This window comes from Podarcis bocagei (genome assembly GCF_964188305.1).
Source record: "Podarcis bocagei genome assembly, chromosome: 12".
In the NCBI taxonomy this organism is placed as follows: Eukaryota; Metazoa; Chordata; class Lepidosauria; order Squamata; family Lacertidae; genus Podarcis; species Podarcis bocagei.
In genome coordinates, this window is record NC_138137.1 from 15,374,725 (window position 1) to 15,446,506 (window position 71,782).

The window sequence follows — 71,782 nt, forward strand, 5'->3', positions numbered from 1 at the left end:
GAAAGTACCAAAATAGGCCTAGGATTAAATTAAGAGTTAATTAAATAAATAAGATTTTGAACTTTAAGGAAAGTTAAGAAATTTTATTTTAATTGGAATATTGTGTTTGTTAAAAATGATATCAGAAAACTGCTACATTTTAATTACAAGGAAATTCAGATGGGAGGGCTCAGAGGAAGCCCAAAATATGTTTATGAGGTTAGAAGTTTAAATAATTAATTAATTTGTGTTGTTTCGGTGTTTACCGGTATTTTGTTTTTACTCTCTTTTTTGTTTATATTTGTGATTTTTTCTTTTTTCTTTTTGTGTTTTTTGTGTTTTTCTTTTGTTGTGATATGTGTTACATCTGTAAGAAACTTAATAAAAAATATTTTTTAAAAAAGAAAAGGAACATTGCAGGCAAGTTGGTACCTCTTTCATGAAATGGAAACCAAAATCAGGGATATTACCATAACCAAGGACCATATACACAGAATGCAATGGCTGTTCTTTCTTTTGCGATGGGACATATTTTCGGAAATACAGTTTGTTCACATTGCCACAGGAACATAGATAATAACTTACTCAATTACTGTGTCTCAGAGGTCTCCGATAAAGTTTTTATATTCGTCTAAACGCTGCAGGATAAAGCATGAAAGATGCTCAATTTCTTTGAAAACCAGACTTGTGTAAAAAGGCAGCTCTACCTCCTTCATCTTGCTGAATTTTCCATTTCAGGGGATGTAATTTGGGTTTTGCTATACAGCTAGCTAATATGAAAGTGCAGCCTTTAATTTTTAATTAACTTATGCAATAACTTCCACCATGACTCAAACACCCATTATCAAGCTTTAAAACTGAAATGTCATTCTCCCAATAGGATAACTTTGCAGATCATTTCTTTGCCATGCTTTTGAGACGTCTCGCTCGAAGACAAATTTTGTACAGTGTCGTTTGGCATATATACAGTACTGTACAGAAATGTAAGCATAAGAAGCTACAAAAGAGTTGCAACAGCTGAAGCTAGGATTTCCTAGTGAATGAACAAAATCTGAACCCACAAACAGTGCAATCCTATAGATATTAGCTTAGGTTCACTGGGTTTCCTGTTCCCAGGTAAGCACGCATAGGATGGGAGTCTTGCTAGCACAAAACTTCTTGCTTATACCCCAGGGATAGATCCTAGATTGGTTTTTGGGATTCAGTACACTGGAAAGTCTTTCAGTTTCTCTTAAATTAATTCTCTTAAATTAACACCGCCATCCCATTGCAAGTAAGGCCAGTTTGTGCTAATGGTGCACAATTTTTGCTGCATGCTGCACAGATATTCAGTGTGCTTGGTCTTTTACAGCCACCAGCAGACCTGGTGAGGCTGTTGGGAAGTGACCACGCCTAGTGAGCTTAGGGAGACATGGCCACGTTGTTATGGTTTCCTTCTCATCCTCTTCTCTTGCAAAGGCATTGTGGACACTTAAGCATTACAGTTTCACAGATACTTAAAAGGTAAAGGTAAAGGGACCCCTGACCGTTAGGTCCAGTCACGGACGACTCTGGGGTTGCGGCGCTCATCTCACTTTATTGGCCAAGGGAGCTGGCGTACAGCTTCCGGGTCATTTGGCCAGCATGACTAAGCCGCTTCTGGCGAACCAGAGCAGCGCACAGAAACGCCATTTACCTTCCCGCCAGAGCGGTACCTATTTATCTACTTGCACTTTGACATGCTTTCGAACTGCTAGGCTGGCAGGAGCAGGGGCAGAGCAACGGGAATCCCCGTCACAGGGATTCAAACTGCCAACCTTCTGATCGGCAACCTTCTGATCCACCCTACCCCACCCCACTTTCTCTACCTTTAACAGTTGCCTGAAAGACAGAACTTCCTGACAGTAAGAGCTGTTCGACAGTGGAATTTGCTGCCAAGGAGTGTGGTGGAGTCTCCTCTTTTGGAGGTCTTTAAGCAGAGGCTTGACAACCATATGTCAGGAGTGCTCTGATGGTGTTTCCTGCTTGGCAGGGGGTTGGACTCGATGGCCCTTGTGGTCTCTTCCAACTCTATGATTCTATGATTCTATGATTAAGTCCTAGGCTCTGTGATTTAACCCACAGCGCCACCCGCATCCCTGCACAGATACTTAGCACCCATCAAAACTGAGAAGCATCTTAGTTCAGAATTGCTTATACGTCGTACCTTGGTTGTCGAACACCTTGGTACTCGGACGTTTTGGCTCCTGAACACCGCAAACCCGTGAGTGTTCCAGTTTGCAAATGTTTTTTGGAAGCCAAACATCCGATGTGGCTTCTGATTGAGTGCAGGAGGCTCCTACAGCCAATTAGAAGTCGCGCCTTAGTTTTCGAACCATTCCGGGAGTCGAATGGACTCCCAGAACGGATTAAGGAATTAGGAGCGTCAGAAATAAATGGCATGAGCATGCACAGAGTGCACTTGCCTGACCAAATATGTTTGACGATTCCAGAACAACCATTGCTGGCCAAAAAGAAATGCATGTCCCACGATGCCTTTGAGGAAGCGGCTGGGAATTGTGAGTGGGCTACTGCTATTGTACTCATGCCCTGCTTGTGGACTTCCTCATAGGCTCCTGGTTCTCCACTGTGAGACGAGACATAGACCTGATAGACACAGTCTGATCCAACAGGGCAATTCTTATGTTTCTGTGTTCAGAAACGTAATTAGGGTTTCCAGAGCGAGACTCCAAGCAGGCTTGAACTGCAGCACTTTGAGAAATGCAGCAGCGGTGTGTACCTATCACACCTGGCAACGGTTTGTCACATGCTCAGCCCACCCTTCACCCAACAGCTCAAACCTGTTCAGTGGTTTTGGCGAAGATACAGCAAACCAGCCCAAGGTCACCCTGCGGGCCAACCCAAGCTCTGCAATGTAACCACAACCCCTCCCCTCCCTCATACCAGTAAATACTTAATTACCACTACGTAAACCTGCTGTTTAAGAGTTGTCGCCTTCTCCCCCACCCCACTTTCTCTACCTTTAACAGTTGCCTGAAAGACAGATACTTTGGCTGAGAGCCCTGGAAGATCTGCTCCCTGCCCTACGGACTTTTTTCCCACCTGGCTTGGGAGGGCAGGGCCCTGACTGACTCCAGCCACAAAAAAGAAGGCTGCTGAACAGACTCTTTGCCTGTTGTTATGGCTACTATTGATATTGATCTTTTGTAACTTTATTTTAGCTCTTCTTATAAATTATGTGGAAATTGTTCAGTTCGGCTGAACAATTTGATGTATGTTTCAATTTGGTTGTGTGCATTTTGATGTTTCTTTTATTGCTGTGAGATGAGCATAGCTGTCAACCTTCCCTTTGTTTGTGGGAAATTCCCATATTCCAGCACCGTTTCCCGCTACTTCCCACTGCTATCCTGGATTGTTAGATATCCCGTAGATTGTCCCCGGGACTGGTGAGGCTGTTGATCCCTTATTTTCGAGGCTGCTGATCCCTTATTTTCAAATCTGAAAGTTGACAGCTATGGAGATGAGCGCCACAACCCCAGAGTTGTCCGTGACTGGACCTAATGGCCAGGGGTCCCTTTACCTTTACTTTACCTTTGGTTATGTTTGTATTTATGTGATTCCCACCCCCCACCCCTGCTGCAAGTCTTCTTGAGCATGGGTTGAATACAAATAAAATGATGCATACAAATAAAATGTATGTAAGTATGTATGCCAGGGGTGCCCACTCTAATCAAATATTGGGGGGGGGGAGACAAATAAGCCCTGCCCGTGCTGCATAATTGATCACATGACAGGGAACACACCCACAATTTGAACAACAATGTCCATCAACCTGGAGGAGGGCACTCACATATTTTATTGGGAGGGGAGCAAAGGGACCTCAGCCCCCTAGGAGCTGGCTTTTATGTATACAATGGTACCTCAGGTTAAGTACTTAATTCGTTCCGGAGGTCCGTACTTAACCTGAAACTGTTCTTAACCTGAAGCACCACTTTAGCTAATGGGGCCTCCTGCTGCTGCCGTGCCGCCGGAGCCCGATTTCTGTTCTCATCCTGAAGCAAAGTTTCTGGGTTGAGTCTGTAACCTGAAGCGTATGTAACCTGAGGTACCACTGTATATTCCAGGGGTGCCAACTTGAACCAAATAAGCCCCGCCCTGCATAATTGATCACATGACAGGGAACACACCCACAATTTGAATGACAATGTCCATCAACTTGGTGGGGCAGCCCCCTCAAATTGGGAGCGAGGAGCAAAGGATCCCCTAGGAATTGGCTCCTAGGTAGATATGCTAAGCATCTCTCCCCCCCCCCCCATTTTATTGGGAGTTACTGAGTGGTTTTTGTTTTTATTTCGATTGTGTGTTTTGTGTGTTTGTGTCCAGATTTTATTCTGTGAACCAGCGGGTGTAGGGCAGTATAATAATAAATAATAATAATAATAATAATGAATTTGAGCACGCGTCTGTGGCGGGAAAACCCACGTCGGGAAGAGGACGTCCTCCTCAGCTCCGGCAGGCCAACCAGCGGGCCCAGCCGCCCTGGCGGCCCCCCAGAAGCGGGCGGCGCCTGTCACCTCCCGGCGCTGAACGGAGGCAGGAGGCGGAGCGGGAGGCGGCGGCCCTCGAGCCTCCCTCCCGCCCCCTTCCCATGATGGCGGCGCGGCGGCCGGGCCAGCGAGCGAGGGAGGCGCGGCTGCGCAGAGGTTCCGCCCCCCTCGCCTCACACTTGAGCGAGCGCGCGAGCGGCCTCTGAGGGGAGCGACGGGCCGCCGCTGCCGCCTCTTTCCTCACACGACGACCACCGCGGCAGCGACGATGGCCGGAGCGGCGGGGCCGAGGGCTTGGGCTGCGGCTGCGTTCCCTGGCAGAGCGGTACTGGCTTCCCCGTCGTCCTCTCCCTCGCCCGTCGTTCTTCTGAGGGACTCGCCGCGGCGGAGGCAGCGCCGCCTCAGCGCCGGGCCCGCCCGCTGAAAGCCGCGGCGGCTCTTCTCCCTCAGCGGCCGGGTCCGGGGAAAGGAGCGAGGGCGGCGCGCTTTCGCCTACCCCGCCCCGCGCAGGGAAGCAGCCGAGCCTGAGAGGAACCCCAGCCAGACGGCGACGGCGAGGAAAGGCGGGCCATGGGCGCCAAGCAGAGCGGCCCGGCCGCCGCCAATGGCCGGACCCGGGCTTACTCCGGGGGGGACTTGCCTTCCAGTAGCGGCGGCGGCGCGAACGGGCGGCCGGCAGGCGGCGCGGCGAGGTACACGCACCTGGCCCCGGGAGGGCAGCACCACGCGGGGCCCGGCGGCTCGGCCAGCGGAGCGGCGGCGGCGCCCCGGAGCAGGTCTCTAGGCGGGCCGGGCGCGTCCGGGGCTCGCGCGGCTCATTCTGCCTTCAACATCCCCAACAGCAGCGGCCTCTACGGCTCGCAGGACTCTGTCAGCAGCACCCCCGAGGAAGGGGGCAGGGAACGGGCCGCGGCCGGAGGAGGTGGAGGCGGCGGTGCTGGAGGTGGACACGGCAGCGGCGGGCCCCGGCTCGTCATCGGCTCGCTTCCCGCCCACCTCTCGCCTCACCTGTTCGGAGGTAAAGAGAACGCGGAGGAACGGCACACGTGTGGATGGGTGGATGCGTGAAAGAGAGGAGCGAAAAGGGGAGCCGCGGCGGCCGGGGGTCGGTAGAGCGCGAGGCTCTGAAGGAGATCAGGGTCGTGGGTTCGAGCCTCACGCCGGGCACATAGATGTTTGCATTGCAAAGGGGGTTGGGCTGGATGACCCCCGAGGTCCCTTCCGACTCCTACGATTCTTACAAAATGAGAGTTCACAGGATCGTAGAGTTGGACTGGACCCTGAGGATCAACTAGTCCAGTGCAGGAATATGCAGCTGCCCCTTAGCGGATCGAACCTGCAACCATGGATGTAGCCAGGATTTTTATTGGGGAGGGCAGACCTTTGTTAGGAGTGCCAGATCTTCAGTTAGTTAAGGATTTTTTTCTTGATTTGGGGGAGTAGCTGCAACCTTGGCTTCTCAGCACCATGCTCTAACCAACTGAGCTAGCACTTGGTCTAGACCAGTGGTTCCCAACCTTTTTTTGGCCTTGCCCCACCTAAGCATCTCTAAAATCCTGATGCCCCCCATATAATTCTTATTATTCAAAAAGTGAACTCCTATTCACGTGGAGGAAGCCTAAAAGGCCATTCACTGTTAATAACTCATTCTCAACTTGCCCCCCTTAAAAATCAAATTGCCTGTGGGGCGTGTGCCCCATGTTGGGAACCAAGATTCTAGAGCGACATTTCTCACCCACCCATGCCGAAATGTGCTTGATTTTCGAGAGTGGGGGACTGCTAGTTTGGTGACTATTAGTTAGGGCTTCCTCTGATTTTGTGCTTGCTGTTTTGACTGTACATCTTCTCTCTAAACACCACTGGTGGTAGAGCCACGCTACCCACATGTGTGTTGTAGTGGATAAAGTGCTGAACCATGGACACCCAGGTTGAAATCCTTGCTCCGCCATGAAGCTCGCTGGGTGACCTTGGGCTAGCCACTGACTCACCACCTGACCTGCCACGCAGGGTTGTTGTGAGGAGGAAATGGAGAGGGGGGAGAACCACCTTGAGCTCTTGGGAGGAAAGGTGGGATATAAATGTAACTGTCATAGGATTGTAGAGTTTGAAGGGTCATTTAGTCCAACCACCTGCAATGCCGGAATCTCAACCGAAGCATCCATCACAGATGGTCACCCAGCCTCTGCTTAGAAACTTCCAAGGAAGTAGAGTTCCCCACCTCCTGAGTGAGTCTGTCCCACTGTTGAACAGCTCTTACTGTCAGAAAGATCTTCCTTTCTTCTAAAGTGAATCCGTTGGTTGGAGTTCCCAGCCTCCTAAACAGAATAAAACAAGCTAACTCCCATCTTCCATGTGACAGCCCTTTAGATACTGGAAGTTGGTCACCTCTGTCTCCTCTTTATCATGTAAGTGTATACAGAGGAGTTGTAAGTCCACTTGACAAGCAGTAGCAAGGTTTCTATTGTGGGGGATAAGGCTGCTGCTGGTTCCATATATGGTTTGGAATAAAACCCACAGAAGTCAGTAGGGCTTGCTTCCTGTTAAGTTTGGCCAGGTTTGCAGACTTAACAGCAGCACAGCTCTATGCATGTCTGCTTTGAAGTTTCACTGAGTTGAGAGAGACTCGCCCCCCAAGTAGGTGTGCCTAGGATTGCAGTTTAAGACAGTAATCCTAAGCATACATTGTAGGGAGCAAGGTCCATGGAATTTACTTCTCAGCAGATGTGTGGAGGGTTGTTTGTGTCCTCACCTAATGGCAAGGTGCTTTGCATGGATTTTGTTTGCTAACTTCATCTGAAGAATGCTGCAAAGTTTCACTGTTTCATCGACTGATGTTCTCCTTTTTGTGCTTCACATATAACACAACGTTACAAGGTGGGCAGGGGTGTATCTCACAGATTTTTGCTGCTTCCCGCTTCTTTGAAGTAACTACTGAGAAGTTTTCTCTTAAATTCAGCAGATTAGGAAAATTCTTTTGCTCTCTGATCAGTGTGTTCTTCTGCTTTGTTGGTTTGGATTTTAAAATGCCCTTGAAACAGGAAAGGAAAAACTAACTTTCAGCACAATACAATACCGCAAGTATTTATTTGGCCCACAACTTCAATAGCTGTTAGTAGTTCTATAAATTTTCCTGCCAACCATTTATATAATTAGGACTTAATTGGATAATGCATTTGCACATCCATGCAGTGTATTTAAATCTGACCAAAGTCTCTATTTAGATGCTGATGCAAGAATAGAAGCAGTTTGTTTCTAATTTTATGTTAATTAATTCGGAGGGTGTTTACAATTTTTTATTTTAAAAGGTTTTATTGGAGTTGCAGCAGATTTGAAACAAAGTTTCTGTTCATAGGCAAAAACATTCAGACGGGGTAAGAGCAGTTCTAGTAACAAAAGTTGTACACGGATCTAATTCTGTAGTGTAATTATATGGAAGTGTAAACCATTGAAAAGAGGGTAAAATTGAAGATAGTGAAAGACAAAAACTAATTGTGCCATTTTACAACAAAATCTTATGTGCATATATACTTGAATGAAATCCAATTGAGTTCAATAGGAATTCAGCTTAAAAAGAATATTGGTTTTTAAAATCTACAAGGTAGCTTGTTGTAATTAATATGACATTAATAAGAATAGGGCAAATTTTGGTTCCGAATTCATGCAGAAATACTACATTTTCTTGCAGCCCTGTCTTTATAACAGTTCACCTAGCCTGGGGATGGGTAACATGGTGAACCAGTGAATCTCTATTTGGTTGTGTCTCTCACTTTTAATGGTGCTGACCTGTGTGAGGTCTCTAAAACCATAATTGTGTGTTGAGGAGTCTGTGAGAAGCCTGTATGATAGCAGTCTTCTGTAAGCAGCAATGTGCTTGTTTCATCTTGTGAGCAAATAGGATGATGTAAAATTCATGAGACATCCTTTTCAAAATTGTGGATAAATGGATAAATGATGGTAGGTGCAACTGGCTGAGTCAGTGTTGCAGCTATGTTTTAGGAAATAATATATTATTATTATTATTAATGTCCAGAATGCTTTCTCTTTTTTTAGAAAGAGAAAATATATAACCAGAAAATTAATAATATAATATAATACTTAGCCCACCAAAATTGGGCAATCTGTATAGGTAGGCAGTCTTGCTCTGTGCAGTGAGCTGCTTCGTATTGTAATGCTTTGAGTTTCAAGGTTTCCCTTCTAATAAAACTTTGGAATGTAATTCTGTACATGTATATGCAGAAGTACCATTTAATTCAATAGGACTTACTCTCAGGTAAGAGGTATAGGACTGCAGACCAAGGGTTGCTTATTTTAATGTAGTATATATATCCTGTGCTTTCTCTGTATGCATAAAATAAACGATCAAAATGTAAGAGTTTCAGTCAGCAGCTTTTATGATTCTTAGCTATAATATAACTGTTTTCTTGTAGTTTTCTGGTGAATTGAACTGCTTTAATGATGTGTAAATAACTGCTTCTTAGGATATCTTGTTACTGGAGATATCCTTATTTTAAAGCTTTTGATAAGTGGAATAGGATTGTTCAAAAGTAGATCTGATGAAAAGCCTTTTCAACATCTGCTGACCACATACATGTGACATAGTTATTCAATAGATAGATTCTAACGTTGGCTGCCTGGCTGTATGAAGACAAGCAATTTAGAATTCCACTTGCGACTGTGGTGGTACATGAAGGCTCCAATCTGATACTTAGGAATAGAATTCAAAGTAGAAGTCTCATTGAACTCAATGGGGCTTCTGAAACAATGTGTTTAGGATCTTACTGTAAGCCTATGTTCAAAGGAGCAGTTTTATACAAACCCTTCTATAATAAATTGATAAGTGTGTAACTCGTATTAGAGTGTTTCTATCAGATTATTATTTTCTGCATTGAGTAAAAGTTCTATAATTTTCCTCAATGTGTGTGGAGCAGCTTTGACACGGAGGATTCCCCATTTCAAGGGATGAGTGTATGGATGTTTGTTTTTAAATTTGAGCTGGGAATGGAAGGGGCAGGGGGCACTACTTCCAGCTACTTAGAATCAGCAGTATCTTGTATCAAGGGAAGTTGTAGTGCTTTCCTACATATTCACAGGTATTGTGATTACTGTATGAGTATAATTGTGCAAGTACCACAAGCATATGCCCATGCGTTTTATGGAACTTCACATCTTGCAATTTAGATGTTACTGCACCCATGTGAGCAGTCTGAAAAGCACTTCCTTTTTGTGGAAACAGTAGCATTTTAATGAAACTGGCGCCCTAGTACTAACATTTGTACAATAGCATAGCAGTGCCTATTCCCTGCAAGGGAGTAAGAATGAAATAGGCCTTTAAGCCTTCCTTAAAGAGAGCAAATACTTGAAGTTATGCAGGGCTTTTGGAAGAAATAGAATTGGAAAATTTTCTAACGTCCCAAAGAATGATCTAATTTAGCATGCTTTTTTTACTTGTATTTTATCAACAAAAGCTACAAAGTTTGAAACTGCTAAGCTTTCCTAAAATTTATTTGCAGTTGGCATCTATTCATTGTTGCTATTGAATATAAGATTCAAAAAAATTTCCACAGAAAAGTAAAGGACTGGAAAAAGTTTTCACTCCACCCCACTCCCCGTCACAGAAAAAATGTATTCAAGATAGGATAAAACTGCAAGTTTTCCCAAAAAGTTTTAATTGAGTTCTTCTCATTCTAAAAAATAGTAGGATTTTAACTTTTTATTCTAAATAAACAGTACCTTTATTAAACTTTTGTACCCTTGTGTAAAGGAGATGTGAAAGAATCCTAATGGGAATAATGCATTTAACACTTGCTCTGAATGGGAGTATTAACCTATGGAATAATTTTCATCAGTTTGTAAAATAAATCAGCACCTTATATCTCTAATTCTTTGGGACCAATATGATAAAAACAGTTTGTACTTTCAGTAAGTCAGAGGGCACAAGAGTGCTCTTTTAGTTAAGGTTCTGTCATCATAAGCCTCAAAATTCTATTGCTCATAAAAATGACATCTTGATGTAATAACTTGAAGCTTGACATATAGGGAATACCTGGTGAAGTGTACAAATGTGTCAAGGTTAAAACAGATCCAATAAAAATTTCCAGAGGTACAGCAAGTTTAAAGGTGCTGCAAACTGACAACTTACTGTTTACTCCAATTTTCAAACAGGCATATCATTTCTTTCCAATTTTGGTGAAAACTGCTGACATTCAGAGCACTGAGGGAAGCACACTATTTCATTGGTTTGGTCAGGTTATTAAGCTTTTCCTGCTCCATTAAACCTATGGCAGCAACTGCTGGCAAAGTTACAGTGCATGCTGAGATTAATTCTGAAGTGATTCCCTCCCACCAGACTTCAGTGTTTGCAAACGGAGTCGTCTAGTGGATGCTATGTGCAATGCCTATTCTTTTATTTGTGGAGTGTGGCAATGTGGTTCAGTGGTTAGACTGTAGTACACAAGGGAGAGACTTGCTGGAGCTGCTGGACATGTTCATGATTCTTTCCCGATTTTTAGCATATACAGTGGTACCTCGGGTTAAGTACTTAATTCGTTCCAGAAGTCCGTTCTTAACTTGAAACTGTTCTTAACCTGAAGCACCACTTTAGCGAATGGGGCCTCCTGCTGCTGCCACGCCGCCAGAGCACGATTTCTGTTCTCATCCTGAAGCAAATTTCTTAACCCGAGGTACTATTTCTGGGTTAGCGGAGTTTGTAACCTGAAGCGTCTGTAACCTGAAGCGTATGTAACCTGAGGTACCATTGTAACTGCAGGGATGGTGACTATGGCACTGTATCTCTCTGAGATGCATGCCATGCCATTCATTGTGGGTTAAACCACAGAGCCTAGGGCTTGCCGATCGGAAGGTGGGCGGTTCAAATCCCCACGACGGGGTGAGCTCCTGTTGCTCGGTCCCTGCTCCTGCCCACCTAGCAGTTCGAAAGCACATCGAAGCGCAAGTAGATAAATAGGTACCGCTCCGGTGGGAAGGTAAATGGTGTTTCCGTGCTCTGCTCTGGTTTGCCAGAAGCGGCTTAGTCATGCTGGCCACATGACCTGGAAGCTGTACGCCAGCTCCCTTGGCCAGTAAAGCGAGATGAGCGCCGCAACCCTAGAGGCGTCCGCGACTGGACCTAATGGTCAGGGGTCTCTTTACCTTTAGAGAAGAATGAAGGCAGAAAGGGCAGCACAAAGTTTCAGGTCTCCAGGTTTGCTTTCCAGGTGGTGGGAGAAGGAAGTGGCGGGATTGTTGCCTCACACTGCCTTTCTGCAATGTAAGGGCTCTCATTCCCACTCTATGTTTATGTTGGGGTAGGACAAGAAAGTATGGATTGGGGGCCTCATGCTGCCTTTCTGAAGGCATAAATGCAGTAAGTGGGCCCTGTTCACTGTTTCCTTCCACTGTGGTGGGGAAAACACGTGAAGGTCCTACACTTGGGCCTTACCCTGTCAAGCTCTGATGCTCCATAAGGTGATACAGGACGAGGACAATGTGGAGCATCTTTGCTGGTCTCAGGCACTTGTACCTTCCCCCTTTGGATTTCGGCCAAAAAGACCAAGAAGTGGTTTGTGCATGGAGACTAAGTTGTAAGCAAGCAAGCACAGTTCTTGACACTGCCCATCATCATTGATGATGATGGAGCAAGTCTGTTAAAGCATTGGCTTTAGCTTCTGATTTACCAGCTTTTTGGGGCTTGGCCAGTGTCAGATACACTTAACTCTGGGTTTAATCTTACATATTTTTGAATGACATTAGGGCCTGTATATCCTATGCTGTTCAGAAGAGCTTCACCTTTCTCTCGACTTGTCTATACCGCTCTGTGACCCCCCCCCCCGATTTTTGTGAGGGAGAAGTCTTGCTGAGCAAGCAGATGTCACAACATTGTACGTTGGATTCTACCCTGCATCTTTTGCTTTAATAATTGCTTTGGGTTTCTGCTACAGGGTACTGAACAGTAATGTGCTATTCAGCAGAGGACTGCAGCTTTAGAAATTTCATTTCCTTTAAAATGGAAATGGCATTTGACAATTCAGACTTGAGTTTTTCTTATTTTTGTGTCATTCCCTACATTACCTTTGCACTACAATGTAAATAAGCAGTGTTGTAATTTTAATCACAGGATTTTATTGTACTGCTTGTTTTTTACACATGAGCTTGCAGTAATTCACATGGTAATAAAATTTGTCTTGGTGGTGAGTGAGTTGGAGGGCTGCTTTTAACTCTCCCAAGCTTGACTAGGTGGGGCTCCCAGCATTTGCCTTGCGTACTGTGAACATACTTCTGGTACATACTGTTTTTGCAAGCTGGAGTCTTAAATTAAGTGTTCTTATTTTTTAAAAAGGCGTTATGCGACTTGGACTTTGATTTGCATTGCAGCATTAAGTACCGTATTTTTCGTCCTATAGGGCGCACCGGCCCATAGGACGCACCTCGTTTTTTTGGGGGGGAAATGAATAAAAAAAATTTATTTTTTCCCCCATCCGCCCTGGCTGCCGCCCCGAGCCTTGCGCTCACCTGCCCGAAGCACGGGGCACCCTCCGGAGGGCTCCCCGTGCTTCGGGCGACAGGCTACCGCCCCAAGCCTCGCGCTCCCGGCGGGACCTCCTGCCGGGCGTGCGAGGCTTGCAGACACCCGCCCAAAGCACGGGGAGCCCTCCGGAGGGCTCCCCGTGCTTCGGGCGACAGGCTACCGCCCCAAGCCTCGCGCTCCCGGCGGGACCTCCTGCCGGGCGTGCGAGGCTTGCAGACACCCGCCCAAAGCACGGGGAGCCCTCCGGAGGGCTCCCGGTGCTTCGGGCGACAGGCTACCGCCCCAAGCCTCGCGCACCGGGCGGGACCTCCTGCCGGGCACGCAAGGCTTGCAGACACTCGCCCGAAGGGGAGCCCTCCGGAGGGCTCCCCGTGCTTCGGGCGACAGGCTGCTGCCCCAAGCCTCGCGCACCCGGCGGGACCTCCTGCCGGGCGCGCAAGGCTTGCGGACACTCGCGGGGGCTGCAGGCTGCTGCCCGCAAGCCTTGTGAGCCTGTGGGAACTCCCACAGGCTCGCAAGGCTTGCGGATAGCTTCCTGAAGCCTGGAGAGCAAGAGGGGTCGGTGCACACCGATGCCTCTCGCTCTCCAGGCTTCAGCGAAAGCCTGCATTCGCCCCATAGGACGCACACACATTTTCCCTTCATTTTTGGAGGGGAAAAATGCGTCCTATGGGGCGAAAAATACGGTAAAAGGTTTGCTAATTAGACAGTTAACTTAAGTTGCTTATAGGGGTTGGTGCTGAATTAATTGTTCCTGCAGTTAATGTTGAGTTTGACTGCAGTTAATTTGTGGTTTACTTTCTGTAATTACTGTATAAGAAAAAGATTTAAAAAACAACATTTAAGCCTATATGTAATTGAAACTATGATATGAGTAGCTACTTCTGTCATGAGAGTTAATCTACAATTATGTAATGGGTATGGGGTTGCTCGTGCGTAAGTTGACGCCTCTCCTGGCTATGTTGCCTTGTTAAACCTTTCTGTCTGGACAGCCCTTCAATTCGTGGCTGCCTCAGTCGCTAGCAGAATCCGTCAGTGGGCGTTTCTTAAATCTTTTCCAACATAAAACATACTCTCTCTGCGCGGAAGTCTTCTGCGCAGGGTGGGCGTGGGTAGCGGAGGACCCGTGCTCTCCCCGCTGGTGTCCGGTGAAGAGTCCTGGAGCCCTCTCACCGATTCCCCCATCAGCCCCTCTATATCCCTGGTGTTGCGCTGATTTGCTTCCCCATCTGCGGAGCTGTCTCTCTCCCTGCTGGGCCCTTCTCCAGCATCATTTGAGAGCCTTCCCTCCGCCTCTAGCTCCGATGTCAGTTCCCTGACAAATTATTTTCATGATATATAGGTTTTTTAAAAAATATAAACTGTACAATTATTCTTGTAACTTTATTTTATTTCTGCCTTGTCATGTTCTAAGACTTTAGGAAGATAACTACAGCACTATTTTAAAATGTGACTAGTTCAAGTCTCCAGATGATTTGAGTTTTAAGTTTATGAGAGGATGGAAGACCTGGAGGAATCAAGCAAGATAGTATTCAAATTATAGCAGTGATCTAAAGCATTGCGGGAAGTGTGGTGCGTCCCCCCCTTTTTTAAAATGAATTTTAAAAGGCAAAATAGACATGCTTGCACTAAGGGAGGAATTATTCTTGTTGACTTGGGGGAGAGTGATGTCTTCTTCACCTCCTTCTTGTTCATATAAAAGGCAGCATGGCAACAGTGGCTAGATTTCCACTCAGTCCTAAAACTTGCTGAATTCCCCTGGATAATGCTGAACTAGTCCACTATCTTTCAGCTTAATATACCTTGCAGAGCTGTTGAATAAAATAGGGGGCAATATATATGCTGCCCAGAGCTCCTTGGAGGAAAGGAAGGATATAAATTTAATAAGTTTTTTTTTAAACAAAATGAGTTAATGTTTTTCTTTTATTAAAATAGAGTCTTGATTTCATACATTGAGAGTGCTACTGTAGAAAGCACTCCAGATGGATTTTGTCATATTGACTATACTGGCTCTCATTCTAAGTAGCTTTGGCAGACTATTATGTGTTAAAGGATCTGTTAAGGTAACACTTTTATCTTTTCACCAAATTTCCTGTTCTTCTCTTCCTCCTTAAAAAAATATCCATGGATGCTAAAACTGCTTATTTCAAAAACTAAAAATCCTAGGAGATGGAGACAGAAGCACTCCTAAAATATTTTTGAATTTTATCTAATGGGATTTGAGTTACTTGGCAGTGCAGATATTTCGAGAAGTTAGAAGTGAACTACTTTCATTCCAATCAGAAGAAATACAGGTGCCTATCTATGAGTGTGGAAAAAGTCATGGAGATGTTAGATTCTTCCCCAGTGGTTGCTATACAGGTGGTTGGGTTCATGTATGTGTAGGTATTACGGTACCTTCTGTGTTGGCCTAGAGTCTAAATTAGAGAAGAGTTCTAATAGTGTGGCAGCTTTGGGGGAATGCAAAAACCTCATAAGCTTGCCCTAGAGCATAAAAAGCACATTTTCAGTTCTGGTGTCCTCTCTGTGGAATCAACCCTGCTCCGCCCTTGTATTAAGGCAAGCAATAACACTGAAATCACTTCTGTCCTTGCCAAAAACTCACTTATTTTTTCAAGCCTTTGCTGGCCACTTAATACCAGTTTGTTAATGTCATGTCTGCCTTGGCCAATTGGCTGCTTTTTTGGTATTTTTTTTTTTAACTGTTCACTGCCTTGTGATTTCAAATGAAAGGTTGTATATAGAATACACGAACACAAACAGATGTTGACACTATGTGTTTGTCTCTATTCCTGCCTAAGTAAAATTCATGACACCCTATGCTTTATGCTGTGCTGGCAATCCTGAAGACCTCTTAAATGCCAGATGGGCAACCCAGTAATTTTTAGAGGAAAACAAATAGCTTTACATTAAGATTCTTCAGACACATTAACAAAGAAAGCTTGGTTTATTATATGAAATGAAAATAACAGAATACATAAATGCTGTCTCAGACAGTAAAATTACAATTTAAGATGGCAGCAAATGCTATCATACATACCTTGATCTAAAGAATGGAAGAATCCCTACCTACTCTCAAAAGCCTACAGAAGTGAGTGTAACAATTTTGCCAGCAGGACTCACACTAATTTAAGAAATGGAGATGCAGGGAGGAAGCATATACCTGTCTTTATGTGTGCCTGTTTGTTCCCTGTGAGCGATGAACAAAGGTCCTTGTTGGAGCTAGGAGTGCCACTTCTTTATACTCAAATTTTAGGTTTCCTTTCTACTCGTTTGGTCAAGTCATGCCAGTGGAGAGGGGAAGTGGAGACCTTGTGATTAGCAGCTAGTTTATCTCAGAATTTTCTGCCTGCTTTTCACCTCACCCATCTTGCAAATTAAGTGTTTGAATGAAGGTCATCCTAGTGGGCTGTGGCTGGACTGGCTATCTTGTGTCTTCTCTCTGCCTGACCATTATCTCAATGGGGCCCCATTTGCAAAACAAGAAATATCCTTCAACAAATAAGAACTTTCCATGTGCATACACAGTCTTAAGTTTAGAAATAAGTTGTGTGAGGAAGAGGTTTTGTGCGCCTCCTTGCGAGTTTTCACACCAGTGTACTTGCCTATGTAGGAGACACTAATTCTCAGTTAGACGTTCAAGAAAAATCCTGCAATTTTTAAAAGTTGAAATGTTCCAGGGTATTGTTCTGAGAACTCAAGACAGACCAATGAAGAAAAGGAGTGGAGCTGAAATCAAATTATTTAAATAGATAAGCAGATGTGTTAGGAATTCAAATAGATAAAACAATGTGTGGTAGGAAGGAAAGAGACAGGACCTTAGTTTTTAACTATGTAAGAATGTTATTTTGGCAATTGAACTGGCTGTTTAAAGGCACAATTACATAAATCCTAATAAGTGAATTTATATTTTGTGAATATTTTATGCTTTAAAAAACATTGTTTATAGGGTGGAGTGGGACTGGAAACATGAAGGCCATGAAACCATTGTTCATTTCTGACATCTGGAATTCTTGATAAATTCTTTAAAAATATTAGGTTTTTTCCCTATTTAATGTTACTCCTTAAGACATAGTTGAAGACCCAAGCTACATTCCTTTCAAATACATTTTATTATCTCACTTGACATAAATTAGAATAATTCCCACAAAATTGTAGTTCATGGAAGATCATTTATCCTAATTTATGTCCAAAGAGCTTCATGTTTTGCCTGTCACTGCTTTCAGCATATGCGCAATATGCTGTGCAGTTCTGAGTCACTATTTTTACAATACTGTATTTAAAGTTATTTTTTTCCTTCTATGGAAGCTTCTGTTGGAGACAATTAATTGAGTTGCTTTGGGGGACTGTATTCCCAAACCATCAAATAGTAGATTATTGTCTTTGCACAAGAAAATCTGTTTCTAGTAAAAAATGATGTAATGAAAATATTAATATGGGCATGCTTAGGCTTCTATGGGCTCCTAGAACCTGTAAGACCTCACACTGGTTTGTCAGAAGCTTTCCTTAAATTAGTAAACGTTTGTGCCATTTACTTAAGCACATCTTTGTATGTTTGAGAAAAGCTAAAGTAAACCTGATTTGTAACCGAAATTGAAACACTGTTGCTGAAACCAGTATTTCTGGAAAAGACAGGAAATGTACTGGAAAATACTCTGGGGTGTGGGAGCTTTGATCCTGGGTTCCTCTTGTGTCAGATAGAAACTATTGCACCATATTTGAGTGCTTCATCTCTCCTGTCATCTTAGAAATGGACTTGCTTGGGAGTGGTTCTCTTCTTTCTTCCATATGCAGCCCAGATACCTATTAAGTCTTGAATAGTTCAGTGTAAATAGGCTTTGGAGGGGTAGGAGCCGAACTTCCTTAAGGCCTTATGCACATGTTGTTTTATAGGGTCCTCAAAACAGTAGTTATTATGATTATAAGTGTCATTAACATCAGTCTCTCTGAAGTTTCCATCAATTTCTCTAAGCTTTAAGACGCTTTTGCGGGGACCACTTCTATCCTTCACTGAGTTGTTAAACTCTTGTGTTTTAATATTGATCCTTCTGGGCTTTTGTTCTCACACCGGTAAAGAAGTATCAATTAAAAGCACTGTTCTCATGCAACTTTCTGTCCTGGTGTGCACTCTTCTTAGACTAGTAAGAAAGGATAGGTGTAGTTTAGGAGCCAAGAACTAATGTACCCATCTTTCTTTGTCTGCTGCTGTGGCTGATAGACTGCCAATGCCCATTTTGTGTTTCTGCTGCTTTCATATCTACTTTCTCCATACATACTGATCCCCATGCTGGAAAAGGGCAATAAGGCAGACTATCTATCCTATTGGGTTGTAGCAAAACTCCATGGATGTTGGAGACAGGGTGAGAGAGTTGGCTTTGGTCTCTTACTATCAGCAGTGTTGCTTGCTGTCACTCTGTAGTGAGAAGGATAAGTTTCTAATTTCAGAACCCAACATTTTTGTTATGTCCTGGCAGAAGGAAATCCTGTACACAGATCCTCCTCTCCCATTCTGGTATCTACCTTCATCGGGAACTGAAGTAAATATCATAAATGGTGTGTTATAGTGCTATATTTCAAACTGTTTGACTTCCTCCATGTGGATAAGGCAGAACATCACATGCATACTTTCCGGTTACAACCTCTTTAACTGGTTCTTCACAGTACAGTAGGTCCGCAACTTATGCTTCTTTTTCTTACATAATCACAGCTTTAGATGAATCACAAATAAATACATAGTAAAGGGGAGGGAAACCTTAGCTTATCGGGCTCTGGAGGCTCTCGCAAGATATTGCGGGGCCATCTGAAGGGTTTTCATTCACGGAAACAGCTTTTTAAGCCATGCGCCTTGCCTATGGGGCTCTAAAGTGGTTGTACAAGGCCCTTGTGGGGTTGTCCAAGACGTTGTGAGATCTCAAATGGCCGGGGCGGTTCCTGGGTTCATTCTGACTTTGCATGCTTTTGCCTTTGTGGACTCCTGGACATAGCCCCAGTGCACTCCAGGTGTTGTTGGATTGAAGCTCCTGTCACCTCCATCCAGCATGGTCCAGTGGTTAAGGATGGTGGGAGATACATAGTCCAACAACATCTGGGTCCCCGCACGATGGGGTGGTTGGTCTGCAAATTCAACTTGCAAGTCTTCTATGCACCCTTGCAGCTATATTATGAGGAAGTCACTGTGGGCACTTCCTGGCTGTATGTTTATGCATGGAATGTGGCAGAGGATAAGGATTGTGGAAAGCATTCTGCATCTTGGGTTACCAGAGACCTAATGGTAATGAAACAAACTGGATGACAAGTAGAGTTCAGGACGTAGAGGATGTGCTGCAAAACTGACTGAACATGAGTGAGAACACAGAGCCGTGCCTACTGCATAACAGTGAAGATGATGAAGAACACCCACTTTTCTGCCTCCTTTGCATCCATCCAGTGGAATTTTGTTTTGTTTTTTTGTTTTTGTTTTGTATTCTTCGGGGTCTGCTTACTTCTGATCCAGGCAGTGGAATTCTAGATCCTGTGGGATCCTGCTGTTATTTGTTTGCAAGACAATTTGAGGACTGCCCTTGAGGCTGACCCAGAAGCTGCAGTTATTGCAAAATGTGATGGCTCGACTGCTCACTGGAGTGGAATATCACCATCATATTACGCTACTGCTGAAAGAATTGCACTGGCTGTCATTTAGCTACCAGGCTATTCAAGGTGGCAACATTGGCTGTACAGCCTGGTACCAGAATATCTAAGAGATTATTTCATCCCCTACATACTCAACCTATCACTGTGTTCTGCAGGAGAGGGCATCCTTCAGATATCATCTTTATCAAGAGGTCCATTCTGCACAATGTCTGAATCAGGCTTTTAGTTTGGGCACACCTACCTTCCCATTCTATATCAGACAGGTGGTATGTCTCTTTGGTGCCTGCTAAATACATTCCTCTTCAAGAAAGCTTAAAAAACACCCCGGTTGGCATCTCTCTTGGATTTGAATTGATTTTATGTATATGCTATTTCTAGTTCAATCTGTTTTGAATATGTTACACTGCCCTGCAAATTGCTGCTGAATGCCTCATGGGAAATGAGTAAAAAAAAATGAAATAATAAGGATTTGGCTCTATGACATTGTCAGTGTGGTTTCTGATTAGTTCCCTTTATGCCTGGATAATGTGTAAAATGATCCATTATAAGACATTTTTTTTTTTAAAGCCAAACACAACAAAATAAGAATGTGTCATGTGCAAGAGAGTAAAGGATTAAGATGTGTGCTCTGATACAAGGGTTTGTCAGCATTAAGAGAAGAACTGCTTATTAAAATCTGCTGAAGGGCAGTACCACAGAAGTACTTGAAGTAATTGCTTCTGCTAATGACTAAAATGAAAAGGAGAATAAATTTCTTCCTTTAGGATGTTTCATTTTGGGGGAGAGTTAAATATTTTTCCTACTGTGAACAAGAGCAGACATAACTTCTTTGCAACCTTCAGCCCACCCTTCCCTCCAGTGCCACGAAGCATTTCATTCTTCTACCATTTGCTTTGGTTGTGTCAGTCAAGGTCCTGAACACCCAAGATTTGTGTTAGGGCTTCTGTGCTATCTATTTCATGACAACCACAATACCAGCTAGATTATTAAAAGTTCTGATTACCGATATCATTAGCCTTTTCTTTTGAATTGTTCAACTGGTGCTGTGGGGGCCAGTGTGGTGTAGTGGTTAAGAGCGGTAGTCTCGTAATCTGGGGAACCGGGTTCGCGTCTCTGCTCCTCCACATGCAGCTGCTGGGTGACCTTGGGCCAGTCACACTTCTCTGAAGTCTCTCAGCCCCACTCACCTCACAGAGTATTTGTTGTGGGGGAGGAAGGGAAAGGAGAATGTTAGCCGCTTTGAGACTCCTTAAAGGGAGTGAAAGGCGGGATATCAAATCCAAACTACTACTACTACTACTACTACTACTACTACTACTCTTCTTCTTCTTCTTCTTCTTCTTCTTCTTCTTCTTCTTCTTCTTCTTCTCCTCATCACATCAAAACTAAGGGAGCTGTATAACAAAACTGCCTTATTTCAAGAAAATGTTGTGCAACATCTGAGTCCAGTTCCAGTCAACAGTAGAAGGGTGCATTGTAATTTTCCAGAATACTTAAGTCCATAGAGCCAAATCAAAAGAAAACTTAAAGTTTTAATTTGTGCAGCTAGGAAAGTAAGGGAGGAAGCTGAAGCATTGGAAGTTGGTGCATGCAAGCTATTGACATATATTTCTATCTGTCATGGCAGGAAGAATGAAAGCTGTCAAATAGAGTGGTATCACATACAGCAGTGGTGTCCAAAAAAATTTCAAAGAGGGCCAGATTTGATGAAGTGAAGGGCCGTGAGGGCCAACCAAGGGGGCAACCTTTTTTTAGGATTGAAGTTGTTGAGGGTTTTTAAAGGATTTTACCCCAGGAAAAAAACTGCCACAGGGGCTGGATTAAACTGACTGGCAGGCCATATTAGGCCTCCAAAACGGACTTTGGACATGCCTGACATACAGGGACTGTATCTCCAGATGGCATAGAATCCCAGCCATGAAACAATGGTGCTGGACTGCTGTTTACATCTTATGGAAGCTAGGAGTGAATCGCTTATTCGGATTGCCCTAAAAAGCATCCTAAATGCATTTGAAAGCATGGCAATTGGCGCAGATGGTCAGATGCAATCTAAAAAAAGTCACCACTTTTTTTGGCATAAGGCGGAATAGCAAAGCAGAATAGTTGACTACAGTACATGGAAGTTCCTTGTGTTTACACCTACAGAGACTACAATAAAGCTGAAGCGTAAATAATGCTAACCTCGGTTTGCTTCTGTTTATGGAGGAAGCTGTGTAACCTTGCTGAATTTCTTATTCTACACTTTATAAACCTGGAGATGATCTCCATTCATGTTCTGTTTTTCAAGCTTCATGAGTAAAATCCTCCCTCATTAAAATTACTGCTTTTGAAGGCTGACTTGGCATGATTCAGAATGGTGAGGTTTGTCCCTGTGCAATCCCTGCCTCTTTAAAGCACTCTCAATCTTATCTATACAAAACCTTACAGGGAAAAATGCAGACGTAATTTAAAAAATAAAATTATCATACTGCATTTATATAGCTGCCCCTTAACAGTTTTGCTCTTCATTAGTTTGTTCATTTTTGTAGGTCTTGTACTGAATACATTTTCTTATTGTGTACTCTGGGGGGTGGGGTGGGGGAATCATCTTGTTAAAACATATATACCCGAATGGTGTGGAGAAATTGCACATATGCAACGTTCTGGCCTGTCATTTTTTTGATTGAGGGGCATTGTTTTTCAAAATCTTTTTCCTGCAGAAGCCCTCTTCTAATCCTACAAGTGCCCTGCCCTTTTCATTTCATGCCTCTGCATGTTGACAAGGGAGTAACAAATAGTTTATACCACTGAAATTACATTTGGCTAAGATTTCTTTTAGGCAAAAATTTTGCAGCACAAAATATTTCTCATGCAAAATGCAGCACTGGAAGAAAAAGTGAACCCTGACACAACTCAAGGGACAAGTGCTGACTCACTCTTTCTCTTCTCTCTCTCTCTCTCTCTCTTACCACTGAAGTTCATGCGTCCAAAGTCCAGTGGGGTTTACTAATCCGTAGAGCATAAACAGAAGGTGGAAAGCAGTCAGTAAAGCACATCCTTAACCTGTAAGTCTTTAACTTTGTTTCGCAAGGAGTGCATCAGTTTTTTATACTACTGGCCTCAGTACGTATTTGCATTGGTGCTTTTCCAATAATACTGCTGTGCCGGTTCCACCTATGTTTATAAATAGTTACTGTAGGGAATGACTAGATAAAGCAGGTGTTCTGTTCCTGCATTTCAGATACTTGTGGTTGATTGAAATATGTATGCTAGTTATTGGCCAGAAAGTCTGTAGCTGCAGGCACTGATGGAGACTGGCATGGGATGTGTGTTCCAGAAGCTGATTGTTTCATTGTATGTGATGAGAGGTGGTTTTGAGACTTCATGACCAAATCGTACCTTGGAAGTCAAACGGAATCCATTCCGGAAGTCCGTTTGACTTCCAAAACATTTGGAAACCAAAGCTTCTGATTGGCTGCAAGATGCTTTTAGCTGCTTGGAAGCAGGTGAACTAGCAAGGTTTGTGGGTTTTTTTGGCAGTGTTGTTGTTAGAATTAATATACCACCCTATACTCGGAGGTCTTAGGGCCAGTTCACAGAAGAGAGATAATTTCCCATTGGAAAGACTCCAAAGGACTCTGGTTATTTCATGGTTGGATTGCTAGCTCCTGAAAGCACAAAATCTTGCTAATTCTATGTTCCACATGCTTACATTAGTTAAACTGGTCACTTTACCAGGCAGACAGAACATTCAACAATATCAAGTGAAATACTTTAAGAGGTGGAGAGGTGCCCCACTTAATGTCCCTTCTCCCCCCTAAAAAGTTGTGACATGGAACTTTCCTGGTTGTCTTACACTTTAATAGGAAAATACTGGAATATATATGCAGAATACACACACACACACACAGAGAGAGAGGGAATATATCAATATATATTTTGAGATGAATTTTTAAAATCTGCACTTTGAGTCTACATTGGCTTACAAGGTGTTTTTTGTGTGTTTGTTCTGCTGCCCCCCCCCCATATAGTCTACTTGGCACTGAAATCAAAGCCAAGAAAACATATTGTCACTGCACCTAGAGCAATTGCTATACTATATGCTTCACCAACACAGATTTCTTCTTTTCAGTTTCAGTGAAATATGTTCGCTGCTTTTTGCAACCAGGTACCAGGGAACTAGGTATCATCACTTCCACTGGCCTTGTTATTAGCAGTGCTTTCTAAGGCCCATTTGACTTCACTCTCCAGGATGTCTGGCTCAAGGTTGCTGACCTTGAGCCAGACATCCTGGAGAGTGAAGTCAAATGGGCCTTAGAAAGCACTGCTAATAACAAGGCCAGTGGAAGTGATGATATTCCAGCTGAACTATTTAAAATTTTAAAAGATGATGCTGTTAAGGTGCTACACTCAATATGCCAGCAAATTTGGAAAACTCAGCAGTGTCCAGAGGATTGGAGAGGATCAGTCTACATCCCAATCCCCAAGAAGGGCAGTGCCAAAGAATGCTCAAACTACCGCACAATTGCACTCATTTCACACACTAGCAAGGTTATGCTTAAAATTCTACAAGGCAGGCTTAAGCAGTATGTGGACCGAGAACTCCCAGAAGTGCAAGCTGGATTTCGAAGGGGCAGAGGAACCAGAGACCAAATTGCAAACATGTGCTGGATTATGGAGAAAGCTAGAGAGTTCCAGAAAGACATCTACTTCTGCTTCATTGACTATGCAAAAGCCTTTGACTGTGTCGACCACAGCAAACTATGGCAAGTTCTTAAAGAAATGGGAGTGCCTGATCACTTCATCTGTCTCCTGAGAAATCTCTATGTGGGACAAGAAGCTACAGTTAGAACTGGATATGGAACAACTGATTGGTTCAAAATTGGGAAAGGAGTACTGCAAGGCTGTATATTGTCTCCCTGCTTATTTAACTTATATGCAGAATTCATCATGCGAAAGGCTGAGCTGGATGAATCCCAAGCCAGAATTAAGATTGCCGGAAGAAATATCAACAACCTTAGATATGCAGATGACAGAACCTTGATGGCAGAAAGTGAGGAGGAATTAAAGAACCTTTTAATGAGGGTGAAAGAGGAGAGCGCAAAATATGGTCTGAAGCTCAACATCAAAAAAACAAAGATCATGGCCTCTGGGCCCATCACCTCCTGGCAAATAAAAGGGGAGGAAATGGAGGCAGTGAGAGATTTTACTTTCTTGGGCTCCATGATCACTGCAGATGGTGACAGCAGTCACGAAATTAAAAGACACCTGCTCCTTGGGAGAAGGGCGATGGCAAACCTAGACAACATCTTAAAAAGCAGAGACATCACCTTGCCAACAAAGGTCCGTATAGTAAAAGCCATGGTTTTCCCAGTAGTAATGTATGGAAGTGAGAGCTGGACCATAAAGAAGGCTGATCGCCGAAGAATTGATGCTTTTGAATTATGGTGCTGGAGGAGACTCTTGAGAGTCCCATGGACTGCAAGAAGATCAAACCTCTCCATTCTTACGGAAATCAGCCCTGAGTGCTCACTGGAAGGACAGATCCTGAAGCTGAGGCTCCAATACTTTGGCCACCTCATGAGAAGAGAAGACTCCCTGGAAAAGACCCTGATGTTGGGAAAGATGGAGGGCACAAGGAGAAGGGGACTACAGAGGTTGAGATGGTTGGACACTGTTATCGAAGCTACAAACATGAGTCTGACCAAACTGCGGGAGGCAGTGGAAGACAGGAGTGCCTGGCGTGCTCTGGTCCATGGGGTCACGAAGAGTCGGACACGATTAAACAACAACAACAACCAGGGAACAAAATGCAGGCAATATAGGCTCTGTTATGAATGGGACAGTTATGTGATTTGTAGCTTTTTCTCTTCAAAACATTTGCAGGTGCGAGATGGAATGTCTCAGTTGTCACTCTATTCTGAACAGAATAGTTTCATGTATAGGATCTCTGACAGAGGTTTCCTCTGACTTCTATTTAAGATCTTTTAGTTGGTAATGTTAAGGACTGATTCTGAAACCCCTTGGATGCCAAGCATAAGATTTTATCACTGAGGATTACGTGTGCTTGTCCTTCATAACAAGCTGCAGTAAGTTTGTGTGTCAACAAGGTACAAAATGTATTGTTCAAAATGGGCCTTTGGTGAAAGCCAGACTCTGGGTATTTTCCTCAGAGGTCTGCCCTTTGCTTCTCTGTAGTGAGCTTCCAAGCACTAGAAAGTTTTCTGAAATGCATTTAATGGGTTCTGAACCAAGTTATTTCCTAGTATACTTTTCAGCTGATTGGGATAACTACTGATGTTACTTTTTCTCATGGCTATTTCTTCTGTGCTTGGGGAAAGCACATTATTAATGAAGTGTTGGTAAGATAGACCTCTTGAAAACCCAGTCAGATGCATTTGATGCTAAAGTCAGTTTAATGTATACATACTTTAATATATACTTTAATAAGAGTTAAATCCTCGCAATACAGGGGTATAGCTATACAAAGAAGTCCAATAGAATCTTCAGTGACTACAGAGTTAAAAAAAAAATATTCTACCAAACATCAGAGGTCATCCTTTGGGCCATCTATATTCCAAAAATGCAGAAACTGTATAAGGACAGCTATAATATTGCAAAAGCAGTGTTAAACTTTTATCTGTTAATTTTTTTCTCATGCTTCTTTGAGTTATGAAATCAGATGCATAAATTAGTTAAATAAGCAAATAAGAAACGGACACATTATAAATTAAGCAGGAAAACACTCACAAATGGTTGAGAAGTTGAGCAGGTTAAAATACCACAAAATAATTTATGTTATCTATTTCTTCTTTTGACCTGAAATGGATTAAAATTCTGATTCCCCCCAGGAGCCAGTTCTTCAACATTTTTAAAGTAGTTGTGTTGACACTCCTTAAGCACTTGTATGAGAAAATGAATTGATCCTTATATAGTACACGTTGTCTGCTTCCTCCCCCCCCCCAATAAATTTAGTCTCAAACGATTGTTATTGAAGATTGCATTTGCATCAGGTACCTGATGCTGTTTTCCTGCTTAGCATATGCCTTTAGCTCAGCAACAACCACAATATGGAGTAGGCCTTATTTGCATTTTGGCCCTGCTTCATTCAAAACTCCTTTACTCTGTGTTGTGCTTTACATATTCTGCACCAACGCACGTAACAAAATAGTGACTGTAAAGAGGTCAAGTGCTGCATTTTGTAGCTACTTCGTACCTTTGCTGATATAAAATGAAACGTGCTAGCCTAAGGGCCAGCCTTACCATTAGTCATAGTGAGGCAATTACCAGTGTTTACAAAAATACAGGGCCAATAACCTGAACTCCTTGGCTATTCGCTTCTGTTAAAGATCAGAACTATGTGTGCCACGAGCTTGTCATGCACTCTCTAAGCTAGCCTGCTTCCCTTGGGTATTTGTTCAGCAGACAAATATTTTGTTTGCTGCTGCAGACAAATAGAGCAGCCCCTCTGGTAAATAAATACAGTACTTTACCAACTTTCACTAGCGTATGTTTTTTCTTTGTTGTGTTAGCTAAAACTTGCTGCGGGCTCTGACAGTTCCATTTCCTCTTTCCCTTTAGCGATCAAACTTGGTACAAAAACAACTGCTATCAGTGGAGATGCTTGATTCTTAACTGTCAGTTTTACTGTTGTTTGTTACAACTTACTTAAAAATAATCTATGTAGTGCTTGGTTGTAAGGGAACCTTAAAGTGGTTTACACAAAATACAAAATGAAACATTAAAATTATCAATAGACATTCAAAAGATGATTAAAATCAATAGTAACTGAAAAGAAATAAAACACATGAAGCTTATAAATGTCTTCGATTTAAGCAAGGGCCAAAAAAAGAAAAGGAAAATACTGCAAAGGGGCTGCTTTCTGGGTGGAATGGGAGGAAACTGGTGGAAAAGCACTGTTAGGCCGATTTGTTCATTAGTTAGGGAGCTGTTTCCTAATAGGCTCGAGTAATGTGAGATCTGATTATCTGTAAGAGGAGCCATTTGGTGTGGGACCAGACAATGGAGAAGAAGCTTCCATGCCATCCTGGTAATGCATGATACAGCTGTTCTTCCTTTACTCACCAGATAGAGAGTGGAAGTTGGCACTCTGTTGACTGTGCAGTGCAAATGGATGGATGTGCATCTTACCTTGTGTAGATGGCTTTTTCTCAGGTAACCCCATCTTTCCCCCCCCCCATCTTTCCCCCTTTTTCTTCCTCAAGGTTCTTTCTTTAGAGACATCAGCATTGCCCTGATCCTCTGTTTCTGCTCTTGTTTCTAGGCAGCATGCTGATGGACCATCTGTTTTTTGTTTGAGAACTATTCTCCCCCCCCCCCCTGTATGACAGCTGTGGATTTATGGTTAGACTGGCTTTTAGATACCTTACATTAAAGTAGATAACACATCTATTTTAGATACCAATATGGACCTTTGGGTAATTAAGGAATATTGATTTGAATTACAAATAATGGGCAAGAAGGAGTGGGAAAGAATTGCATTATCACCTGTCTCACCTATGTGATCAGCTATGAAATATTGTGTTTTGATTCGACTTTAAAATTAAGGTTAAAGTTCTTGTTTAACCTACCCTATTGTTGTTGTTGTTGGCATCTGTCTCGAGAGACTATGGCTCACTCCTCTGGGGTGGGAAGTCAAAACCCTGGAGAATCACAGCGGCTGTTGTGACTGCAGAGACTCATAACTTGTAACTGATGTGTCTCACATTATTTTTGCTGTATTAGCAGCACTGAAGTGACCCCTTTGGGCCGCAAGCCTTGACAGTGTGTATGGAGGTCTGGGGCTGCCCAGAAGACAGGACCCCCCCCCCCAGCCTTGCTAATGTACAAAAGAAAGCAGAGCAATACATTTGGCACCAGCTTGGCAACTATTGAAAAGGCCAACCCTGGAACCAGTGGATTGTAACAAATACATCCTTCCTGAGGAAGGGATTGAAAGAGTTGCGGCACAACAACTGCAGACATACCTGCATGAGACTGCCTGTCTGGATCCATGCCAGTTTGGGTTCAGGCCTGGGTTTGGGATCAAATCTGCTTCAGTCACTCTGATGGATGACCTTTATAGAGAGAAGGGCAGTGGGAGTGCAATACTGCTCCTTCTGCTCAATCTCTCAACTGTCTTTGATACCATGGTTGAAAATGGTATCCTTTTGGACTGACTCTGTGGGGTGGATATTGGTCTCACGGTGCTACGTTGGTTCCATTGCTAGCCGAAGGATCATGAACAAAGTGTAGCATTGGGATACAACTCTTCGGCCCCTTGATGTTTGCGCTCTGAGGTGTCGCAGGGCACTATCTTGTCCCCAATGCTATTCAACATCTGTATGAAGTCATTGGGAGCAGCCATGAGGAGCTTTGGAGCCAGGTATCAGCAGTATGCTGATGATACCCAACTCTACTTATCCATTTCATCTGAATCAGGAGAGGCTGGATTTCTGTAACACACTTTTTGTGGGATTTCCCTTGTATCTGGTCCATAGACTGCAACTAGTACAGAATGCATTAGTCAGGCTCCTCACAGGAGCAAATTGCAGACAACATGTTACTCTACTGCTGAGAGAACTGCACTGGTTGCCAATTTGCTATCAAACCAATTCCAAGGCTCCTTTGTGAATTCGCAAAGCCCTGAACAACTTAGGCATAAAGTACCACCTGATCTCTTTCACTCCACCTCAGTCACGGAGATCTTCTGGGGCTTTTCCATGACCTGGAAGTTTAGTTGGCCTTCATTAGGAACCAATCCTAATGTGGCAGATCCTTTTTCAACAGGTTTTCACAATATGATTTTTTTCTTTTTAACCAACAGTATCTGTTGAATTTTCATTGATGTTTTTAATGTGTTCATTGATTGTTATTTTTTGTATTTTATGTTGTAAGCTGCCTTCATATATTTTATGAGTAGTCATAGTCAAAATTCAGCACGTTCCCTTCTAAACCAGAATTTGCAAACCCACTAAACAGTAGTTTCACATTTTTGTTAAGAAGCGAGTCTGGATGCTATTAACCATTTTTAGCATTGGTGCAGGTGTAAGATTAAACTATGGTTGAATTGGACAAGGGGAGGAATTGCATGTTCCTGAGCATGATTTCTAACTCACAAACCCAAGTCTGCAGGAGCTAGCACTATTTCTGCCCTAGGCCTGAAGCAAAAAGTTACATCAGAACCTGTCCTTCACATTTATCTAACGGAAATTTCCATCACATATGTATGTATTACATTCTGACTTTTTGTCATTGATAAGGTTTTCCTTTCTTTCTTTATTGCTGCTGTGTTCCTCCAGGAACCATTAGCTACTGGTAAGTATTTCAATTAAATCAGATTTTACAAAGTTTTGCCTAGTGAGGACATTAGACCCTCGCTGACTTCAGTGAAAACTTTGTATCCGATGGACACGTCTGTTACCTTGAGTGCTTTCTCAGATAGTTGCTATTACCCAGTTGAAGAAATTGTTGGAAGTAAGAATAATCAGGACACTGAAGTCTGTGTTTGGACTTCATAGTAGACCATGATTTATTGTGAAGGGAACAAGCGGCACTGAGCTTTGGGCTTGCATGCTCCCCCATCCCCTCTCCTCCTTCAGTTCCTCTTGGTGTCCATTAGGAGAAGAGATTGGAAGCTTTTGCTTCCATTTTTGATTAACTTCAGTTTAGTCTATATATATGGAAACAGTACAAACAGTATTGTGAGCAGCTTAAATTATGCAAACTGTAGCTGAAGCCGTGGCAGAAATGGAAGGCTGTGCTATTTGTGTCAAGTTTTCATAGTGAAAGGGGATGTCCTGCTTGAGTCTCAGTAACAGTTTTCAAAGTACTTTTTAAACTATTTGTAGGGTGCTGAGAGTTCCCAAGCAGTGTTCACAACCAGGGTGTTGTCCCTGTGGGATAGCAAAGCCAGTAACAGTGCATCCTAACTCATCTTTCTTTACCCCATATGCAGTGCAAAAGAAGCCAGTCTAGGCTATTGATAGAAAATTCTTGGCAAGCAAAGAGAGATAAAAATAGTAATTAATCCCTGAAGTCTCAAGCATCTCCTTGTGTATAGTGTGTTTGTATGCTTTTCTTCTTAGCATCCGACTGAAGGAAGTGATTTATTGTGGATTTTTAATCCCTGTGGCACTTTGGTGAATACTGGTGGCATGTTATGTGGTGAAGGCTGCAGTTACTTGTGTTTGAAATTGCACAAATGGCTTTACTTTCTCAATTAAACTCAACATCTTGTATTTTATTCTGTGAACCATCCTGAGATCTTGTGACGAAGGGTGGTATATAAATTTAATAAATAAGAATGAAATAAGAATACTAACATAAACCTACTGAGTGCCTGATCTTCGCCATTAAACTTATTACATTCTTTTTTGTATTGCCACTTAATAAGCTTCTGGGTAAAGAGAGCAAATGGAGGTTATTAGGACGATCTGGAAACAAGATGTAGCCCATCTGTTGAGAAGGCCTGCACTTATATAATGCAAAACCATGGTTTGTTCAAGCCATAGTTTAACAAACCACAAGTTAACCATGAGTCAAACAATGACTTTTCCCTCCATTTGCTTTATAGCTGCTCTTGCCAGATGCCGTTATGGCTTGATGAACATTTGGGCTGGGATAGGCAACTGTCAGATGGCTGTTGCAGTTGCTCGAGAGTAATCAGGCAGGACTCCAACCTGTCTTTTACAGGCTTTATTTTGGTGCAAACTATTTACAGTGAAGAGCCCCAAAGCTCATGTCTGGCTCAATCGCTAGCAGAATCCGGGAGTGGTCTTTTTTTGTACCTCCCCCAACATAAGAGTTTCGTTACCCCCAGCCTTCTCCTTCCCTCTTTGCGACTTAGACTACTGCGCAGGATGGGCTATGACAAGGGCGTGTTTCCCTCCTGTCCGGCTTGCCCAGGAGCGGTGTTAAGGCTCTCACCAGCATCCTCTGGTCCTTGCTCCTCTTCCCCACTGGAGGTGGGGCTTTCCTCCTCCCCGGAAGAGGAACTGCTTCGCAAGATTTTTGGAGGCTCCCTGTAACACAACTGCCCTTCTATTTCTTGCTTCTGAGCTGATGGCAGTTCCCTGACAGCAACTAACAGTGGTTAAGGAAGAATGCTGTGTTAACTTGGCTTGTAAAACAGCAAATGCTGGCTCCAGAAAATGGTTTGTTGGCAATAAGCAAACTTTAGTTAAGCTGCTGTGCTCGGCTTGCATATAATGCTAAGCCACAGTATGGTTTAGTGGCTTAGTGTTTTTGTGAAAACCAGGCCATTCTTGCAAGTTTTTAGTTGTGTAAGTAGGAAGAACCACCTTTATAAACCACTTGGAGGTTTTATTCACAGTTAAGCAGATTTTGTTAAATTAAAATAAAATGCTGCAATACATTCCTCAATACTAGCTGTGACACTCTGCTCTCATCAGGTGTGTTCTGAACCAAATGAACCTTTGAAAACCAAGGGGTGAAATTTGAAGCTGAGTTTTTGAAGCAGCTAATGGGTCTGTTTGTGTGTGCACGCACATGCCTGATCTCACTTCAACCATCTTCTGGTTTTTGGGTGAGCAGGATACACTGCTCTATATACCCCTCTTCTTCTTCTTTTCTCTATAAGGGTTTAAACCTTCTCTTTTTAAATGAAAACTAAATTATCTAAATCGCCTGTGTAACTTTATCTAGAAGGCTTTTGTTTTATTGAAGGTACAGGGTGGCCATATTCACACGTAATGCTAAGCCATACTACTGGCTCCAGGAGGAAGAATGTGCCCACTTTCCTCCTCCCTGGCCCCTTTAGCTCAGTCTGGTGTGGCAGGTTTGGCTCTGTGTGTTATCCAAACCCAGGGTTGTGCTTGAACTCTCTCCCTAACCACAATCTGTACTCAGGGTTTGTTTTTGGCTTCGCTGCCAAGATGCACTGCCTCTCCCCAAATGAACTGACTCAGACCCTGCAATCATCACCTGAGGCCCTTCTTCGTATGCCTCCTCTGAGAGAGGTCCGGATGGTGGCAGCACGAGCATGGGCCTTTTTGGTGGTGGCTCCCTGTTTTGGAATGCTCTCTCCAGTGAGGCTCGCATGGCGCCTTCATTATATATCTTGAGGTGCCAGGCAAAAACATTCCTCTTCTCTCAGGCCTTTGACTATCTATGGCCTTTTAAACTGTGTGTGCTCAAGTTATTGTTTTTGTTTATTATTATTATGTGTATTTTTGTGGTTTTACATTGTAAGCTACCATGTGATCCTTGGATGATGGGTTGTATAGAAATTTAACTGATGATGTTGATGATGATAGGACCAGAGAGTAGCAAGTTCCTCTCTGGGCTTAGCACATTTTCAGTAAGCCTACAGTTGTCAGCATGTAATAAATACTACTTCCCACTTTGAGTTTTGTTTGTATATTGCTTTGTTCTCATTCTGGTTCTGTTCCTGTTACTAGTATAGAATAAGTATACTGGTCAAGTGATGTTCCTCTTTTGACAAGAAGGCTTTCTGGATTTGTTGGTTAGGCAAGGGGGCTGTTCATTTAAAGGAAATGTTGCCTTATTCTACCAGTTTTCAGATTTGGCATTCAGAAGACTTTGCCAATGTACACCTTCCTGCCCTATGTATCTTATGTGCCTACTTGGTTTTTTCAAATGAAAAAGACACTTCCCTCTTTATTACATTGGACAAAATTGTGGGAGTTATTTTCATAAGCTAAACTAGAACAAAACTAGACATCAATTCAAAACAGATTCTCTGGCAGGAGCTGGGTTCAGGAGATACTCAGGGGTCATTCTCTGCCATTTTTCACACATCATATCCCCCCCCCCCAAATACAGAACTTATATCATTGTATCATCATATCTGAACTACAACGCAAGTAGATCAAAAAGCTATTGCAAGAACGTCCATGAATGTTCCCTTCAGCCAGGGATGGGGGAACATGTGGCCCTTCAGAGGCTGTCAAACTCCAATGAGCCCCAGCCAGCAGGACCAAAGGTCAGGGATGATGGGAGTTGTAGTCCGGCAACATCTAAAGGGCCCCAGGTTGCACCGGCATCTTGCACTTTTTGTGTAAAATAAAATGCTTGTTTCTTCTTTTTCCTTCATGAAAAGTGGATTGGTTTAGAGTTCAATAGCATGTTGCCTGAAACAAAATTAATTCCGGAGTAGTATTTTACTGTCTCTCATCCTGGTTTGTACTTTGTAGTTTCCTTGACCTCATGCAGCGACTAAAAACGGAAGTTTTGCCTTGATTGCCTGATTTATCTCAAACTGTAAGCTTACCATGACCATGCAAACATGCTGACTTCCAGCAGAAGCTTGTACTCATGTAAAATATTCCCTGGTCCTTTTAATGCTAACAAGATGTAAGTGTAAAATCACAATTGTTGCTTGGTTGGTTGGTTGGTTTTTTAAATACGGTTTATTCCATTATTTTGTTTGATAATGGGGTTTGCCATGGTATCTAGACTTACAGTAACATTGCCATATCAATAATTCAGGATCATAATATTTAACTTCTTTTCTGTTTCTATGGCAAACGTGTTTTCTGTGGATCTCCAAGTTAGTATTTCTGATTTAACAGGAGAGGAGGAGCAATGGTGAATTTCATCTATTCCAATATTGGGGTTGTCAGACTTTTCTTGAACTTTTGTGTAACATTCAAAACAGCCTAATCTGGTGGACAGAAAGTCTTAAGCATATAGAAATATTTACATCTTCATAAAAATAGTTAGCATTTATTGGACATCTCACAAGTTTTAATTTGTGCATTTTTAATGTAAAAGTGGAGCTGTCTGTCTCATTCATTTTATAAAGCCAGAAGAGGTTATTACTTGCTGATATTGTTCTTAAACAAAGCTAAGATTATCAGAAGTGAAATATACAACAGATGCTGTACTGGAAATCAGACACCACAATTCACTGTGCAATTGTGGTCATGCAGATGTCTAGCCTCTCTGACCTAGTTTCATGCAAAACTGATTTAATCCTTCCTAGTCCTAATTATGGGGTTGCTAGTATGTGACAGGGATAGAGAGATTCCTACATATGTAGGGTAAGGTCACAACAAGGATTTTCAGAGACTACATTGTGATGAACTGGTTCCTTGGGCAGAGTCGTAGCTATGGGTTTTTTACCCCTGGTGAAGCCGCCAGAGGAGGGCCATTGATGCTCCCAACCTGTGTGTGTGTGTGTGTGCGCACGCGCGCAAATGTGCATGGGGGGGTACCAAACTGGGTTTTTGACCCATGTAAAATAAAGCCTAGTTTTGTCCCTGCCTTGGGCAATGTGAATCTGCAGTTATATAGTCCAGCTTTACATGAATCTTGATTCATTCTCTCTCACATTGGAAGTGAATATTGGCTAGGTTGCCATCTCTTGTCGTAGGCCACTACCAGATTTCACAAGGTGAAGTTTTAATTTAATTCTCCCTATTGAGATAAGAAATATCAGTGTCGTATACAGTTCTCTTCTCTGGTCTATATTTATGTCATTTTCTCTGAACTGAGAATGTCCTTGTTGACTCTCAGTGTTTCTCATTGTCAGTGCAGTGCGATTTATTTTGAACTGACAGCCAACTTAGTCTAGCCCAGAACTGAACTGCTTCCACACACTCTCTTTTCCCAGTTTGTATCAAAATGAATTTGCAAAGAATAAAGTATGCCTGCATCATTAACTTGTGTTAAGCGCAAAGCACCTGTCCTCTAAAGCAGTGTTGTCCTTTAATACCTGTGTATAATGACACTTCCATAAACCAAAGAAATATTTTGATTTACATATCATGAAAAGATGAGCTATACAAAAGTTGTCACACTTCTCAATATTTTTCTCTCCTTTTTTCTTTTTTGCTTTAGGATTCAAGTGCCCTGTTTGTTCCAAGTTTGTCTCTTCAGATGAAATGGATTTACATCTTGTGATGTGTTTGACAAAACCAAGGATAACCTACAATGGTAAGAAAGTAAGCTAATTACTGCTTGTAGTACGTAACTGAATTAAGATCAGCTGTGAACTAAGTTGATACAATTATTTAAACCAGCAAATACAAAGAACTATTTACTAATGCTTACTTGACACTGATAAAAACCTCACATTTCTGCTGACCCATTCTGTTAATTATTTCATCCATTTCATTTCTAGTATGCCCTTGATGCCTCTCTTAAATGTTTTTGTTTTCATTTCATTCTTCAAGAGCCATAATCATTCTAGTTGGAAAACTAGTTGGGATACAATTATTGTTTGGACATAAAATCTTGATATTTCAGTCGTGCAAGTCAGTCTTTTCTAGTTTCCTGACTTTTTGGTGTTGTCTGAATGGGGCACAAAAATATCTCCTTCCTCTGGAGTAGAGTACTGAAAATGAAAATTGGTTATATCAGAAATCCTGGCAATAATTGACCATCAAGGCTAAAACAAAAAGTTGTGTCAATATAGCAGGTCATTGAAGAGCAGATACATTTGTGGGTCACAAACAGCAGATTTAAGCTAGTAAACCAGGAGTTGGTGGTTCTGTCTGTTTTGTTCCCAGATTCTTTTATCCAGATGCACACTTACTTAACTTCTCGTAAGAGTACAGAAATAATATAATTAACAAATAATATTTTAGCACTGAGCAATCCTGAGCAAAACATTGGGTTCAGATACACCCCTCTCCTTTTGCCCTCTTTCTCCTGTGTGGCCAGAAGAACAACTTCTACTGAGTTTACTTTCAATTTAAAAGGATCTCTTCGTAATGTTATTTGGAAACCAGGAATCCTGGTTTAATACAAACAGTAGTTGCCAAACAATATAACTTGCATCACCCATGGTTTGAATTTGGTTTGTTTATGAATTAATCATTGCTTTAAACTAGGATTCCTTGTTCACATAACGCCAAGTTGAGAATATTTGGAAATAAAAGTAAGCACTACAGAAGTCTTTCTTGTGGCTGCGTGGAAGGAATAAGGGGGGCTATGTGAGCCCAATGCGTGCTTGGATTCAGTGTGTCTCCTCCATATAATGTCAAACTATGGTTTAGCATTTTGTGTGATCCAGTGAGTCCTATTGTATGTACTTTTTACTTTCTGTGGTCCAACATTGGATCCCTATCTTTTCCTTAAAACTACAATGTGGAGAAGTGTGTAGGCTTGAGGGGTATACTATATAGATACAGGAATATTTCTGTTGCATAGAACATGGGTTAGAACATGTGACAAGTGGTTCCTTTTTATAACATCTGAAGTTCTCAGACCACACAAAATGTTGTGTTTTAGTTAAGTATTATATGTTTGTTTAATTTTGGGATACTTTCTGTTGTAATGTACATAAAGGTTTTTACTTATATTTGATTGTTTTCTAACATGCTGGTCAATCGGTGCAATTCATTCTCTCCCACAACTATTAAATTTCCATATTTTCCACTACACTCAATGATGTTTGCAGCCTTTTACAACTATGCTAAGATAATGTTTCGGGTCTCTTGCTGTCTTGCCCAGTATGTAAAACATGCGATTTTACAGGGTTTTAAAATTATTATTCCATTGGTGAAGGCATTTAGTCTAGAGAGAGCCTTGTCCTATTTGACTCTTTGAGAACTGTTGTGATCTTTTTAGATGGTCAGATATTAAATAAGCCATTGTGTAACGTGGATTTTAAAACAGATTAGAAATGTAAAGCTATTACAGTAAGGAAGTTTGTAAAGCTACTGTACAACCGCAATAGTGTTTAGTATGATATTCTTAGAAGACAGATCAAACCTGTTGGTGCTAGCAGTTCTTGCAGAACACCAGCCGTATTTATTTAGCCTCATTGTTGCCCCATGTGAAGTATAAAGCCACACTGGAAAGAAGTTATCCACCTCTGCTGCTGTTGATTGCAAGGGAAGATGGACAAAGCAGCCTTTTCTAAGGAAGATTGCGACTTAGCTTTTTGTGCATATAGCCAGGCATCTACAAATACATGTAATACATCTTTCCAATGTCGAATGCTTCAAGCAGAGAAGCAGTGCTATCAAATCTCATTAGCACTGAGGGTTGGAGAAGGTTAAAAAATGGCACAAATCCATAAGGCTCTTTTATTTCCTTTTTTTGTGCCACACTGCAAATGAGAGCAATCCTGTCTCTTCCCCAAGCTCTCTGCGCATCCTGGGGGAGCTGGGATGGGGAAAGATTTGTGGGCAACCCCACACCCAGGCTGGCTCGTAAGCCAAGACTATCTTGGTCAATTGTTGCATGTAACCACCTCATTGTTGCACTAACATACCTGATAAGAAATCTGAGAAAGTAGGAGAGTGCTTCATGTATCTTCACCACCCTGGAGGATGATTTGAACAACTGGGTTACTGAGTAGCTGCACATCATGGAAAGTTTCTACCTGGTCCTCCATATTCCCCCAGTCTCAGAGCCTGAAGCATGATACTTGCTACAAGGTATATTGTGCTGAAACTTTGGTTTCAGACTGCTTCTCTTCTTTCTTTTGCTTGTTCCTCACAAAAAATATGACCCGGAAAATGACCTTTACTTAGCAATATGGAAAGACTGTAGCCCAGCTTCCACTCAACATCAAAAACAATGGCTTCATGATCCACAGTGTTCTATGAACAGGCAGCTGATCGCTGCCCCTTAAAGTGGCGATTCAGATGTCAAGTAATGATATCAGTAACAAGGTTGCTTGCTTATTATACTGTGTGTAGCTATAATCTGTATAGCTTGTGCAGTTCTCAAGAGTTTTCTACTTGCATATTACCCTTCTGATATGCCTACCTTGTGCTATTTCTGGCCTCTGAGGTAATGGCTTTTTAACTACAGCCTGGTGCTGAGGAGTTAAAACTATTAGTGATACACTCGGTACTGAAGAGATGGAATAGAGGGCAGGAATAGCTTTTCATTTCTACTCTGTTTGAGACACTGGTGTATAGTTGTGCTGATTTTCTTTAAATGACATGGTGGTTATACTCTCTGCAATTTTTTTTTTTTAAAGTCAGTACTCAGAAATGCTGAGCTCCATGACCCTCATAAATAATAGAAATTGAGCAAGTGTGCATAGTTTTTCTTGATTTACATAATTGTTTCTACTGTTGCAAATCAAAGGAGGGGCTAACAACACTGCAGCCCAGCACACTGAGTCCTTCTCAGTTAGTTTTCTTCATTCTGAGATTTTAGCTGGCACACTTTGCTACATTTTCTAAAGTTCTAGAAACTTTTATTTATATTTTTTTAAAGAAAAAGCTGAGATTTGCAGGAAGCTGCTTTCTGCACACTCTACCACATTGTAGAATTGCACCATATGGAGTCCTGACTGAGGGTGTGACACACATGTAGTAGTTATTCAATTGGAGGCATTCCTTCCTTCTTCAGGCCTATATTTAATTTTATTTCCTGATAGTGGGGAGTGCCCAGTGCTGCCCAGGAATTTTTGGAAAGCAAAAAATATTGGGGACCAGCATCCAAGTATCTTTAAAAGCTGCTGTCCCCACCTTGGGAACCCTTGTACTTAGTTAGTGATGTTCTGTAAAGATGTGTCCGAATTGAAAAGAGAATGAACAGACAGACAAACCACTTTCCAAAATCCATAGTAGATGACATACTAATGTTGTGCCGTGCAGTGATGACCCACAAAGGGTTAGAGCCCCCAGAAGACTACATAGGCTCCTGGGAAGGTTTGCATAATGCACATCATATTGTGTTGGTTTGGATGATGTTTTCCACGTAGAACCTAGGTCCTACTAACTAATGATTGCCCTAAAAAGTAGAGAATTGGCGGATGATTTCCATTATCTAGGATTTTGAAATGGATTATTCAGAGGAGAAACTGCCTTCTGAACTCTGGAGTGGATAGTTACCTTTTTGTGCCTTATTGAAAGCTGTTTCAGTCTCTGTCTAAGTGATATCTCAAGCAGCTCTGTCGTGGTGGTCTCTTGCCTTAGTGTAGTAAATGTTCCTGAGCATGATATGCTATACAGCATGACAGAAAACAGCACAAAACTCAAAAGAGAAAGCTCTAGGGCAGCTTGCTGTCTTGTTCAATTTGGAATGTTAATTCACTCACAGGCAAGGATTTGAGGTTATAAAAACCTGAGCACTGTGCTTTGTACCCCTGCAAGCGAAGGTCCAGCGTGCATACACCAAATGTTGGCAGTCCAGGAATCATGTTGTACTTTATCCTTTGACTCTTGGAATAAATTATTATTATTATTATTATTATTATTATTATTATTATTATTATTATTATTATTATTATATTTATACCCTGCCCATCTGGCCGGGTTTCCCCAGCCACTCTGGGCGGCTTCCAACAAAATATTAAAATACAGTGATCTGTTAAACAGTAAAAGCTTCCCTAAACAGGGCTGCCTTCAGATGTCTTCTAAAAGTCTGGTAGTTGTTCTTCTCTTTGACAACATTGAGCTCTAATGCGTGTCCGGTCAGCTTCAGAATGAGTTATCTGCCACCGGCACTCTAGCTACCTCAACGATTGTTTCATTGCCCTCAGATCCGTGGAAAACCACGGGGCTGTCAGGGCTCCATGCAATCGAAGAGGGCGCTTTGGAGCTAAACAGTCAGTAGCCCTGGTTAAATCCACATTCCAGCGGGCCACCAGGAAATCAGCTGAAAGGCCATCGACATGGGATAAAGCATTCCCTACCACTCTTTGGAAACCATTTGGATCCATTAAGTGGTGGGGGCGGACCATCCAAATCGTTCCCACCTCCCTGCAGAGGGGAAGGGTTGTGGAGAAGTCCAGTTGCACCAGGAAATGATCAGACCATGGCACTTCTTCAGTTTCGCTTTTACTTAGTGTCAGATCACCAACATCCATAGAGGTGAACACCAGGTCTAAGGCATGTCCGTGACTATGAGTTGGGCCAGACTTATTCAGGGACAGCCGCATGGAGGCCATGCTTTCCACGAAATCTCAAGCGGCCCCTTGTAAGGTCGTGTCGGCATGGATGTTAAAATCCCCTAGGACAACCAAACTAGGTGTCTCCAGGAGAACATCCGCCATGACCTGAAGCAGCTCAGGCAGGGAATCCTTGGTGCAGCAGGGAGGTCAGTACACCAAAAGGAATCCTGTACTGCCCCAATTGCCCAGCTTCCAGAACATGCACTCAGAGAACTAGGTCTTCCCAACAGAACGCCTGTTGCAAACTAATGACTTCCTAAAAATCATTGCAACCCCCCCTCCCCCAAGGCCTGGGTTGCTGTCGTAAGAGAAACCTGGTAGACAAGCAGCAGCAAGGACAGGCCCATCTGCTTCATCCAACCAAGTCTCTGTTACGCATGCCAGGTCAAGTCCTCCATCCATGATCAAGTCATGGGTGGCAGTAGTCTTATGAATCATTGGCCTGGCATTGCACAGCAGCACCTTCAGGTCATGTGGGTATCCCTTGCTGATTCCAGTATCCATCCGGACAAGACCAGACCCGGAGTAAGGGATAGTCCTCAAATAACGACTAAACCTGCCTCCTCGGTAATGACATGGTCTGGTCTTAGCGTAACTCCTCCTCCTACCCATGATCACTGAGATCGGTTGTCCCAGTTGGAACCTATTTTGATGGGCATTGTGAACAGCAGGGCCTATTATAGGCAGCAGCTCATGCACACACAAATCAAGCAAAATAACAGTTGCAATTCTGGATCATTGGTGCTGGAGAAATGTTTTAAATACTTAGGCAGCAACATCCATATATTGGAGCCAATATCATACATTTAGAGGCAAGCTCTCTGAAGACAGAACAAAAATTCTGAACTTACTGGCATTAGCACAACACTTCTAGGAATCTGAGCAACTAGGCGCCTAGGAGTTTTCCTCGGGTGCTGCATCTGCTGTCTTGCAATTAGTTGAGTTCTTGGGAAGGCATTACACATGCTATAAACAGCCTGAATGAAACTCTGCATTTTGCATTTTATATTTATATTTTGTAAGATGGAGCATGGTTGGGTTCTGCTGCAATTGGGAACTTTGGGGTGCTTTGTTTTCATGCCAGATGCAAACCTTAGGTTAGGATGGTCTAAAATGTACACATGCAATCGTGCATTCCACATGCTCTTAAAATATGCTGAGAGAAAGAAGTGGATCCAAATACAAGATTAATTTAAAAACGTTTGAATGTCGCTACTTCTATCTCTTTTAAAGCTGTCACATGGGTAAATGCAGCTGATTTAAGTTAGCTGCAGACTCTGACCCATTATTTTCTGCTTTGACTGTTCTTGAGTTTCTTATCAGAGCCATAAGGCTTAGTTTGGTTTTCCTTTCTCCTCATTCTCCAGTTGATTGTCTTGTTGTAGTTCTCGCCCCTCACAAGATCCATTCTTGGAAATTTTCCTGTTTCTGTTTTCATATAACATTATCTAATCTCTAGACTCTAAGGCAGACTTCAGCCATCATGCAGACTAAAGTACTGTATTACAAATATGTAATTGGTTGATACTGCATATTCATTATTTGGGTGAGTCACCCTGACCTTGCTGCCCTGCTTTCCAATGACACTTGCTTCTTCCACTGTTTGCTAACCCTAGTTTCTTGTCTTGCAGTGTCTTCTATAATAACTCTTAGATTTGGTTTCACCATAATCATGTAACCAGTTTTTAAAATTGCACCTTTATAGGGTGATATTCAACTATGTTTTATTTGGAGATGTTTCTACATCTACACAATAAAAGTGAGAGTAGCTGGTCTGGTCTGTTAAGACTATTCCACGCAGGAATAGTAAAACAGTTGTTATTAGAATTAACTGAAAAACCACAAGCTTGCACAAGTACATTGTGGTTTTGGTTGGTACCAGTAAAGCTTTTGATTTACTAGGTAGAATCCCACACATTAAGCAAATAATAAGCCCTTGAGCAAATGTTTTACTTTTGCCATTAACTGAAATGCTTCTGCCATTGGAATTGATAATCTCACAAATACGAATGAGTTGCTAGGAAAGGTATGCAAAAAGTCACTAAAAACAGTTCAGAGAAAAAAGGGTGTGGAGCTTTTGCACATGTAGATTTACAATACAGTATGCGTACATTTTCTTATGAGAAATGCACAGGGATTGTTTTCTGTACCTCGTGATTCTGCTGGATAAGAACTACCTGGAATGTCCTACACTTAATCAGTTTCTAACTTTAAAGGTCATTCCGAGGATGTCATAAATTGTGTCTGCAACTGCTGCAGTCTTATGACTGCTAGGAACTGTACCTGAGGGCAAACCCTGAGCCTTATCTTTCACTATGTTTATGGAGCAATTTTATTTGAGTGACCATATAAGCATCTCACAAGAGACCACAATTATTTTGTTGATGTAGCTCTTTGAATCAATAAAAGCAGTTTTCTTTTTCAGGGTTTCTCTGTCCTTATGACTATATTTTGTAGGTTTGCAGTTGTTATACCTTACATTGCAGCCCTATGTATGTCTGCTCAGAAATCTGCTTAACAGGGCTTACTCCTAGTTAAGTGTGTATCAGATTGTAGCTTTAATCAACATTAGTCATAATTGGAGCAGACCTATTGAAAGCAATAGGTTTAAGTCTGTTGCTTTCAAAGGGTCTAAGCTGAGTGTGAGTTTTTGGTATACTGTTAGCTAAAGTGTTTTGGTGTTTTTTTAAAAAATAAATAAATCTTAAAGCTGTAATTGATCTCTCACAATGTGGATTTTGTTTGAAATGTGATGTGGTATGAGTCAGTAGCAAAGGAAATTCTTGACTTCAGCATTTTCTGCAACAGCTTAGACACCAGATAGGGTTGCAATTTATGCCTGCCTCAGTCTTTTCCAGGTTTGCGACTCTGTGACAGAGTTACGCATACTGGAATGATCTTTTCTATTTCAGATGAAAATATAGTACTGTTAATTTATACCTGATTTTGTTTTTTAAATCAATTTTTATTGCAGGAAGTGGTGTGTATGTGTTGCTGGTTTGATTATGATAAAATCCAAGTAGGAATTTCTGAACTATTGAGAAGGATTTTTGATTGAAAAATGCTTGCTGCGCCAAGACGGAGAATTGTGACATTGTTTAACATTGTAGCTTATTTCACACAGTGTTGACTATTTACATTTTGAACACTGGAAACACCCAGTGTTTCCATAATTTGTATAACAGTGTCGTCTTACTTACAGGGGTTTAAGCTAATGTGTTAATCTTACCTTTGAAAATGCTTATCTAAGGGCCCTGGTTGCATCCTGTTGAGGAATTATGTACAAAATGTCAGGCTGAGAGATATGGTGGAATACAGAACCTAACATCCACAATAACAATGGAAGAGGTGCCTGAACAGAGGCACATGCAACTCAACTGGAGTGGTCTCCTAATGGATGTGGCTATGCAGGTTTTTACCATAGCAAGTCTACATACAAATACTTCAGAACTTGCAGGATTACATCTATTCCTATTGGTCCCCATTTTCAACAAAACAACTTCAAAGGGAGTCTCCATTGTGAAATTTTTAAACTACAGTGATACCTCTAGTTACGAACTTAATTCATTCCGGAGGTCCGTTCTTAACCTGAAACTGTTCTTAACTAGAGGCGTGCTTTCGCTAATGGGGCCTCTTGCCGCTGCGCCGCCAGCACACGATTTCTGTTCTCATCCTGGGGCAAAGTTCTCAACTCGAGGGAACTCTTCCAGGTTAGCAGAGTTTGTAACCTGAAGCGTTTGTAACCTGAGGTGTTTGTAACTCGAGGTACCATTGCATAATGCATTAACAACTTTTTTGTGGCACCTTACGTTTTACTTGGGTGAAGAGTAGCATTCATTTTCCTCTTCTAGGTCTGCCCTGTAGTAGATTTATTTCTGGCTACAACTCTGTGGAACTTTTATTTCACTGGATGGGTATTGTAGACTAAAACACCTGGTGTAAATCCTTTAGTTGTGAGTCAGAACAGAGGCAGTTCTACACAAAAACATGTAGATATATATAGTTGTCAGTAGGTTTCCAACAGAGGGTGCTTATGTCCATAATGTTTTTCCACCGTAGTGTCTAGAAAATTACTTGTTGATAAACTGGTCCAGGCTCACAATGATGGTGAATTGAATTCCTAGTAGAATTTCCCATGTGTTTCCTTTCCATTAGTCAATCTGACCCTGGACCAGTTCATTCAATGGGACACTCTGGTGCTACTGCTTTCGTTTTATTTAATCACCTTCAGCACACATACCTTAAGGTGATATACAAAATACAATAAAAACAACACAAGCAAATCCTAAGCAGGCAGAGAGCTATCCATCCTGCTGCAAAGCTTCCTTGAACATAAATATATTCAATAGCTTCCAGAAAGTACAGTGTGTGTTTGTCATATAACGTGACAGGAATACCGCTCTACAAAACTGGTGTAGCCTGCTCCAAGTTACTGTGGAATGGGCTTCTGTTATCTTTGGAACTTGAAGGAGAAGCTCTTCTGAAGTCCCACTTAGTGGGTCACTTCTGAAGTGACCCACTTAGTATATGGCATGAGGTTGTCTCTCAAGTAACCTGGTCCTGAGTTGTAAAGGATCTTACAGTGGCAATGCCTTGAATTTGATCCAGTAGCAGAATGGCAGTCGGTGAAAATCCTACAAACCAGGTTTAATTCCTGGCAGCAGTTTGCCCCCACAAGCCACCATATTCTGCAACAGATGAAGCAGAGTCCAGACCAAGGGGAGCCCCCCATGTATCCTCATTTGTTGGAAACCTCCTGATCACTACACACACACACACACACACACACACACACACACGCTACTATCTTCCACTACTGCAATTACTCAGTATTCCCCCTTATATTGAGGAGCCCCACACCTGGCTGTGAGGGACATGGCTGTCATGGTCATTGGGGGTGGGACTGGACTAGCTAGCATGGTTCCCTTGTGCATTTTTCAGTGCTTTTGGTTTCCTGTAAACACCCCAAAAGTAGTCTCTCTAGGAGGTGTCAGTATCTTAGTGGTTAGGACTCTGAACGTGGGTGCTGCCTTAGCTTCTGCCTTCATAGCTGCTTCCCCTCACAGATGTATATTGACTCGGTTTCCGTGCAATGCTAAATCAACCATGACTTGGTCAGGCTCCCAGAGAGGAGATTGTGGCTCGCAGCTGCTTTGCTCTTCCTCCGGTCTCGCTTCTCTGAACCAAGCCACGATTTGGTTTAGTGCATTGTCTGAACCCAGGCACGTGATTTGTCTTGCTCCAGGCAAGCCACAAGTTGTAAACCAAGAACAAATCTTGGCTACAGCTCATGACAAACCACTACTAGCCTGGGCTCAGATGACATGCTAAGCCAAACTTTGGTGTAACTCTCACAGTGAAGACAGATATGATACCTGAGGACTTAACAGTGCCTACCAAGTGACAGTGAAGAGGGGTTATTTCAAACTACAAAAACTTGTTCTGCAAGTACACTGGTTTGTCTATAAGGTGCTAGAACTGTTTTGCCCTGAATCAGCCCAATGATGTATGTAGCTCAGTACTGTCTAACCTAGCTGGCCCTCCAAGGTCTAAGGTAGAGACATTATTCAGACCTGCCTGGACCCTTAATTGGCGATGCTAAGGGTTGAATTTTGGTCTTCATGTACGCAAACCATTTTTTCTTTTGTGAAGTGATTTAGTGCTTTATTTTTTGAGGTCTAAAACTTTCAGGGCAGTCATATGTCTTTTCTATTGGTATTCCCATCTTCATGATGCCTCTTGCTCTGTGTAAACACTCAGAATGGGTAAACATCCTCAGAACAATGATTACATGCAGCATTGGCCACCTCCTGGAGTCCACCCTACTCTGCTCTCCATGTGTTTGCTGTAAATGTCTACTTTGGATGTGTGCTTATAGAGCCCCTCAAATGAAAACGTAAGATCCTAACTTGGGTCATTTGATTGAAAGGCAAGAATCAATAACACCCTATTTTGGGAGGTGCGGTTCTACAGGTACACATGCCAACAAAGAGAGGTTGAGGCAAGCATGACCGTATTAACTCATCACAATCCCTTGACTTACCAGGAAGAAAATGCATTGTTAACAGCCATATTGAAGTCTTGCTAAATGTGTAAAAATAAAACTACAGGCAGGTTTGAAGCTTGTCCTTCGTTAAGAGTAAAATCAAAACATCCAGAGCTTCTTGCCATAGCTTGGTTGGGGACAGAATGCTGCTGAATCCCAGTTGTTGGAAATTTCAGGAGGAGAGAGTGTTCTTTTGTTTGGGTCCTGCTTGTGGGCTTCCGATAGGTATTACTTTGGCACTCTGAGAACTGGCTGCCGGACTGGAAGTGCCATTTGCCTGTTGCAGCAGACTCTTCGTAGATTCTTCCGTATGTTATAACTTTCATTAGGCTATGCCACTTGCATTGTTTTACAATTTACTAATGTATCAGATTTTAAGATTGGTTTGATCATTGTCAAATTATATTTGTATGAAATCGACTTGACATACAAGATGTTTGCTTAATTTACCAGTATCAGTGACTGCAGTACATAATTAAAAACAACAACAACAAGCTTTCTCACTAATTTTACACACACTTTATTAAGTTTCTCTCTTTTCTTTGCATGCAATAGAGTTCTGCTTTGAGGACTTAAGCACTTGAGTCCATTGTTGCTTGCCCTGGCATGTAAAATAAGCACAAAGGAGATGAAGGTTTTTTTTGGGGCGGTGTCAAAATGTCAGGCACTTAAAAAACATCTACCGTATTTTTTGCTCTATAAGACTCACTTTTTCCCTCCTAAAAAGTAAGGGGAAATGTGTGTGCGTCTTATGGAGCGAATGCAGGCTGCACAGCTATCCCCGAAGACAGAACAGCAAGAGGGATTGCTGCTTTCACTGCCCAGCGATCCCTCTTGCTGTTCTGGCTTCTGAGATTCAGAATATTTTTTTCTTGTTTTCCTCCTCCAAAAACTAGGTGCATCTTGTGGTCTGGTGCGTCTTATAGAGCGAAAAATACGGTGCATGTTATGGAAATTAGAAGTATCTCTGCAACTTAGGGCAACTGTCACTGGCCAAGGAATAGCATTTTATTCTCGGCGGCTTCTGTACTATTACTAAAATGAAATCTATTATCACTCTTGATTTTTCTAGGGGAGTGCACATTGTGTGCTGCTTTTGTGATGGTCTGCTATCATTGAGGGTTCAAGAACAAAAAAGTATTCAGGTAACATGCCTGATCGTTCATCAGTCAAGTTGTAGTGCTTGTCTGTCTCTCTCCTTCCCTCCCCCTTTCCGCCCCCATTTCCACTGAAACAGATGAATTGTTTTGGATGCTTCGTCTGAATGGCAAATATTTCTGTTATGGAGCAGAGCATGGAATCCTGTTGGATGCTTTCATTAAAACCAATATATATTGCAGATAACAGGCTTTTGTTTTGCTGTCTGCTTTACTCATGCTGCCTTGACCTACATTAGTATAGACGTTTACTAAGAAGAGCTTTTTATTTTGCATTTTGGGTGCATGAAAGCTACTGATTCCAGACTTGATATAAATGTCTACAGAAGCACCTAGTATATTGAGTTCACTGACGCACAAGCAGCATTTAATTGATTGGCCTTTAAGTAGCTATCTCCTTTTCTCCAGTGGTAAAATCTTTACATACCCAATTTCTAAATATCAAAGCATATAATAAGTTATGTCTAACTAGCCTCCACTGTAAGCAGCTGAACCTGAAGTTGGTTTAAGCAAGGCCAGGTCAGATGTAGGAGAGAACTCTGGGGCTTCTATTTCTTTATCATAGATCTTGCTAAGCAAGGGTGTGACTAAGTGCTGTCTGCAGTCTGGGTTGCCTTGTGGCAGCAGGTAGTGATATCATGGCAGTTATGGAAACCTCCACAGCAGTACAAATTGGTTTGCTCCAAGGTTCATGTACGACTTTGTTCTCTCTGTGTGTCATGTTCTCTTTGCATTTATCATGCCACACTGGTGATAAACCAGGGATGATTGGGTTGTGCTCAGAATCTGGCATTGATTCACTCCAAGCAGTTGCTTAGGATATAGTTTCTCTGTACGTCAATGTTACGGTGACAGCATTTGCTATGCAGAAGAGGAGACTGAGGAGAGCTTTGTGGTATGTGAGTCTTAGTTTATCTGGCCACCGTGGAGACGGTAGAGTAGACTTGTGGAAATGGCTCTTTGTGGGAAAGTCTGTAAATGCATTAGGTGCTTACATCAATTTGATCTGAAACGAGACTTGAATTTTAAAGTTGCTTCTAAAAATTATGCCTTCATAACAGTGGATTGTGCAAGCTCAAAGCCTGCCAGGATGAGGCTCAGAGGTGATTGGGGATTGGACAGAAAATTCAGCATCTTTTATCTTGTGAACATCCCTGGGATCTTGTGATGTAGGGTGACATATACGGTATTTTTTGCTCCATAAGACTCACTTTTTCCCTCCTAAAAAGTAAGGGGAAATGTGTGTGCGTCTTATGGAGCGAATGCAGGCTGCGCAGCTATCCCAGAAGCCAGAACAGTAAGAGGGATTGCTGTTTCCACTGTGCAGTGATCCCTCTTGCTGTTCTGGCTTCTGAGATTCAGAATATTTTTTTTCTTGTTTTCCTCCTCCAAAAACTAGGTCCGTCTTGTGGTCTGGGGCCTCTTATAGAGCGAAAAATACGGTAAATCAGATAAATAAATATTTAGAGAAGATGCCTTTAAAGTGCCAAGTGAATCAATCGTTAAAACAAAGTGAGCTTCTTCATAGTGTAGGCATAAGACACTTAGGCCTCGCTGTCCAAGCCAATCAGGTTTCCCTTGGTTTTTAAGTATCCCACAAAAGCTTGGAGTTCATACCCTGCCAACTGGCTGGACTGCGATAATTTTAGATCATGGCTGAGCGCAGGGGGGTGGGGAACCTTTTTGACCTGGTGGACCAGATTTTTATCTGTCTCCACCACCACAGTCCAACTTTGCGAGGCCAATAGCCAAACAACTGGCTGTTGGGTGCTTGGGAAATGCTGTGCAAAGCACATTGCAAGCTCTTGTGTTTCCCAAGAGTTGAGCAAAGGGCCAGAAAAGCTGCTTTCTGCAGGGATCAGCTGCACAATCAAGTTTCCCCATGGGAAGTTAGATTGCGCAGCCATTCCAGCCACATCTGTACCCATGAGCATGATGGGCGTGGTTTTAGGAAAACAGCTTAGTTGGCCAATTTGGGGTGTAGGCCACATTTGGCCTGCGGTCTGGAGGTTCCTCACCCCTGCTTTAGTGTTAGATGAGTTCGGGGAAGCACAAGTGAACTGCCAGGGTTGTGTGTTCCTTCTCCTACAGGGCCAGGGTTACTTTGGCAGAGTTTAGTTATGCTTTAATGAACCCCAGCCTTACTGTGTATTCAAACAAAGAATCTAATTACAATTGTACCTTGGAAGTCGAACGGAATCCGTTCCAGAAGTCCGTTCGACTTCCAAAACGTTCGGAAACCAAAGCACAGCTTCTGATTGGCTGCAGGAAGCTCCTGCAGCCAATCGGAAGCCTCAGAAGCCCCGTTGGACATTTGGCTTCCAAAAATAGTTACAAACCGGAACAGTCACTTCGGTGTTTGCGATGTTTGGGAGCCAAAACGTTCGAGTACTAAGCTTTTCGAAAACCAAGATACTATATTCTAATAAGCTAACTTGGTTTCAGGTTGGCATAGTATGAAACTTCCCAAAGTGTATGTTTAAACCAGGATCCTACCAACTAAAACTAAACTTTGCCAAAATCATTATCTTAGCCATTTGGGAAGAGGAGTACAGATGGAGCATGTAAGCCCAGTGCTTGGCTCGGGCCCATTCAGGCATGTTGACATAGTGCTAAATTGTGGTTTAGTGTTACATGTGAATGCAATCCATGTTTTAATTATTGACTAGAAACAGGAGGTTCATAAAACCATGCCAGTAGAGGGAGAAATTGCTTCTTATAAACTGCGGACATTTTAATTTGACCAGCTTCTGCGAATTTTTCATACTGTGGAAATAGGAAGACCTTTCATGTAGTATACTGAAATTGCCTGAAAAGTATTTCATAAAGATTTCACAGGAACAAATAAGAATTTGTTTCAAGCCCTAGTTCTGTGGAGAGAATTAGCAATTCTGATTTTTCCTTACTGATTTGTATCTCAACACAGAGAGATCAGTTTATAGTAAATCTTGACATTAATTCAAAGGATTCATCACAGAATTGTTGTCGCATTGGTATTACAGCTTTGTCACCTACAAAAATATCCCCGTTTGGGGGATCATTGTATCCACTACTAGTAGTAAAAATACTAAGAAAATGCTCAATTTGGGTGGGAGGAACCCCTTCTTGGCTGTTTTTGTCTGGTCAAATAGAGAGCATGCTTGAAAAGTTATTCAGTTGTATGAATAACTTACAAACTTTTTACTCTTTCATTAGTTAGGAAGTTGTAAACTTCCAGTTTCTGCTTCTTCAGGGGAAGAAAACCATTTAAGGTATCTATGCACCATCATTCATAACCTACTTTGAAATTAAATTATGGCGTGTTGTCACATGCCTTTGTTTTTACACCATCAGAACTCATTTTCACTCCACAAAAAGAGATGCCTCCAAATTCTGGAGCTGATTTTGAACTTCTAATCAAGTGGAAATAGACATGGATTGCAAGGGGAAAGGGAGGGTCTCACTGGTTCTGGAATATCCTTGTTATTTAGATATGGCAGGCATAGATTTAGCCATCCCTAGCTTGCAAAGGCAGAAGGCAAGGCCAATCCACTTCTTGTAAGCGACAGTTTCTAGGTGCAGCATACCCGGATAGGCACTCAGCACAATTTAATCCAAAATTGGCAATGCTGTGCAGAATTTAAACCTCTTTCACATTCATCAGCTGCTTCGAAAGCCTGGCAGGTGGTGCCCGTGGATCACTGCTTTCCAGGTTCAGCGCAAGAGTAGTGGTTGGCTCTGGCAAACCTCTGCCAGTTTGAGCGAAATCTGGTGAGGTAAAGCTACAGGAATCAGTCGCATGGGCTTATTTTGCAGAAATTCTGCCTCAGGTTTTGTCCAACCCTATGTCATCTGGAAACCATATTGCACAACTTGCAATCTGGAAGCGAATGGGTTTATCTAGTGTTGATGTTTAATTACTTTTTATGATCACCACTTCAGCAGTAGGGATGTACAGAATCCTAGTATGTCAGAGGTGCTTCTTTTCCATGTTCAGGCTTCAGGTGATGAAGGTCTCTGCTCCGTAAGGAGGTATATACTATAAATATTGATCTTTGAATTATGGGGAAGGCTGAGAGAGCGTTTATATTATTTTCTGTCTATATCTGAGTTGAAATATATTTTATACCATCATAAATAACTCATTTTCCAAGTGTGGATCCTTAATAGCCAAGTGGGTACCATCAATTTAGAACACGAAGGTTGGTAGGCTTGGGGAGAAACCCCCAAGCAACACCCCCCCACACACACAAAAAGGCTTTGGAAGAAATCCCTAAGAGGTGGAAAACCCCAAAAGAGCCTGTGAGGACCAAGCATGCTTAGTGGTCACAGAATGCTGTCTAACTGTTCAAGGGTGGAAAACTGGGAGAGCGTGGGATGCATTGGAGTTTACTGGAAGAGGGCATGGCTGGCTGACTGGCTGGAAAGCTTTGATGCAGGTATTCCTTGTTGTTTTCTATCTGCACAAGCATGTGAGGTATTGTAATCTTTAACCCTACATTCCAGTAGCTTGTTTCACAACAGTATTCCATTAGACTAAATCAAACCACAGTATGATTTGATTTTGTGACTGTTAACTTCATTGAATGTTAAACGTGATAGATCTCATCGTCCTTGCCATTTCTTTAAAGGATATTGTCAATACTGGGAATGAAATATATATATATTTTGTCTCCGTTGTGTTTTGCCTGTGTCTGTAGAGGATGTGCTGAGTAAAGACGCTGGGGAGTGTGCAATATGCCTGGAAGAGCTGCAGCAAGGGGATACAATAGCACGATTGCCTTGTCTATGCATATATCATAAAGGGTAAGTGCATGCAAAACAGAATTCAGCAGCTGGGACTTGGAATCATAGAATTGTGGAGTTGGCAGGGACCCAAAGGGTCATCAACCCCCTGCAAGGAAGGAAACTCAACTAAAGTATCCATGACAGGTGGCCATCCAACCTTTGCTTAGAAATCTCCAAGGAAGGAAAGTCCACAACCTCCCAGAGGAATCTGTTCCACTTAACTATTCTAATAATTCACTGAAATAATTTTAATAGATTTGCCTTTAAAAATGAGATTTGACAAGGTGGGATTTCTAGAGCCTATCCCCTCAGCATATTTACTTCTTCTGTTAATTGTTTTTCTTTTGAAATCTTACTACATAGTATGCAAGGACCCTCAAAAAGACGCCTTTACTGAGGTTTTCCAATATATAGCTTTTTGATTGATTAATCAATTACAAGTCTGTTAACCATTTCTGAATGATTGCCCTAGTTAACATGATACTTTTATTATAAAGAAAGCATTTACTTGAAAATAATTTTTTTTCTGTTTTCGTGGAGCTGACTGATAAGCAAACTTCTCTTTGTGTTTCAGCTGCAGTAAAGAAATAATTCTCCTCTCTCTCATTCTCTCGTAGATGCATAGACGAATGGTTTGAAGTAAACAGATCTTGTCCTGAGCATCCCTCAGATTAACGTCAAGAGTTTCCTGTTTTGTGTAGGTAACTATTGTCATATAGGTTGCTGTCCCCAAAGACCAATCTATAAAGCTGAGTAGCTTTCAATAATCTGGCTGTAGCACAATGTGAGTTCTAGTGCTCCAATAACCTTTTGCTCCAGCTACTTTTCTTAATGGTACATTGGCACAATAACTTCTGGGATTGGACGCAGTTGTTAAATGTATTTGATTCTTGCACATGCTAGAGACTTCAGACCATTGATCCTGTCACTGATGATGGGGATGAATGCTGAATCTTTGCAGCCTGAACCATCTGCTCCTTACTCTTGCCATGGGGATTTTTGTGTCAAGAAATTCCTGCCTTAACCGATAAACTACCTTTGCTACTACTTTAGGTTTAAGGCCCTTGTATTTACAGGACCGCATCTCCTGGTATGCCCCGCAGAGGACCCTAAGGTCCATGAATAACCATAGGTTAGAGGTCCCGGGCCCTAAGGAAGTCAGACTATCCTCTACCAGGGCCAGGGCCTTTTCAGTGAAGGCTCCGACCTGGTGGAATGCTCTGTCCCATGAGACCAGGGCCCTACAGGATTTAACCTTCTTTCGCTGGGCCTGTAAGACAGAGCTATTCCGCCTGGCCGTTAATTTGAATTCAGCCTGATCTTTTCCTTCTCTTCCCTCCCCCTCCTCTTTTATGAAGATTACCCACTCTGGGACCCCACAGCTAATTCTCCCCTGGCCTCCTCGCTGGCCCAAGTAGGACTAATTCAGCCAGCTAGCCCTGGTGACTATCTAATGTTTATTGGATGGATTTTCCCCAAATTGATTTTTGAACTTTGAATTTTATTGCCATTCATGCTTTTATACTGTATTTTATGCTGCTTCTATGTCGTATTATAATTAAGTGTTTTAAATTTGTTGTTAGCCGCCCTGAGCCCAGTTTTCTGAACCGGGAAGGGCGGGGTATAAATAAAAAAATACTATTATTATTATTTATCCAATTCTACTGGAGCCATCTTACCATTCTGGGCTGGCTCAAGACATTTTCTGCCTGAAGTGGCATGTAAATAAATGGTGGCCCTGTTATGGCAAGCACTTTATAAAGGCATTATCTGCACGATTCAGACAGGAGTTCTTACCCTATGTGTTCCCAGATGTAGCACTTAGCATCTTGGTGCCTAATGCTTAGTAATGGCAGTGGTAGGCTATTTTCACTAGGCATTAAGCAATGTGGAACAGGACAGTCTGGCTTGCCCTTTGTAGACCAGCAATCGGTGCCATTTGAGATGCTCTTTAAAGAGTTGTCTCTTAGCATATTCAGTTCTGACTTGCTGGAACTAGACATGTTACTATTCACTAACATCTTTTTCATGACTTTATCCCCACAAGGAAAAAATATTGTGTGTCATATTTCAGGCATATTTTTTTAAAACTTGAAAACCACAACTGTGTTAGAGCAGGGTGGAGGGGGCAGCAATACTTTCTAAACTTCCTATTTTTAAATGCCTGCTGGCATTTGTGTCAAGTTATTTGAGTTGGCGCACAATACAAATAACACCTTTAGGCTCGCAGGTACCAGGAAGACTTTCCTCTCTATGCGCACCCTGAACAGCAGCCCTCACATGCTGTATCAAAAATTGCTCTTGAAGCATGATTAATTTTTCAGAAATGGTTTTTTTGTGACCCACAATGAATGTCTGTTTAATGGAAATGTATAGTGAAAAGTGTCACTGTGCCCATAGTGTTAGACATGTGGTCTCTTGATTGTTAATCATCATAGCCTTGATCAAAGAAGGCCCTTTCTTTTTCCTTCCCTGCCCACTTTTTACTATTTACCAGGTTTCATCTACTATTTCTTCATTCTTCAGTCATTTTAGAAACCACAATACAGATGTGGTGGGAGTGGGGAGGAGTTGTGGCACTGAATGATGGGTACTGCCGTTTAAAAATACCGTATTTTTTGCCTCATAGGGTGCAATGGCCCATAGGGCGCACCTAGGTTTTTTTGGGGGGGGAACAAAGAATTTTTTTTATTTCCCCCCCAGGCGTGGGGCTGGGGCGGGGGAAGCCCGAGCTTCCCCCGACCCCAGCCCCCAGAACAGGCTGCTATCCGCAAGCCTAGGGAGCCCAGCGGGAAGTCGCGCCGGTCTCCCCAGGCTTGCGGATATCTGCCCGAAGTCGCGCAGCTCTCCCACGGCTTACGGACCTCAGCGCGCCCCAGGCTTTGGGATACAGGCAGCTCTCCGCAAGCCGTGGGACTTCGCGCCGGGCTCTCACAGCTTGCGGATAGCTTCCTGACCCCTCTCACTCTCCAGGCTTCAGCGAAAGCCTGCATTCGCACCATAGGACACACACACATTTCCCCTTCATTTTTGGAGGGGGGAAAGTGCGTCCTATAGGGCGAAAAAGACAGTACTCCCTGAGCCTCAAGCCACTTCTGTTGTTGACAAGTTAATACAGTATTGAAATACTAGTGCATTGTGATAAAAGGTGGCTCAATTCACACATAATGCTAAGCCAAACTATGGCTTGGCATGAACAAGCAAGTATGCAGGTGCATGTTTAGAAAATCACAGCCTCTTTGCTCTTCAGCCAGTCCTGCTGCTGCTGTACATCCAGAAGCCGAACCATGGTTTGGCTTAGCTATATGTGCAAGCCCAGGCTTGTAGTTGGTCTTGCTCCAAACAAACCATGAATGGTAAGCCAAGAACTAACTCTGATTACAGCTTGTGGTTTTCTTGGACCAAGACAAACCACAAGCCTGGACTCACATATACCACTAACGTGGCAACGGCTGGACCAGCAGGAGGGACAAATTTTCTAAATTTGCACCAGCTCACTTGGGCATAGTTTGGCTTGGCATTGCTTGCAGAGCAGGTTTCTCTCCTGCTTAGGTAGTCCAAGAATAAAAGAAGAAGTTTTCATGCCCAAATGAGTTATGGAGCTCACTACTTTTTGGCCAAGCCCAGAGACATCATATGGGCTCTGAGAAAATGGTGGGCAATAGTGGGGAGAATTTGCATGGCTGCTTCCCTCTTATTTCTCCTTCCTCCTGCCATCATGTGAAACGCAGAAGGGTTTGGCTTCCTGCTGCTCTATATGTGGGGCGGGGGTAAATTATGGGAAATGCCAAGGAGAAAAGTATTCCTTCTCAAAATCCCCAATACACTACTATTACAGGATAAATACAAGTGAATCGTTTTCTCAGTATCAGCTGGTTCTTACGGCTGTTTATACACACAAGGGCAGTTTATTTTTAAGTGGTGTCCAGAGAGACTTATACTTTCTCTCCTCCCCCCAAAAAACCCCAAAACTGCTGTTTATAGAACACACTCCATTTCCAAGAAAGTTAACTTCCTTCTCTGTGAATTTCTTTCTAGTCTCTCACACTGATCATCACCTGTAAAGGATTTGGCGTTCTATCTTCAGATGCCGATGTGAGACTGGACTTCTGTTCACTTTGTACTGGAAAGTTAAGAGGGAGATGGAACATGACACGGGACAAGTGATGCGAAGCCGGAAGCTCAGTGTACCGACACTCAGCTTAAAGGAGACACAGGGATTCTTGAAAATGCTGCACATCCTGGAAAAATCCTCTTCCCACAGACTTTACGGACAACATTTTGTATCTACAGGCCAAAGTTACTAACTTTCATTTTAATATTTTCTTTTTTTAAAAAAAAGAAAACTGTCTACAGAAGCAGTTTGTTCTCACGTTCTTTCTTGAATGGAAGCTGTGTGCTCCGGATCAAGATTCTGGGACATTGTACAAAGAAAATGCCATTTTGGAGTTGGAATGCGCCCCACTCCCACTGTGTACCATGAGCTTGGGATTGGGGGTAAAGGCAATCTATGAAGTACATACAGTTAAGCGGTGTAAACTTCCTCATGAAATTTTGCACCCTTTATGCTGTTCACATTTTTTCTGTGAAAGAATGCAACATTCCTTGACTTAGGATTTTTTATTTTTATTTTTTAAGTAAAGCTTTGCCAGAGTGCAGCCCAAAGAGCAAAATGTAATCAAGGCAGATCATTAATTGACGTCGTTGATCAGGCTACAGAGTTAATTGAAATCCGCATACTGTGTTCATTTACTAAAATTCACCTTTACTTCTTGTGGATATCAATGCAGTAGCAAAACTTTAAAAAGAAAAAAGAGAGAGAGAGCATAATTTAGCAGCTATGCAATATTTTTTAAAATAAATTATAGGGAAATAAGAATTACCATCTCAAGTGCTGGCAGTTAAGGTAATTTAACGGGTATTTTTTAAACATGTTTCAGGTAGTTATTTTCTTGTACTACTTTAATCTCCAGGCTGTTTCTCTCTAGCTGAGTAGTCACAAAGGTGGGCAAAGTGATACATTTCATGGGGATGGGACCTGAATTGACTTTTGTGTGGTTTTTTTTAATTATTATTATTCAAGGTTGTCTCAGTGGCAGATCATAGTAGTTCATGTTAGCCAGGCTTTTGACAGTAGCTATAATTCTGTACCCAATTGCTCATCCTTCATCCCATTGATATAAATGGGTTTAAACATACATAACTGTGAGCATACGTTTGAAGGAACCACCTATATTTCTTGAACCAATAAAACTTTACACTACCGTGGCTTACCATAAATTGAAAAATGAGGGGTATGGGATAGGGTAGGGAAGAAGCTCACTAAGTAAAATTGTGAGCTGTTAAGAATATATCTGTTTCCACACAAAAAAGGGACCCATTTTGGAAGCTGTTAAAAGTACCTTGTAAAGTTTGTAACAAAAGTGTTGAATAAAGGTGATTGAAACTTTTCACATGTTTATATAGCGAAAAATAAGATGTATTTCACGTTATTTTGTTCTTAAGAATTAAATTATGCTTCTGTTAAGACCCCCCTCCTCTCAAAAAAAGTGGCAAATGGAGAAGGGTTAAGTAGCCCACTTCTATGTCTGCCCTGCAAATGTCTCCCTCGCCTCACCTTGCAAGGCAACCTGTCTTTGCCACCCAATACCTACTTCTGTCAAATGAAAGGAAGCAATATGGTGGTTTCTTGTAGCTTTAGGATATTGGATAGAGAGCAAAGAGTTTTATTAGCCTGTAGGCAGCCTGTTACTCCTTCCTGGTATCTCAAGTTCTTTTTACCTTCTGACAGTAAAGACTTGCATTCATTGGCTTTAAATTATATCTCCATCTCATGTAACAGCACTGTGTCGTACCGTTCAGGGACTTTTCCCTCCCTTGAACTTAAATCAGATCTTCTGCTGCAGCTGCTGGGATTCAATGATTTTTTTTTTCAGGGATCATTACTGCTGGTACCAGACACTGAGGTTGGGACAATATAAGCAAGGCAGTAATTTAAATGTAAATGTACTTGCGATTTTCTGCACTAACTTATCATTCTCCACCTTTCCCAGTGTCCTGTTGGTACTTTACATTTTTAGATGTACATGTAACACTGGTATACAGGAGCTCTTAGGAGGAAGAGTTAATCAATATACCTGTTCATATATCAGGGAGCCAGGATTGGCTGTGACCCTTGAGCAACCTGGAGTTTGATTCCATGTAATTTGTAAATGGCCCTGGAATGTGAATATTTCAGACTGGGCACTTTTCAGTCGGGTTTCTTCATTTATTAATTGAAGTACCTTTTTCCTTTGAGGCCTCAAAAGCTTTTATTCTATTCAGTCTCCTTACACACACAAAAGCAGGTGAGTCCAGAAATATATGTTTATATTGCTTGCTTTACTCCAGTACACTTAAAAAAAGAAAAGAAAGAAACCTGTCTTTTACTGTCATTTATTCCCTTGGCTGGTTTTGAGCCAGAGTGGGATTTTCCAGATGATTTTGCTTTGTCAAGCAGACATGCTGGTATGGAACGTCCCCACTCTGCATTGCCAATGAGCTAATCTCAGTGCTGATCTTCTTGATAGCATAACTTGCTATTTATACTTCCTTGTCTTAGACTTTAAGCTTCAAATCTCTTTCCTCCTTACTTCCTCCTTCTAAGTCATTGCACACTGCAGTCTTGAGCCTTATTCTGCCCTGCCTCTTTTATTTGAGCAAACTCTTTTGTTGACCTCAATTAGCACTCCATTATACAGATCTCGCCAGAGGAGGAGCTTTTTCCATCATTTTGGCCCAACCACTTCCTTGTGTCCAGTAGGAGTAGCGTTCTTTAGATGGCTCTGGCTTCTGATCCAGCCCTGTGCAATGAAACTGAAAAGCTCCAAAGTGCAGGAAGCCAGGTTTGGTTCCTAAGTACGGTGTCTGCTTTGTGTTCTGCTGGATATATTGAAAAGACAGAAGTGCATTGTTCTAAATTAACTCAGTCAGGAGGCCAAATTTGTGGCTGCAGTTCAGAAGCAGAACAATGTAAGTTGCTGCTGTTGGAAAATTCTCAGGCTGCTGGAAGGCATTCTCTAGAGTACATTGGTATGTTTCGTGCCACAGTGGTGGAAACTGCAAAAGTAATGCAAAGCAGTGCTGAAGACCCAAAGCTGCCCGCGTGTCCAGCATTTATTTGGAAAATTGACTTGCTTTTGGTACTACTTTTTTGTGTCTCTGAGTTGCCAATAGGCAAGAATCCCTATCTGTTTGAAAGAAATGGCATCAATGATGTGCAGACTTTGCTTGCTGTCCGTCTAGTTCTTTATATATGTGGCATCTGTTTAAATGTTTCAGAAGTTGCTTCAGCTTTCCAGCCTGCAAACATGAATTGCCAGATTAGTTGGCTACAATATTAGTTGACTGATTGATGGAGGTAAATGTTAGATCTACTGGAACAAACGTTAAGCAGAGACGCAGAGGGTTAAGGGTACTGTTGCTCATTTTTGAGGCTATTTTTGGTTCTGGAGTGTGATAGGGGGGAAAGGGGAATATTTTAAAGATGGCCTTCTAATAAGTCAAGGGTTTTTAAATGAAGTAGTTGGTTACTTTTCACTTCGCTTAAACATCTCAAAAGATACCCAATACTGAATTTTTCATGTATCCAGATTCTGTGGATTTATCATTCAGAAGGCATCAAACAACTAGCAAACTGCTTGCCCTTGTTTCCTACACACGGCGACATACAGAGTGAATCCTCATTGAATCCCTAAACCCCTTTTTGTTAGGCAAAACATTTGCACTTTTTCTCTTTTAAGTGTTGTCAGTGGCAAACTATTGTTCATGCAAGCTGCAAAAAGTGGCTCCTTCACAAATTGTATGGTCTGCGGTTTCAAACTAAAAACCTTCAGGGAATCCTTTTTCTGTTGTCTTTCCCCCCCTTCCTTTTCTTTGCCACCAAGGAGCCACTGTGCCTTGGAAAGAATTCTGAAAGAGTGTACTAATACAGTTCACATGAGGTACTGGCCAGTCTCGTCGGGCCTCACCACACCTTCTGACGAAGTGAGGGAATGTCCTCTAACACACCCAGAACTTCATGGTAGGCCAGGATTTATAGTGGGTGGTAACAGTGTCTGAACAGAAAACTTCTCTGCCCATATCTTCTCATTGTAGAACATCTAACAGACTTCCCAGTATTTTCTGAAGCATAGCATGCAAACCACCAGGATAAGTGATGCACTCATTAAACAGGGACTGAAATATTTTATTTTCATGTATGAAGCAAGATTGCACCTCCCACCATCTCCCCAGCTTTGAGAATATGGAAGAATAATTTGAAGAATGGCAAGGGGGGAACTAAGCAGTTAGAAGGCACATTTGAGCATAGTTAATTTGGAAGGCTATCTTTTTACCAAGCAACAATTCAGGACTATCTGTACTGACCAAGAGTGTTTGCTCTTCAAACCATTAGATTCATGCTATGAATCAGCTGTTTGGATAAACTCATTTCCACAACACGTTAGATGGAACTGTGAGCAGGACGCAGCTTAACGTTGGTAGTGGCAGTGGGCAAGAAGTCTTCCTTCCTTACCCTGCTAATAAACCAGAATGCAATTAGCGACGTCTAATGTAACACGTTTGTAACTTTTTTAATTGAGCTTGTATGGTTGGGGAAATGAGGATTTTTTAAAAGGTTCATCATTTACTTGGTCTGCCGGTAAATGATCATTGATTCCACACACACCCCTTTTTTTAACTGATCTAGGTTGTATGTTTTAACATTCCATTTGTGTAAAATAATGTACAACAAGAAGTTAATAAAAAAAAAATTGAAGCACACTTTCCATTATGACTGGGTGTCTTCTGGGCTTTTTAAAACAGGAAACTGAACTCTCTGATTTTCTGTTGTGTTTTTGGATTTTCGCTGTTAGAAAAACATGTAATGAAGGAAAAGTGGGGTGTATCTTCAACTGCACCCTAATTCATTCTGGTCCCTATTCACCAGCTGCTATGGGGCAATGGCTTAGTTGTAATTACTATTATTATTTATTAAATTTGTATACCTCCCTATACCGACAGGTCTCAGGGCAGCTCACATCATAAAAGCACAATATAAAAACACAAAATGTATAATAAAAATAATCCCTCCCCTCGCCAAAACATTTTTAAAGGGCATTGGATATCAGTCAGCCAAAGCCAAGGTTAAAGAGGAACATTTTTGCCTGGCACCTAGAGATGTATAATGAAGGCAGCAGACAAACCTCCCTGGAGAGAGCATTTCACAAACAGGGAGCCACTGTATAAAAGGCCTGTTCTCGTGTTGCCACCCTCGGGATCTCTTGTGGAGGAGGAACATGCAGAAGGACCTCAGAAGATGATCTCAGGGTCCCAGTAGGTTCATATGGAGAGATTTGGTCCCTGTAACTACCCTCCATTTCTGCCATCAGTTCCAGGTGTTCCAATCCTGCCTTCACCCCATGCCAAGGGCCCACACTGTCTACTAGAGGGGTTGGCAAGGCCAGCGGCGTAGCGTGAGTTGTCAGCACCCGGGGCAACGCAAGTAATTTGCGCCCCCTAACCCGGGGCAAGGCACGTAATTTGCGCCCCCCCTAACCCCTAACCTACGAGTTGCCGCTGGCGCTGCCGCCCAAACGACGCCGCTTGCCCGGAGGAGGAGGGGGGCAGAGAGGCGAGGAAAATGCAACGGCCCAGCAGCTGCAGCAGCAGCGGCGGAGGCGGGGCTGTGAGGAGGGGCTGCCTGACGCGTCCTCCGCGGCGAGCACTGAGAGCCGCTGCCTGCCGGGCGCCTTCAGCCCGGACGCGCGCACAGCTCGTCGGTTCCGCGAGACATGCGGCTCCGCTACAGCCTGCACCCGAAGCTCTTCGGCGACTCCGGAGGCAGTGAGCGCGCCCCCCCCCCAGATGTTGTGCCCGGTGCGGCCTGCCCCCCTTGCACCCACCACGCTACGCCACTGGGCAAGGCTTATCAGGCATGGGCCGGATCTCTCCCGCAGAGATCCTCCATGGGCAGGCCAGTGCAGCACAAAGCCAGAAATCGTGTCTGCGCATGCCCAGACGCCGGAAATTGCGCCTGCGCAGAAGCAATTTCTGGCGATGCGGACATGCGCAGACGCGATTTCAGATGTCTGGGCTCTTCCGGAGCTGCAGAAGAGAGTCGCCACACTGCGCCAGTTTAGTGCAGTGCATGGGGACTTGCCGAGTGGGTGGCTCGGTTTGGGGGCAGCTCGTGGGCCAGTTAAGCAGTCTCTGTGGGCTGCTTCTGGCCCATGGGCCTTAGGTTGCCGACCCCTGGTCTAGTACCTTTGGGGGACAGCCCTGTTTAGGGAAGTTTTTAATGTCTGATGTTTTGTTGTGTTTTTAATATTCTGTTGGGAGCCGCTCAGAGTGGCTGGGGAAACCCAGCCAGATAGGCAGGGTATAAATAATAATAAATCATCATCATCATCATCATCATCATCATCATAGCTCAGTAGTAGAGCACAGTGAGAGATTTTACTTTCTTGGGCTCCATGATCACTGCAGATGGTGACAGCAGTCACGAAATTAAAAGATGCCTGCTTCTTGGGAGGAAAGCAATGACAAACCTAGACAGCATCTTAAAAAGCAGAGACATCACCTTGCCAACAAAGGTCCGTATAGTAAAAGCTATGGTTTTCCCAGTAGTGATGTATAGCAGTGAGAGCTGGACCATACAGGTAAAGAAGGCTGATCGCCGAAGAATTGATGCTTTTGAATTATGGTGTTGGAGGAGACTCTTGAGAGTCCCATGGACTGCAAGAAGATCAAACCTATATCCATTCTGAAGGAAATCAGCCTGAGTGCTCACTGGAAGGACAGATCCTGAAGCTGAGGCTCCAAGACTTTGGCCACCTCATGAGAAGAGAAGACTCCCTGGAAAAGACCCTGATGTGGGGAAAGATGGAGGGCACAAGGAGAAGGGGACGACAGAGGACGAGATGGTTGGACAGTGTCCTCAAAGCTACCAGCATGAGTTTGACCAAACTGCGGGAGGCAGTGGAAGACAGGAGTTCCTGGGGTGCTCTGGTCCATGGGGTCACAAAGAGTCGTACACGACTAAACAACAACAACAAAGAGCACATGTTTTAGCAGTGTAATCCTATGCATGTTTATTAAATCAGTAAGCATTGTGTTTTTAGGATCACAGCCTAATCCTGGATTAAGGCCCCAGATTCACTTCCTAGCGTCTGATTTAAATATATGAGAGAGAGAGAGAGAGAGAGAGAGAGAGAGAGAGAGAGAGAGAGTGTGTGCTGGGAAAGAACATGAAGAGGAGTTAGAACAGGTGCTTAGCAACCTGGTCCAACTTGGTAGAAGGCAGTTTGGAACAGAAGACCTACGAGGTCCCTTCCAACTCTCTATTCTATAATTTTGAATCTGTTCTAATAAATTAAAAAGCTTTGCAAACCTTGCTCAGCAGTTTTGCTAGACACCTTCCAAGTTTGCTGACCATAACTTGCTGCACTAGGCTCTGCTGTCAAGGAGGCAATGTGATCACACAAGAACCGAATCCGATTGGAGCTGGATGGGTGGAGCTAGGAGTTGGCTGGGGATTAGTGAGGAATGTTACACAATCTCCAGTTCATCTGCCTCATCTGTGCCTCTCATCTCTCCCCTGTTGTCTGTCCAAACAGAGTCCTAGCAGAAAATAATTCGTTGAGGAGCGTTCTGTGTGAACGGGGCCAAACTCGTTAAGATTCACTCCTTGTCCGTTTGTTAAATGCAAGCCTGCAAATGTTCAGCCTCTGCACCGCTTGAAGAAAGGTAATATGAAAACTGTCGCAAGGCAACTTAGCATAATTAGAAATTAATTTTTTTAATTGCATTTGGATAAAACAAACCCTTTCGTTTGCTCGACGGGCTGACTTCTGATCTTTAAATTCCCCTCCTTGCTGAAAATGCCACAACCCCACCATAGTTCTTGAGGCAGTGCAGAGGCAGGGAAGGAATCTATTGCAACAACAGAGAACCATAAAATTGTAGAGTTGGAAGGGGTGCATTTGTCCCACACAAAGATGGAACATGCATTGTCGGCACCACCCTCTTAACTTCCACAGTTCTAATGCTGCATGCATTGAATTCATCCCTATATCCTCAAAAGAAAAGTTACCTCTTAGCCTATGGCTACTGTGAAACCTTTTGAAGCTACTAGCTTCTGCTGGCAGTCAACATTATTACAGTGGTGTCTCGCAAGACGAAAAGAATCCGTTCTGTGATTCTCTTCGTCTAGCGGTTTTTTTGTCTTGCGAAGCAAGCCCATTGAAGGATTAGCGGATTAGTGCTATTAGCGGCTTTTAGCGGCTTATCTGCTGATCGGATCAGCTGATAGGTGGCTTAGCGGCTTAGAAAAGGGGGGGGAGGAAAAAACCCCGCAGGAACTTGCAAGACATTGTCGTCTTGCAAAGCAAGCCCATAGGAAATTCATTTTGCGAAGCACCTCCAAAACGGAAAACTCTTTCGTCTAGCGAGTTTTCCGTCTTGCGGGGCATTCGTCTTGCGGGGCACCACTGTATTTATTTATCAAATTTGTCTAGGGCATAAGTGGGTGTCTTCTATTGCCACCGGCTATGGTTCCCCGTGAAAATCAACTGTGGGCACCCTCGGTAGTCGGGAGCAGCCACGTTCCGACTTTGCAAAAGGAAATTATTCCGGTCTAGTAGGTGCAGAAGTTCATGTGTGGAATTTAAATGAGCACCTGTGGCCTCCGCACCATCTCTCTCTCCTCTATGTATTGGCTCTGCCTTCAAATTACGAGGGTTGTGCTTCATTGGTCTAATGTAGCGTACGTGCCTGTAGACTTGCTTAGATATTACATTCCTTATCCCAGGGATGGAACGGGGCCTGTTGGCTGGACTTAATCTGCATATAACGGGAAACCAGGGAAAGATGAATAATATCGCTCGGGGTGCAGTCAGCCGGAGAGTTTCCTGCCTCTATCAAGCACTGGGAGGGGAAGATCAACAAGCTATCCTAGGCCTGATGGAGTATGGGAGAATCTTGTGTCAACATCATACCTTTTTCGGTGCCCACCCCTCCTGCCTGCCCTCAAGCAAACTATGGCGTGCAGAACCAAAGAACTTCAAAGGGCTTGCAAATTGCTGTTCAGCAAAAGCGCTCCTGAACAAGCACAGATGTGTCAAAGCCACAAAGGTTTTCTACCCTTTGCTGTCTGTGCGTGGCACTTTGGAGCGGCAACCAATCTGGGTTGCACCCTCTGAATTGCGCTGCCCGCTTTTTGTGAATTGGGTGGGACCTGGAGAGGTGGTCAGGTGCTTTACACATCACCTGGGAAGACAGGCAAACTAATGCCAGTGTACGCAGGTGGCGCTGGACTTGCCGATCAGAAGGTCGGAGGTGTGAATCCCCGCGATGGGGTGAGCTCCCGTTGCTCGGTCCCAGCTCCTGCCCACCTAGCAGTTCTGCCCACCTAGCAGTTCAAAAGCACGTCAAAGTGCAAGTAGATAAATAGGTACCACTCCGGTGGGAAGGTAAACGGCGTTTCCATGCGCTGCTCTGGTTCACCATAGTCATGCTGGCCACATGACCCGGAAGCTGTACGCCGGCTCCCTTGGCCAATAAAGCGAGATGAGCGCCGCAACCCCAGAGTCGGCCACGACTGGACCTAATGGTCAGGGGTCCCTTTACCTTTTTTTACTGGAAGAAGCAAAGATCACCAGTGTCAAAGCAATGATTCTTCAACATCAACTTCGTTGGACTGGTCATGTTGTGCGGATGCCTGATTATCGTCTTCCAAAGGAACTACTCTATTCCAAACTTTAAAATGGTAAGCGTAATGCTGGTGGTCAACAAAAGAGGTTTAAAGACTGTCTCAAGGCAAATCTAAAAAAAAAGTAGTATAAACATCAACAGCTGGGAAACACTGGCCTGCGAGCACTCCAGTTGGAGAACAGCCTTTACCACAAGTGTTGTGGACTTTGAAGACACTCAAACTCAGGACGAAAGGGAGAAATGTGCTAAGAGGAAGGCATGCTTGGCAAATGCACACCGTGATCAACTCCTGCCCAGAAACCAATGTCCCCACTGTGGAAGGACCTGTGAATCTAGAATTGGCCTCCACAGTCACTTCCAGACTCACTTTTAAAACCGTGTTTATGGAAGACAATCTTACTCGGCTATGAGTGCTTGCCAAAGAAGAACCATGTGAATTGTTTGAAGGATATCATATCAGCTTTGGCTGTGCAGCTTAACTATCCTGACCAACCTGTTGTGCGGTTTAACTCCACGCAAAATCAACACTTTATCTCCAGGAACAAACTCCCTCAAGGTAGAATTTCTACCATGAAGAAGTCATGGTATTCTCACCAGACTTCGCCAAGGAAATTTCTACTAACTCACAAACTTCATCAAACTGATTTACATTTCCAATGACAGGAACACATTTCCTCAACACATTGGCTAGACCAGTGTTTCCCAACCGGTGTTCCGCGGCACACTAGTGTGCCGCCAGACGTTGCCTAGTGTGCCGTGGGAGGGAGGCGGGCGAGTCGGGCGGCGAGACGCGGGGCGGCAGCGGCGAGCAGCGGCCGCCCAGCGCGGGGCTCTCGCTGGCTGCCTGCCTGACGCGCAAACCCCCGGCGCAGGCGCCCCGCTTGTTGACACGGGAGGGGAGGGGGGAGAGGAAACGCTGCTGGTGTCGCTGCTCCTCGGCGGCGGCTCCTCCTCTCAGCCCGCCCTGCCTATATTTGCACCAATCCCCGCCCACTAAAGCATTCGCGCCTCCCAATGGGAAGCCTTGCCGGGCGGCGGGTGCTGCTGCCTGAGAGTTCTGAAGCCACGCCCACTTTCCCAGAGACTGGCGGTTCTGAGGGATCCAGGGCAGGGCCGGCGCGCGCGCGCTTCTTGCTGCCCGGGCGCTTGCTCTAATCCCGCCTTCCCTGGGAGGGAGGGATGGCGGTGGCCGCGAGCGTCCGGGGTGGGGCGCGCGCTGGCTCTCCCTGGCGGCCCCCGTGCCTGGCGTTCTATCAGTGCGCCTCCTCTCTCTTTCCCCACCCATCCTCCACGTGCTGCGCTCTAACCCGGAGTTAGAAGCGAATTAGAACACGCCCCCCGTGTGTGGTGTGTTTTTTGTGCTGCTCCTCTTTTTTTAGGGCTTTTTGGCGGCTTTTGGGACGGCGTTGAGGGGTGGCCGCCTCAGCTGCCGCCGTCCCTCAGTCCCTCGCTCTGCTGCCTCCTCCCACCCCGGCAAGGGGGAGGGAAAAAACTTTCACTTTTGTGCCTCCCTCCCGGCGTGACGCTGCGCGCTGACGTCACGGGGCGGGGCTTTAATGGTGGTGTGCCGCGAGATTTTTTTCCGGTAAACAGGTGTGCCGTTGCCCAAAAACGTTTGGGAAACACTGGGCTAGACATTCACCAAAAGTTAACCCTTTAGGTGACAGCTCTTTTTGCTGCTGAGCTTAAATGCTGTCTAAAAGCGAGATCATTGCCTATAAGGCAAGGTGTAAACGTATCATTTTCATGTACTAAAACTGGTAAGGACCCTTTAAAATCTTTGTTTTCACAATCCACCTGGGCTAGACTGGTTTTTACTGCTTGGCCCCCATAGGGAGATTAGACCCAACCCACAGTTCTGCTGCTCCTTAATTGCCCAGCTACTTACAACGGTTGGGTGGTGAGGAGCTTGTTGAAGAATGATTAGCTTTGAGCAAGTGGCTTTGAATCTGTCCTAATCCCTCTGTTGGTTACTAAATAATGGGTAAAAGTGTAGCTGTGTTTCAGTGTGGAGCAAAGTGGCTTGATGCTTTTTCTCCACAAGGCTGCGCAAAGCATTTGGGGTAGAGGTGAGGGTTAGGGGGTGCCCTATCATTTGTCTTGGCCACACCACTTCCTGTGCCTCTCTAGGAGACTGGAACTTTAAACAAGCTAGAACTGTTGATTTGCAGGAAATGCCTTGATGTAGTACAGTGGTACCTCGGGTTACATACGCTTCAGGTTACAGACTCCGCTAACCCAGAAATAGTACCCCGGGTTAAGAACTTTGCTTCAGGATGAGAACAGAAATCGTGCTCCGGCAGCGCGGTGGCAGTGGGAGGCCCCTATTAGCTAAAGTAGTGCTTCAGGTTAAGAACAGTTTCAGGTTAAGAACGGACCTCTGGAATGAATTAAGTACTTAACCCGAGGTACCACTGTACATGTGTCAGGGGACTGCCATCGGAACAGGGGAGGGAGGCAGGCGGGATACAGAGTGCCTGCAAAACTCCTGAGGAGCAGTCCCTCCAGCGGTGGGGAAAGCCACACCTCCAGTGAAGGAGAGAGGGAAGGGGCCAGCCAAGCGGGGAAAGGGCTCGAGGATGCTGAGGAGAGCCCCAGCACCTCACCTGGCCAGGAGGGACGCACGCCCCTTCCGTCGCCCAGCTTGCATAGAGAGGTGAAACATAACTAGGGGAGGAGGAGGCTTGGGGTGCCGAAGTACTTATGTTGGGGGAGAAACTGGAAGGGGCCACTCCCGGATTCTGCAAGTGACTAAGGCGGACATGAACTTTGTGGTTCAGCCCTGTAAATAGTTTGCACAATAAAACCTGCAAAAGACAGGTCAGAGTCCTGCCTGGTTACTCACGAGCAACCACCACCTGCATCTGACAACATGTTTTGATCCATTTCAGACTTTGGATCAAAGCACAGTGCCCTTCTTCCCGTGACCTATGTGTGTGTACAGTGGTACCTTGGTTCCCAAACGTCTTGGTACTCAAAACAACTTGGAACCCAAACACTGCAAACCCGGAAGTAACTTTTCCGGTTTGCGAACTTTTTCGGAAGCCAAACATGCTCCGTTTTGAGTGCCACGCTTCCAATTTGAGTGCCACACTTCTGTTTTGAGTGCCACACTTCTGTCTGTTTTTGTTATTTATTTTTCGTTTTTGCAGCTCTTTTGTTTTGTTTGTGTGACTGTGTGGAACCCAGTTCAGCTACTGATTGATTGATTGTGCTTTCATTTTATGGAACAATGGTCTTGTTAGTAAATTTCATGTTAAATTGCTGTTTTAGGGGTTGTCTTTAAAAGTCTGGAACGGATTAATCCATTTTGTGTTACTTTCTATGGGAAAGTGTGCCTTGGTTTTTGAATGCTTTGGTTTTGGAACAGACTTCCGAAACGGATTAAGTTTGAGAACCAAGGTACCACTGTGTGTGACTGGTTCTTTTTGAAGCCCTTTTCTCCCTCCCCTAGCCGATCCCAATGACAGTTGTATCACTTTGCCTTCCTGCCCACCCAGGAGCAAAATGCTCCCGTTTTAGGCTAAGCTAGCTGAATTTCTTTAACACGATGTTTCAGAATGACTCCTCTCCCTCCCTCCATCACCCGGGTGAAACACAAACGCATCATGCCTGTCGTCATTGCTCCGTTTCCCAGCAAGAGCACGCAACTTACAAGTGTGAGAAATGATTGTTATGTGGGTCTTGACATTTCCTGCCAAGGCAGAATTTCAGAAGCCACATTGCCTCCCTGCCTGTGTGATAGTTCTATCACACAGTTATCAGCACTTTGAGGATCTGTAGCACGCAATGATCTGTGGTTTGATGGTGAGGTTTGCAGAAGGCTCCCCTCACCAGCAGACGGAATATGGAATCTGCTGACTTGGGTAGCTCTGCATTAACTTGGTAGCTTTATTTTGTTGTTGAATGCTTTCTTCAGAAAACTGCTCTATGGAATTGTGTGGCATACTGGATTGGGGTGAAGGAGGAGCTAGTAGTGCAAGTTCTTAAAAGGATTGTTGTTGTTGTTGTTTAGTCGTGTCTGACTCTTCGTGACCCATGGACCAGAGCACGCCAGGCACTCCTGTCTTCCACTGCCTCCCGCAGTTTGGTCAAACTCATGCTGGTAGCTTCAAGAACACTGTCCAACCATCTCATCCTCTGTCTTCCCCTTCTCCTTGTGCCCTCCATCTTTCCCAACATCAGGGTCTTTTCCAGGGAGTCTTCTCTTCTCATGAGGTGGCCAAAGTATTGGAGCCTCAGCTTCACGATCTGTGCTTCCAGTAAGTACTCAGGGCTGATTTCCTTCAGAATGGAGAGGTTTGATCTTCTTGCAGTCCATGGGACTCTCAAGAGTCTCCTCCAGCACCATAATTCAAAAGCATCAATTCTTCGGCGAAGGGCATCAAATCAGAGGAAATGTGGGACATTTATTGTACGTTTGCTCCAAGGAGCTCAAGGTGTCGTGTGATTTTGACCTATAAAGTCTTAAACGGCTCAGGACTGCAATACCTCAAGGACCGCCTCTTTCCATATGAACCTACCCAGACTCTGAGATCACCTTCTGAGGCCCTTCTTCGTGTGCCTCCTCCTCGAGAGGTGCAGAGGGTGGCAACACGAGAACGGGGCCTTCTCTGCAGTGGCTCCCCATCTGTGGAATGCTCTCCTCAGAGAAGTTCGCCTGGCGCCTTCATTATACATCTTTAGGCGCCAGGCAAAAAATATTCCTTTTTAACTAGGCCTTTGGTTGATCTGTTTGACATCCTATACCCTTTAAAATTGTGGCTCTGTGCTGGAGGGGAGGGGTGTTATTGCGTTGTTGTTTTTATTCTGCTTATATATGTTGTGATATTTTCTGTGAACCACGCTGAGACCTCTGGGTATAGGGTGGTATATAAACTTAATAATAATAATAATAATAATAGCCCTCCCGTTCCCTGGTTCCTCACAACAACCCTCTGTGATACAATAGGCTGAGAAAGTATGACTGGCCCAAGGTCAGTCCCTCTGTGAGCTTCATGTCTGAGATCAGAATTTGAACTTTGATCTCCTGGTCAGAGTCTAACATTAACTACTGCTACATGCTGACTTTGTACCATGTTTGGAGACCATGTCCAGGGAATCTAGCCAAATGCAAAACTTGACCCTTAGAAACTCCCTGTATTTTACTGCTTGCCAACCTTGGGTCTGGGAATCAGAGTGGCGCTGTGGGTTAAACCACAGAGCCTAGGACTTGCCGATCAGAAGGTCAGTGGTTCGAATCCCCGCGATGGGGTGAGCTCCCGTTGCTCAGTCCCTGCTCCTGCCAGCCTAGCAGTTCGAAAGCACGTCAAAGTGCAAGTAGATAAATAGGTACCACTCCGGCGGGAAGGTAAACGGCGTTTCCGTGTGCTGCTCTGGTTCGCCAGAAGCGGCTTACTCATGCTGGCCACATGACCCGGAACCTGTACGCTGGCTCCCTCGGCCAATAAAGCGAGATGAGCGCCGCAACCCCAGAGTCGGTCACGATTGGACCTAATGGTCAGGGGTCCCTTTACCTTTAACCTTGGGTCTCCGAATGTTGTTGGACTCCAACTCCCATCATCCCCATCCGGTTTAGCCCAAAGGTCAGGGATG

General features: G+C 43.4%; 1 protein-coding gene and 1 long non-coding RNA gene across 4 annotated transcripts in view; one reads left to right on the forward strand and one right to left on the reverse strand.

The window, feature by feature from the left end:
- The first annotated feature begins 4,639 nt into the window (after nt 1-4,639).
- On the forward strand, nt 4,640-57,906 carry ZNRF2 (zinc and ring finger 2). Of its 3 annotated transcripts, none has more exons than XM_081164947.1 (5): nt 4,656-5,523; nt 35,464-35,559; nt 52,369-52,474; nt 53,074-53,157; nt 56,495-57,906. In XM_081164947.1, the coding sequence occupies exons 1-4, from the start codon at nt 5,076-5,078 to the stop codon at nt 53,129-53,131; spliced, it is 708 nt and encodes a 235-aa protein (XP_081021073.1). In that variant the 5' UTR covers nt 4,656-5,075; the 3' UTR covers nt 53,132-53,157; nt 56,495-57,906. The 3 variants fall into 3 exon arrangements, with proteins under 3 accessions (XP_081021074.1, XP_081021073.1, XP_081021072.1); XM_081164946.1 differs by having other exon boundaries at nt 4,657-5,523; nt 53,074-53,153; XM_081164948.1 differs by lacking the exons at nt 53,074-53,157; nt 56,495-57,906 and adding an exon at nt 47,605-47,677 and having other exon boundaries at nt 4,640-5,523.
- Nucleotides 57,907-70,888: 12,982 nt separating this feature from the next.
- Nucleotides 70,889-71,782, reverse strand: part of LOC308570322 — a 1,572-nt gene continuing 678 nt past the window's right edge. The window contains exons 2-3 of the long non-coding RNA XR_014001123.1: nt 71,711-71,782; nt 70,889-71,346 (exon numbers count right to left, since the gene is read on the reverse strand). The exon at nt 71,711-71,782 is cut by the window's right edge and continues 137 nt beyond it. This is a non-coding gene — a long non-coding RNA (uncharacterized lncRNA). The remainder of the gene's footprint in view (nt 71,347-71,710) is intronic.

Bases quoted from the DNA above. Each gene is read 5' to 3' on its own strand.
- ZNRF2 (XM_081164947.1), top strand. From the start codon at position 5,076: ATGGGCGCCAAGCAGAGCGGCCCGGCCGCCGCCAATGGCCGGACCCGG. The intron at 5,524-35,463 runs GTAAAGAGAACG...TTTTTGCTTTAG, and splicing joins CTCGCCTCACCTGTTCGGAG to GATTCAAGTGCCCTGTTTGT. The intron at 52,475-53,073 runs GTAAGTGCATGC...ATTCTCTCGTAG, and splicing joins CTATGCATATATCATAAAGG to ATGCATAGACGAATGGTTTG.